The sequence below is a fragment of the Helianthus annuus genome, chromosome 8 (genome assembly GCF_002127325.2).
Source record: "Helianthus annuus cultivar XRQ/B chromosome 8, HanXRQr2.0-SUNRISE, whole genome shotgun sequence".
In the NCBI taxonomy this organism is placed as follows: Eukaryota; Viridiplantae; Streptophyta; class Magnoliopsida; order Asterales; family Asteraceae; genus Helianthus; species Helianthus annuus.
The window spans coordinates 114129981-114202069 of record NC_035440.2 but is presented as its reverse complement, the minus strand read 5'-3'; positions in this window follow the sequence as shown (position 1 = coordinate 114202069).

Below are 72089 nucleotides of genomic sequence, written 5' to 3'. Positions count from 1 at the left end.
CGGACAGATTGGAACAACAGTGCCACACATTTTTGTTCGGCTACAAACGAATCAATCTCATCAGACGATGTTAATGCTTCACCATTCTTGTTTCCATTATCATAACCGTTCTTCAAACTTTTCCAACTTGGAAAAGCAAAGGCCATCATCCAATCTTCAAACTTTCTGGACGACCGACTGTACTCCTCGATAGCCATAAGCTTTGGGGGTTTATTGAATGTTCCAAAAGCACTTTCCGATTCCCAAGCTTCCCTTTTCTTTTCTTTTGGCGGGTTCTCGTTTGTATTGCTTGACGATGTATCATCGTTTCCGGTATTTCCTGCAAACGCGTACATGTCGCTAAATGGGTTCAAGAAAATATCATCCATCGTGAATGTACCTGCAAAGTTAACAAACACTTAGAAAAATTTTCAAGATTTTGAAAAATGACAAACAAGCGGAACTATCAACGTTTGTGACAAATAAGCGAAAGCAACAAATGACAGATAAGCGAAACTTCAATGTCCGAATAAGCGAACCGTTCAAGCGGAACTCCTATGTTCTTTCAAGCGAAAGTACCAAATAAGCGGATCTAACAAACGAAACTAATGCATTTCAAGCGGAACCTATAAGCGAAAGTAGTATTTCAAGCAGAACTTATGGTGTTTCAAGCGGAACTAGGTCTAAATTGTCCCTACAAGCGGAACTATCAAGCGAAACCTCCAATTGTCCGGATAAGCGGAACCTAGTTCTAACCTGTTTTCACCATGTTTTAGTCTGAATTTTAACCTGAAACTTTCAAGGGTTTGTTATTACTGTATATCACACAATATAGTCAAAATTCAGGCCATTTCAACCGTAGGAACCACTTCAAACTGAAAAAGTATGAGAGAAAGTGAGTAGAAATGAGAGATTTCTGCAGATTCAAGCTGTAGTAGTATGAACTCCTCGTCCTAAGCTCTGATACCACTTGTTGGACCGTGTTCCGACCCTAAACAGTCAGTTGAGATAGTTCATCTTCACGTATAAAGGCGGAATCAATATATGCGAAGTAACACAGCTTTTCCTTTTCAATTCCTTCTCTTCTATTGCAATTTGAATCAGATTTGACAGAGTTTTAGCTCCAATACAATTAACAGTTTCGCTTCAACATACGCACATCAATTAACTAGGTTTCGCTTCAACTACCTATATATACCCTAATGGTTTCGCTTGAATGACATGACATTCAAGCGGAACTTCTTACAAAACCATTGAAGCGAACCTACTTGTACAACCAAACGAAACCTTTTACAAACATGTTCAACTGAAGCGAAACTACAACATAAAACATGTTTTTGACTTTCTAAACCCTATATTGACCAATCTTGACCTAAGATTTCATGTAGACGCAGTCAACAGACATTCCATACATCAACAAAATGTAATACATAGATATGTCACGAAGGACAATAATAATCATATGGCACGAAGGCCTTGTCGCAAAGGACATATAAGTATGGCATAAAAGGCCTGTCTTAGAGAATATTATAAAATATGGCACAAAAGGCCTGTCACAGAGGACATTATAATGATATATGGCACAAAGGCCTTGTCACGAAGGACAAATGTATATGGCTGCAATCTTATCTGATCAGGGACTTAAGACTTGCACATAGTTCTTTACCTTTGGACAGAGAGTCATAGACTACAACTGTCATTGCTTGAAAGACGATTTATTTTGCCACATAGGCAAATCAATGGTCATCACTAATGGATGTTTATACATATATATATAATTATCGTAAATTTAGGATATTAGTCATGATCTTATCGATCTCATAGACTATAAGGCTTGAGCATTGCCCCTTACCTGGGACGGTGAACCATAACGGTCACGATTGTCAATGTCACTAGTGGACAATATATTAAATAGCCCGTAGGCGAAACATCACTAAGGGATGTTAAATAACATGATCATCATATTAGATGATATTAGGCATGATCGCATTGATCATATAGACTATTATGCTTGGACATAGTCCAATATCTTTAGACAGGGGGTCGTAGACCACAACTGTCGTTGTCTTATTGGACAACAAGTTTAGCCCGTAGGCACTTCACCTCTGACGGATGTTTGTATTTTGATCATCACATTGATGATACTTGCCATGATCTAATTCAATCATATAGGCTTTAAGGCTTGGACATAGTCCAAATACCTTGACGGCTGGTGTGGCTTCTCAGGTCACACTGCCAAGAGTGTTAACATGTTCTTAGATGTTAACAAGGATTAATTGCCTTAAGAGGGTTTTACCATCATAGCATGTCTGTATTGACATATTGGCTAGGTTATACCATTAAGAAGACCTTTTGAAATTATTTAGCAGATCGATAAAGTTCGAATAAAATTGATACTATTGTTTGATAAAGGACGAAATGAATACCTATATAAATTTTCAAAGCTTCCCATAAATCATTAGGAAATTTACAACAGTGCCTTAATGTAGGATCGTATTCGGCCCTGATTGAGTCGATCAGAAGAATTCCTATCCAAATCAAGAGGCGGAAACTAATGATTTGGTGCGATTTCAGCCGGATTCACTATTAATTGCTTTTGTATTGATCTTTATAGCGTTTACAGACTCTGACAGCACTTCGGCAGCTCACCGGAAGAAAACACATACAACACACACTTAGGTTCGCTTGAATGACCTCCTATTTATAGTTCACTAGGTTTCGCTTATACGGATATGTACGTATAAGCGAACCTACATAATTGACATATAAGCGGACCTAAACTAGGACACATAAGCGAACCTATGACCAATGACACATAAGCGAACCTATTCTAACATGTATTTCTAGGATTTCGTGCCATGTCTAATTTATACTCAACTGGACTCGATGTAAGACGTAGTCGACAGACGTAGTGCACCAACAAACTCCCCCTCAGATGTTGACGGAGTCTTCGAGTCTTCGATTGTCAACCTACAGTCTTTATCAGTCTTCAATCTTCTTTTGAAGTATTTGTCATTTCAAGAATCCTCGTTCTCTTTATTTATTATCAACAAACTCCTCTCTCTCGGATGTTGATGCGGTGTCTTCAGACTCCCCCTCTCAAACTGCTAAGGATCGTAGTCTGGAATGCACAGCTTCATTCTAAGATCGTGAATAGGCTTCCATCAGGTTCAAGATCGTTATCTGACCCTATTCTATCTCAGGATCATCACCTGGCAAAAATTTACCTGCACAATCTCTACCCAAACATAAGTTTCTTCAAAGATTATATCTTTTCAACAATTTTAGAAACTATGTTGGTAAACAACAATAATGATTTTGCATTTAGGATCTTTTCTTAACTTTTATCATTTTCACATACACTCTTCCAAACCCGTTCTTCAAGTTTAGCACTTAGAACTTCGAAAATCAGCTTTTCAATCATCAATCATCGAAAATATTTTTGAATTTTCTGAGTAATAGAAACTAACACCACTTGTAAAACATGAGAATGCAGAAAAGAAATATTTACAAACAATATTTTTGTGAGTTCGTGCAAGAGGATCATATCAGTTTTATGAGACATATCACCAACACCGTTAAGCTTGATTACATTTTAAGTTTTAAACAGTTTACCTAGATTGTCAGTATATTGGTCCACTTTAAATTTTCACACAAATTTCAAATGATTCGAGATACGATATTAATGTTTTAGAAACTTAAACTTAATTGTGTATCACTCCACGTGAATATACTCCTGTATCCAGATACCAATATTCAGTCTTACAGGTGAGTATACCACAGATGATATTTGTAAAGGGGTTATGTGCGAGGGCCGTGAGAGCTCAGGTCGATACTTCCGTATACGCAGAGAGATGACGGCTTCGACTTTTGGTGGGTCCCCTTTAGAGGATCTTTTGTTACAACAGCAGTGACTATCAATTTAATTATTTCATCAGCATGCTGAGGGTTGCGCTTATTTTTCAAAGCTTTAGCAGAAAGCATTATCCAAGGACTAGGTCAGTATTTCCATACAGCAGAAGTCCCTGGATAATATCCCAGATATCACTGAGCATAAAGACCTAGTATCTCAGAATATGGGACCTTTCAAACAAGATTTCGAGGGTTACCCATATATCCAAGAATAATTACCCACAAATTAAGCAAGTTTGAATTTATGTTTATATCTCGTTTCAATTTACTAAGTGTGTAAAAATCTACTGACACATCCGCGGTAAGATTGTTTATCACTTTTTGACTTTACATTTCTTTAGCATGTTGTGATAGTCCACTGACGTACTATCATTTCCTCTTTTATGCAACAAAAACTCATTTTTGATTTTATCATGTTTTTGGCTTTTTCAAATTTTCTGATGTTTTTGGATTTTCTAAAATTTCTTACTCCCCCTAAAATTCAAATACATCTAATGAAAATTGAAAACAAACTGTACAGAACATGACAACTGATATCGAATCGCTTCAATTCTCCATCTGTTTAGCTTAAACAATCAGAACTCCCCCTCACAACAAAACTACTTTTCCCATAATGATTTCAAAACACTCAAGTTTGTTTTAATCAACATGGTTTTTCGGAAAATAAGTTTAATTGATTTTACCACTTTTAAAATTGGGGTACCAATCTTTTGAATAATAGTTAACTCAAGTTCAATTTAATGACCTTGATTAACCACTTGTAGGAGCAACTTGGTTCAAATTCTGAACCACTCGTAACAATCACAAACATACAGTTCAAACCTGTTTTTCAACCAATTACCATCTTGTTGGTTGAATTTTTCAAGGTGCCGATTCCTACTCCACGCTTACAAACCTGGGAGTTTCGACAAATCCTGCAACTACTCAAACATAGATTAAGAAGGATGCCGATTAATGATCCACGATTACCAACTTGGGATCTCCAGCAAGTCAGGTTTTTGTTCTTTGAAAAAAATATCCACCCAAGCCTGACCTTCCTTGGGTGTAACAACATCTTCTTCTTCTTCTTTACTTTTAACGGACTTGTGAACCCCTCTTTTGGCAGCATAAAATTCTTCAACACCTTTGGCCTTACCATTGACCATTTTGCCAAAAATATGTTTCACATTTCCGTTGAAAGTCTTTTCAACATCAAATTTCTTCTTCTCAGAATAAAATTGATTTGAAATTTCAATTTTCCAACTTTCTTCATAAAATTTTCAGCACACAACGGTGGAAAATTTTCATCGTTCATAGTTGGAACTTTTCTTTCAACCTTTTTCTCAACACATGGCTCCTCTGATTTTATGGAATCAGATTCATCACCAGAATTATTACCTGAACCTTTCACAACCCATTTTTGATTTTTCAAATCCTCTTTTCTTTTTAAAACATTCTTTGAACATTCTCCTTTTTCAAAAGTTGAATTTTCAAAGCCTGTAAACTTTCGGGTTGAAAGTTCGGTGTTATAAACAACTTTCTCTTTTAGTTTACCAGAGATTTCTTGTTTTGGCTTGAAAGTCTTCGGACAATCTTTAGCAACATGACCAACAGCTTTACACTGAAAACAAGTTCTCTTTTCAATCTTCTTTGACACAACATTCTTCTTGAGCTCATCTTGCTTCTTGGCAAGGAATTCCTGGTTCGTCTGCTTTCTGAATGATTGTTCTTTCTCAGCCTCTATTGTTTTTCCTGAAACAAACACAGTTTTTGGTTTATAAATTTTCTCATTTTTATAGTTTTTCGGTTGATTAAACCCTAATCCTTTCTTTTTGAAATTACGATTATGGTTTGGTTTCTTTTGAAAACTGTAACCACAATTGTAACCCATTTTCTTGTTAATTCTTTGTTGTTCTCTTGAAGTGTATTGTTTAGGTTTTCCGGAAAGATTTAAATCTTTTATTTCAGAAATATTAATTTCTGTGATTTTGAAAACCTTTTGAATCATTTCAAATCTGACACTTCTTATTGGAAAAGCTTCATCTGAATATAATTTGTCAGAGTCTTTCAAAGTATATGCTACTTTGAATGATTCATCATTCAAATTAGATTTTGATATCAAAAACTCTTTATCATAAACCCGTTTGTCCTTTTTGATTGTCGGCTTTGACGTGTCAGACACAGACTTTGACTCTGGTTTGGACTCCGGATTTGACTCCTCACTTTCATCTTTATCCAACACCTGATCGACCACACTTTTTATCAACTTTGACTCATGATCAGTGTCAGATGACGTGTACGTGACATCAATATTTTCTGGCAAGTTATCCGACGGCCCAGACTCCCATTGTAAATTGATTGCCTTATTGACTCTTTCGGAATTTGGATTTCGAGGTGAATATCCATTTTCGACCGGGGGCGGACATCTATTGTAGACCACACTTGATTTCTTACCTGAAGTCTTCACTTCAACTTCATCTTTTGTCACAGATTTCTCTTCTTCGGACGTCTTCACTTCTTCAAACGTCTTCAAATTTTCCACAACTGGATAAATCCTGTCAACAACAAAAGAAGAGCATGAGTAGCTTTCTAATAACTTGTTAACTCTCTCAGTTTCTATCTTTTGTGTTGCCAACTTCAACTCCTACTCAGCACATTTCTTTATGTGAAAGTTAACATCATCAAGCTGTCTCAGGTACGCTCTCTTCAATGTATTCATTGCCACAACTTGTTCACTATCTGAATCCGTATACTTGTTAATTTCTCTGTTCATTGTATCATAGGATTCTTTCAATCTGTTTATGTTGTGCAGCAACTCATTGTTCTGTTTGATTAGAGAATCACAGTTCATGCACTTTTCTGGAACTTTGACTGGTTCTGCATCAATTTTCACTTCAAATTCAGGAACCTCTTTGACTGTTCTGCTTGATTGTAAAAATTCAGCTCTTCTCTTCTTCTCGGCTACAGCTTCAGCTTTTAATCTCTCTTCTTCTTCTTCTTCTTCCTCTTCTTCAAGCTTTCTTCGTCTTGCTTCAGTAGCTTCTATGACTTTTCTGCTTCTTTCTGCACATTTCAAATCATAACCATTAGCAATGAAAGCATTAACATTGAAAAAGTTGTTGGACATCTCTTTGGCCATAAATTCTTGATCCGGGCAAAAATTGTCCCAACTGAAACCTTCAGCCAACTTTTCATCATCTTGCTCTGCCAAACACACTTTGCTGTTTGTTGGAATGTATTTATCCCATGAAAAATTTTCAAATGCTCTTTTTGAACTATCAATTGCATCTCTCCCGTGAGCAGTTTGTGCCTGATGCTGTGCTGGTGACGTGACTTGATGATAAATCGCCTTTTTGTGATAATCATTGTTTCCAAAAGGATTTTGGGCTCCAGTAGCTTCACGGTTTTTGCACTCCCTCTTGAAATGCCCCTTTTCCCTGCAACGAAAACACGTAACTTTAGATTTATCAAAGCCTAAAGTTGAAACATTTGCATCACGAAAATCATCTCGGCCTGTAATTTGTTTAAACTTCTCAGCACGTCTCATCACACTAGCCATACACCATTTTATATCCATTAATTCCATTTCTTCAGCATCAATTTGATCGTAATCCTCTTTAGTAAGCATTGGATTACCGATCCTTCCGGCTACAAAACTACTATAAGATTCTAACACCATTCCCAACAAAGACATTTGATTTTTAGCTACTTCTTCAGAATAATCTTGATCACTTTCAAGATTTAATACAATATTGCATTGAAGTCTTTTTCCGTTCTTTGTTGCCGAAATGTTTGGATCGAATGATGAAAATCTTGTGCTGCTTGATCCCTGGGATGATTTCTTTTTCAAAGAATCATTCACACTGAATGCGGTCTTAATTTTTGGAGAATGACTTGTCGTTCCAGGAACAACACTCTTGTAGTATAAGCTGATGCCTTGTTCTCCATCGTAATTCTTCATCTTGGCGATCTTCCTCTGCTCCATCTCTTGAGCTTCCAGGTGTTTGATGAAATCTCCCAGTGTCATATTCTTGTAATCCTTTCTGTTGGATCTAAGCATCATCAGAAACGTTCCCCAAGTCTCATATGGTAGCGCATCTGCAAGTTTTTCAATCAATTCATCAGTATGTTTCTTAATTCCAAGTTTTGACCTGTTTCTCACCAAGTTACAATATCTATCAATTATTTGCTTGGTGTTTTCAGATTTCAAACCACGGAATAAGTCAAATTCTTTCTTCATGAGAGACATTTTATTCTTGAGCATATCATCATTTCCAACAAACTTTGCTTCCAATTCTGTCCAGATTGAACAAGCAGTTCCATCATGTTGAAGCAGTATCAAGATATCTTCTTTTATAGCTTGCTGAAGCAGACTCACCATGAGTTTCTCATCTCGATATTTCTTTTTATCTTCAGTAGTCATTTCTCTAATTGGTAACTCCATGTTATTCCTTGTGGGTCTTTCATATGGCTCTTCAGTGTGTTCTCACACATCTAGGTGATAAGCCTCGACCCAGTTTCCAAACCGTTCAGACCACACATTATAATCATCAATATCCATTAGTTTAGGCGGTTTCTGAGACGTCCCGGTTTCATTTTCAATCAAAGCATTCTGAGTAATTGAGATCGGGCTAGCAAAGGCGTTATAGAATTCGTTGTCCATTTTTCAGATTTTACAAAATTACACAACAGTCCTAAAAAGCGAAACCAAATTGTTCACAAAAGCGGACCCTTGTGGTTCAAATAAGCGGAACTACTAAGTCCAAATGAGCGAACCTACTGAACTTTGTCACTAAAAGCGGACCAGGTTGACCAGATGAGCGGAACTACTGATAAAGTGTCTTTGGAGCGGACCTGTGATGAACACAAAAGCGGAACTCCTGATAAAGTGTCTTTGGAGTGGACCTGTGATGAACACAAAAGCGGAACTACTGATGCATTTTGGAGCGGAACCACTGAAATTGTCCAAATAAGCGGACCTAGCTTGTTCAGATAAGCGGAACTAGGTGATGTTTGAAGCGAAACTACCTGTACCTTGGAGCGAAACTATCTGCTGATGTCATTTTTTGAACATGCTCGTATAAGCGAAACCCCAAAAATCGTACTTTCTAGGTCGATTTTAAATCTGAAACTTTCAAGGGTTTACTAATACATGATTCCGAGTGCAATGTGTGAAATTGAGCTGATTTTACCGTGAAAAATTTTAAAATTTTGAAGAAAGTGTAGAAAAACAGATTAAATGCAGCTGAAATGGCAAGAACTCTCCCTCCTGAGCTCTGATACCACTTGTAGGATCGTATTCGGCCCTGATTGAGTCGATCAGAAGAATTCCTATCCAAATCAAGAGGCGGAAACTAATGATTTGGTGCGATTTCAGCCGGATTCACTATTAATTGCTGTTGTATTGATCTTTATAGCGTTTACAGACTCTGACAGCACTTCGGCAGCACTTCGTGGCTCACCGGAAGAAAACACATACAACACACACACTTAGGTTCGCTTAAATGACCTCCTATTTATAGTTCACTAGGTTTCGCTTATACGGACATGTACGTATAAGCGAACCTACATCATTGACATATAAGCGGACCTAAATTAGGACACATAAGCGAACCTATGACTAATGACACATAAGCGAACCTATTCTAACATGTATTTCTAGGATTTCGTGCCATGTCTAATCTATACTCAACTGGACTCGATGTAAGACGTAGTCGATAGACGTAGTGCACCAACACTTAATCAGGACTTTTAGTATCTTATCTGTCCACAGAGGAATAAAAGGAAAATATAAGTTCGTATAAGGACTATAAAATATCATAAGTCCGTATAAGGATTATATTAAAACAGTTTGCCCATGAAGGGACTATAATGAAATGTAATGCCCACGAAAGGAATATATAGAAATATAACGTCTAGGAAAAGACTATATTGTAATATAACATCCACGGAGGGACTATGTTGTAATATAATGTCCACGAGGGGACTATTTTGAAATATAATTTCCTCGAAGGGACTACGATAGACAGGCGTATATATGGAGTCTCATCAAAAGAGGTAAGTCTACAAGGACTATGATGAAATAATACGTCCACAAAGGACTACAATAATCAAATGCCCATACAGGGATTTAAAGGGAAGAATGAAATATAATGGAAGAATGATTTTCTATTGTCCTCCTTGCTTTATTCTGATTGTTTATCTTCTTTATCTATCATACGCAGTAGCGACACTGAAGATCTTAGTGAATAAAGTAAACAATATAATTCAGGATCTGTTGCCGAAGTAGAATTCAAGGATTTAATGGCTAAAGAGACGACATGGATCACATATTGGGTTTTTACTGGTATAGTCCAAGTCTGGAATTCCAAAACTTGGAAATAGGAAATCGGGATGAATAGCATCTACATGTGTTATCTGTTGGTGCACTACATCTGTTGACTTCATCTTGGATCGAGTCTTACATTGAATTGTACAGATTAGGGCACATTATACGAGAAAATAGGATAACATGTGTGTATTAGATGATGCTTTCGCTCATAGGGTCTTAGATGTGTGATTTCGCTTATTTGGTATTGTAGGGATTTTGCTCATGTGTCATGTACACTGGAGCGAAATCACCAACCCTATAAATAGGTTCTCATAAGCGAAACCATGTAACAGTTGTACGATTCCATACCGAGGTGCTGCCGATGTGAGATTTGGATATAATCTGTCAGATATCAATACAAAAAGGTGTTAAAAGTGATTTGCTAGCTGTTTCTAAATCAGATACTTGTTTTCCGCACCTGTATCTGATCAAAACTCCGCTGAACAACTCGTTCGGGTCGGAACATGATCCTACAAGTGGTATCAGAGCTCAGGAGGAGGAGTTCTGCAGAGATTAGCTGGAATTCATCAAGTTTTCTTTCTTCTACACCTTCTTTCATCATTTCAGAGAGATTTACTGGTCGAAATTCGCTCAAAATTTCACAGACTGTGTGTTATTGGATATAGACAAATCCCTGAAAGTTTGACACTGAAATACGGACTAAAAATGGACCATATTACCTTCCGATCAGGTTTCGCTCATATGGACACTTTGGGATTTCGCCTATAGTACACTTTGATTTCGCTCATAAGTGCAACAAAACCCTAATTTCGTTTTTAGGACCATCAGATTTCGCTCATATGAACCTTGATTTCGCTTTTGTGAACCACAAAACCTAATTTCGCTTTTGTGAACATCTGATTTCGCTCATAAGGTCATCAACAATCTAATTTCGCTTTTGTGAACACCTAAACCCCTGATTTCGCTTTTGAGTACACATAGATTTCTGATTTCGCTTTTAAGGACAATTGTATAAGTTTTTAAAATCTAAAAAAATGGACGAGGAATTTTACAATGCATTTGCTACTCCGGTTACCCCGATCACTATTGCACAGAATGCAATGCTCGAAAACGAAACAGGAACAATGCAAAAACCGCCCAAACTCTTGAACATTGAAGAATATAAGGGATGGGAAGGTCGTTTCGAGAACTGGGTACAAGCTAACTACCTAGATGCATGGGAGTGTGTTGAAACGAAGTATGTGAGACCGTTAAATGATGATGAAGAGGAAGTTGCGATCAAAGATATGAGTGCCGATGACAAGAAGAAATACAAAAATGAGAAAATGATGCTAAGTCTGTTACAACAAGCTGTGAAAGAGGATATAATGGTTTTATTGCAGCATAACGGAAGTTCTTATTCTATCCGGAAAGCTTTACGTTCAAAGTTTGTTGGAAGTCAAGAGATGGTGAAGAATAAGAAGTCACTTCTGAAAAAGGAGTTTGATTTGTTTAGAAGATTAAAGAATGAGAGTACAAGACAGATCATTGAAAGATATTGCAACTTGTTAGTGAACATGAAGAGGTTAAGCATCAACAAATTGGGGAACATATCTGATGATGCTCAGGAACAAAAAGGGTTTTAGCACGTTAACTTTGAGCAAATTCATTGAGAAGTTGGAAGCTCAGGAAATGGAACAAAGAAAGATTGTTCGAATGAAAGATTTCGATGGTGAACATGATATTGGGTTGTATTACAAAGTAGGGGTGAATGAGAAATCTACAAATCTATCTCCAAAAATAGAAACTGCTTACAATGCCAAAAATTCTTCTGGAAGTTCATCATCAGGATCAAACAGCAAAACAAGTTTTACATCATTTCTGTCTTTTGATCCAAACATTTCAGCAACTAAAAATGGGAGAAAACTTCAGTGCAATCTTGTTTTAAATCTTGAAAATGATCAAGATTATTCTGAGGAAGCTGCTAAAAACCATATGTCTTTATTGGAAATGGTTTTAGAATCTTACAGTTTTTTTGTTGCAGGTCGTATCGGGAATCCAATGCTAACAAAAGAGGATTACAACCAAATAGATGCTGAAGAGATGGAGCTGATGGACATAAAATGGTGTTTGGCCAGCGTGTTAAGGAGAGCTGAGAAATTCAAGCAGATCACGGGGAGAGATGATCTTCGTGAGGCGAATGTTTCTACTTTAGGTTTTGACAAATCTAAAGTCACTTGTTTGATCGATCAAGATGATGAAAAACAACCCGAGGGTTTTAGCTGGGAGAATTTTACTTGGGATAACTATATTCCTGATCAAGCTACAGCTTACACAACTTTTGTTGCCAAAGTGATGATGATAGTGAGTATTATGCCAAACAAATGGAAAAACATCTGAAGATGATGGCAGAAAGCGAGAGTGAGGATGAGAAGGAAAAGAAGAAAAAGAAGAAGGTAAAGACACCGGTTAGCATCGATGACGAGACATTACCAGTAGTAAGAAGAAAAGTGAAAGAAACTCCAAAGTTTGAGATTAATGAAGAAGTCATTGCAAAGAAAAGTCCAATAACTTGTGAAAATTATGAAGTTGTAAAGAAACAAAACAGTTCATTGATCCACAACATGAACAGATTAAAAGAATTATATGATGTGTTGAACAAGGCAATGAATATGTACAATGACACAAGTGAAGAGCAGGCTACAGCAATGAAAACACTTCAGGGAGCTTTCATGGTCAAGCAAAAAGTTGTGAACAATTATATTGAGAAGTGTGCTGATCTCGAACAGAAACTTGAACTTCAAAGAATTGAAACTGAAAGAGTTAACCGTTTATTAAAAAGTTACTCATGTGCATCTTATGTTATTGACAGGATATATCCGACAGTTGAAAGCTTGAAAGCATTTGAGGACAATGATGTAACTGCAGAAAAGAAAGTTTCAGAAGAAAAGGTTGAAGAAAAGACTCCAGTGAAAAAGACTAAAAAGAAGAAAGACACTGAAAAGACGCCATCTGGTAAGAAACAAGGTGTCAGTTACAACAAGTGTCCACCCCCGCTGGAAAACGGATATCTGGTTAGAAATCCAAATGATGAAAGAGTCAAAAAGGCAACAAATTTGCAGTGGGAGTCGGAGTCGTCTGTCAATTTGCCAGAAAACATTGATGTCGTTTATACATTGTCTGACACTGATCAACAATCTCAATTGATGAAGATAGTGGTGGATCATGTGTTAGATAACGATGACACAGAGGAGTCAAAGTCGGAGTCTGTGATAGAGTCAAAATCTGAGTCAAGCACTCCGAGTTAAACAGAAAAACAGGACAAAGTAGTTTATGATAGAGAATTCCTGTTATCAAAATCTAATTTGAATGAGGAATTGTTTAAAGTTGCTTACACTTTGAATGATTCTGACAAATTATATTTTGATGAGGAATTTCCAATAAGAGGTGTCAAAACTGAACTGATAAACAAGGTTTTCAAACTCACAGAAATTAATATTTCTGAAATAAAAGATTTATGTCTTAATGAAAAACCTAAAAAATACACCTCAAGGGTTCAACAAAGACTAAACAAGAAAAAAGGTTACAGTTCTGGTTCTGGTTTTTAAAAGAAATCTAAGCATAACGGTAATTTCAAAAAGAAAGGTTTAGGTTTTACTCCTACAGAAAAACAAAAAATGAAAAATATGTTCGTGATTTTAAATCCAAAATGATATTTATTTCAGGAACGTCAGCAGATGAAGAAGAAAAGAAAGATTTCTGGAGGCAGTCAAACAATGAGTTCCTTGCAAAGAAACAAGATGAAATGAAGAAGATGGCTGAGCAGAAGAAAGATACGAGAACCTGTTTCCAATGCAACACTGTTGGACATATTGCCCGAGATTGTTCTAAGGCAATACAATCAAAACAGGGAGCATCTCGTAAACTCAAAGAGAAAGTGGTTGAGTTTGAACCACCAATTGATACAACAAAATTGTTTAAAAATTCTACATTTGAAATTGGTGAATGTTCAAACAAGTTTTACAAGAAGAGAGCTAAATCTGACAACCAGAAATGGGTTGTTAAGAAAGCTGCTGAAAGCTCTAGCGATGATTCTGATAGGTCAAAATCAGAGGAGCTATCTTCTGGCGATGAATCTGACTCCACAAAGTCAGATGAGCCACAAATTGTTTCAAAAGGTGAAGCTGTTTTGAGAAATGAAAAATCAGTTCCGATTGTGAATGATGAGGATTTTCCATCACTTCGGGCAGTAAATTATAAGAAGAAAATTGGTAAAGTTGAAATTTCTAACCAATTTTATAATGACAAGCAGGATTTTGATGCTGAGAAGGTCTTTAACCCCAAGGTAAAGCATATCTTTGGTAAAATGATTGACCGAAAAGTCAAAGGGGTTAAAGAGTTCTATGAGAAGAAGAGAGGAGGTAAGAAACCGAGTGATGGTGACTCGGTAAAACCCAAGGCTGGCCAGGCTTGGGTGGATATTTTCTTCGACTAAAAACCTGACTTGCCGGAGCCCCCACGCTGGTAAGCGTGGAGCATGAATCAGCATCTTTCTTGAGGATTTATTCGGTAATGTCATCATACAAACGGTAAAAAGGTTTGTTAGTGTTTGTTTACAAGTGGTTAGAAGAATTGATTGTGCATAACTTGTGTATATGGTAAATCAAGGACATTAATTTGTACTTGTATTTTCTTACAAGTGATTGAGAGACAAGATGATGAACTACATCCCCGAACCTATTACTGATATACCTACAAGTGGTAAAATCAATCAAACTTATTTTTCGGAAAAACCATTTTGATTAAAACAAACTTAAGTGTTTTGAAATCTAAATGGGAAAATAGTTTGTTGATAGGGGGAGTTCTGATTGTTTATGCCATGTGAATGGCGATTTGCTGTGATTTGATATCGGTTGTCATATTTCTGTATAGTTTGTTTTCAATTTTTTTCGTTAATGTGTTTGCATTTTAGGGGGAGTAGAAATTTTCTGAAAATCCAAAAACATTAGAAAATTTGAAAAAGTCAAAAACATGATAAAATCAAAAATGAGTTTTGTTGTGAAAAAGAGGAAATGATAGTACATCAGTGGACTGTCACAACATGCTAAAGAATTGTAAAGTTAACATGTGATAAACAATCTGTCACACCCCGTTTTCCACGTGTCACCGGTGGGCCCGGTGTGGGGTACAGTGACGTAGTTGGCATCGTCATAGACAATCAACACAATATAATAATGCACAGCGGAAGCAGAATAGATACATTTCAACTTTAATTAAAATGACATAATAAACATTATAAATAGTTGAAACGGATCCACAGGCGGATCAAATAAAAATAAGAATAAAGTGTTCAACAGTTATTTGTCGTCCGAGCTTGCGAGACTATAGTGGACGCTCTTAGGAAACAGCCAGCCTATTTCGTATAGTACCTGCACTTAACCTTTTGGGAAAAATACGTCAGTTTACACTGGTAAATACAAATCAACTGACTCATTTTGAAAATGATTGAAAAATTGATTTAAATGCACAAGGCATAAATATTTTTATTAACTTGGGATATTTATGCAATATAAACTTGTGAACGATTTACATGTACCCGTACTTATGGTGGCCCGGGATCTGCTGTCCGGGCTAAAGATTAAATGACACACCACATTAAAGAGTTATACACGCCGGGTGTACGCCTACACCCCGTGCTCTGGTCGTGGCCATCTCGTAAGATAATGCCAAGGATATCCGGGACACTGTCAATAACCCCCCAAAGCCTAAAGTAAGACAAGACTATTTAAACGAGTTGCACAAGCTATTCAAGACTGTACACCCATAAGGTGCAGGACTTGTGCGCCCGATCAAGCGGTATTTTAAATACCGTATCCCACGCCCGTATAGGGAAAATAAGTCAAAATGTATTTACCTGAGCAAGTATAAGTCACAAATGATAAGTGTTGGTAGCTTTTACTGGGCCTCCTAATCTGGAACAAAGGTTTATAATTAACCTATTAGATTCCTAACGGGTCTTTTATTTAAGCCTAAGCTTTGACCGGTTAGTTTTAAGGATGATACGGTTTACGCACGATTAAGCGAAAGACCGGATAGAATGTGATTTAGACCCGACAAGTTTGAATACTTGTATAATATGGGTATACTAAATACATTCTAGATTTTGAGATAAAAATGATAACGTTTGACCCGTTTCGGTCAATTTACGCAAACTAGTTACGTAAACCGAACCGAACGCAAAAAGGGCGTTACGGGTAGCCAAAAGAGTCAAATGCAAGTTCCCTGAGATAATATGCTTTTAAATATGATATAATATCAGTAAGTTATGTTCTATATTGCCCGGAATAATTTTTAAACTCAATTTATGCCTTATAAGGGCATTTTGGTCATTTAAAAGATTATAAAAGAGTCAAATTAGAAATCTGAGTTTCGGGTCTGGTTTATACAGTAAATATACTTCATTTAACATGTTATAACAGTAGGGTATGACAATATACCAATCTTAACATTTAAAATCAAACTATGCACCGTAGGGGTATTTTAGTAATTTCACAAGGGCTAAAATTGCCAAAACTGGAAATCTGAGTTCATATACTTATACTTACTGTTATTATATGAAAATATGCTAATTACATCAGTAGGTATAAGTCTTATATGTTTAAAATGAGTATAACGCTTACTATGCGCTAAAAATGCTTAAAATGCGATTTAACGCCGTTTCCGGGTTTTCAAAATAAATCTGGGATTTTTATATTTCCAGAATACTTAAAATAATTTTATTTAACATATAAAATCAGTAGGAAAAGGTTTCGGGTCAAAAGAATGCATAAAACTCATTTTATGGCTTAAACGGTCAAAACCGACATAAACCGAAATAACTAAGCGATCTAAGATATGACCAGCCAAAAATAAAATAAAAATCATCAAAAATCCCAAAATATTATATAACATCAGTGGGTAAAAAGTTTTGTATCAAAACGTGGCCAGAAATGGGTTATACGCGAAATGCGCCGTTTATGTAACTTTAAGATATAGTTTTACGATATCGGCCATAACTCAAATTCTGGACCATCAACTGATCTCAAATTTTCGGTGCAAGTTTATAATTTAGAAATAAAGATTTCTACTCTTTCACTTTTCCAAAAATCACGTTTTATATCAAAAAGGGCAAAATAGTCAACTTTAAGCATAAATCGGAAACATGCAAATGAATCGGCTAAGTATAGACTCAAGCAACAAAATTCCAGAGAGTTTTACCAAAATAAAAATGGTCAAAAATACTCTCCAATACAGATCTCAAACATGCATGTACGAATCCGAATCGATAGTCTACGAAATAGTCGTTTTACAAGACTTTCGGTTCCGATTCGTATCTATACTAAAGATTTGTCGAGTTTATTATGATAAAACATATCCTTACATGTATTATAAGTTGTTTATGATGATCAAACAGATTGCATGTCCTTTACATTATCATTTAAGCTTATTTTTGCAAAAACCATTTCTGTTGACTTTTTAGAAACAAGTTTGACTCGACAATTAGCATGCATAAAGTGGGAATCAGAGAATACCCTTTTGAGGGTTTGTTTCCCACATAAATACCAACATATATGTGGTTTCAATTTGAGAAATGACTGAGTAAAACTTGTTTAATCAGAAAGTCAAAGTATAAGAACAACAGTTTGACTTTTAGCAATTAATCTATGTTAGAACGAATTATAGGATGATATAGAAGCTTACAAAGGTCCTATTGAAGCTTAGTAAGCCCTTAGAGGCTGCCTTGACGTTCAGAAATGCTCCAGAAGTCTTGAGAGAGTTCTTGAGAGTTGAGAGCTCTTTGTTCACAAATGCAAATGCCAAGAAAATGAGTTTTGATCTGATTTAAAGAAGAATCAGATGTTTGGAAGTAGCTCCCTGTTGCAATAGGCATGCATGGGATTTTATTGGAGCAAAGAGAGGTGGAATGAGCTGGTTAGCACTCAAATTCGGACCCAAATAACCCATTTTCGCGAATTTCTGATGCTGATAGTCCCACGCGGCCCGCTTGGGTCAGTCCAGGCGGGTCGCCTGACCTGCTGTTCAGCCAAACAACTTTCAACTTGACAGCTTTGGTCCCTGTCCTTGCACGCGATGTTTCGGCTGCTTATTTTGACTCGTAAACCCCCAAACTTGGTTTCTAAGAACCTTAGGACATTTACCAACATGGTAATGTCCTCGGATAACTTTGCGCTCAACCGAAAAGCCATGAAATTCGACGTTGACGCTTTTAACCCCTCAAGTACAGTTTTGGCCATAACTTTCTCATACGTTGACGAAACTTCACGAAATTTTTACCACACGTTCTAGTGAGTATATTTTAGCATTAAAAAGCTTCGGGTCTGCCAAAAGTTCAATCAGAGGTATAAATTCAACATGTTGACACTTTTGGCCCCTATAGTTTGTAATTCCTCACTTTTGTGCAATTTCCGCGTCGTATGATCCATGAACCATCCGTTTAAGGTTATAAACATTATGTAGGGTTATCATAGAGTCTATATATCCATTGTTGACACTTTGAACCCTTACGTTCCATAGTTTTCACCGTTTGTCACTTTTAGTCCCTCTAAAGTATATTTTCACATACCGGAACCTTATGACACGTGTCAAGACATTATTGGACGAAATTTTTCGAGGTGTTACATCCTCACCCCCTTAAAAGAAATCTCGACCTCGAGATTTACTAAAACAAATGGGGATATTTCTCTTGCATCGTGGATTCCACTTCCCACGTATATTCGGGACCACTACGGGCATCCCATTTGACCTTTACAGTAGGTATGTGCTTCCTTCAAAGCTTTTTCACCTGTCGATCCTCAATCGACAGAGGTTTTTCTACGAACTTCAAACTTTCATCTAAGTGTATATCTGTATGCGGTATAACCAGTGATTCGTCAGCGAAACACTTCTTCAAATTATAGATGTGGAACACATTATGAATAGCGCTAAGTTCTTCAGGCAAGTTCAACTTATAAGCGACTGACCCGACACGTTCGATAATCTCGAAAGGTCCTATATATCTCGGGCTCAGCTTGCCTTTCTTTCCAAATCGCATTACTCCTTTCCAGGGCGATACTTTAAGCAATACCTTATCACCTACATCGAAGTGAAAATCTTCGCGCTTAGGATCCGCATAACTTTTCTGCCTATCCCTGGCAGCTTTCAAACGATCGCGTATCTGCACGATCTTGTCCGTCGTCTCAAAAACGATATCTGGTCCTGACAACTGGACATCTCCAACTTCTGCCCAACAAATGGGCGATCAACACTTTCTACCGTATAGGGCCTCAAAAGGCACAGCCTTTATGCTGGAATGGTAGCTATTGTTGTAGGAGAATTCAATCAGTGGTAGGTTCTTATCCCAACTACCACCCAAGTCGATCGCACATGCACGAAGCATGTCTTCCAAAGTTTGAATAGTACGCTCACTCTGACCATCAGTCTGAGGATGATAAGTCGTACTAAAATTCAAACGAGTGCCCAACGATTGTTGGAAACTCTTCCAAAAATGCGACGTATACCTAGTATCTCTATTGGAGATAATAGATACAGGTATACCATGCAATGCTACAATTTTATCGACGTATAATTGGGCTAACATATCGGAGCTATACGTCTCCTTGATGGGTAGAAAATGAGCTGACTTAGTCAGTCTATCTACTATGACCCATATGGTATCATTTCCCTTTTTCGTTTTTGGCAACTTGGTGATAAAATCCATTGTCACCATTTCCCATTTCCACTTGGGAATTTCAGGTTGCTGAAGCAAACCTGACGGCTTCTGATGCTCAGCCTTGACTTGCGCACAAGTCAAGCATTTAGCTACATGCTCCGCTACTGACCTTTTCAAACCAATCCACCAGTAGTTTGCTTTCAAATCCTGGTACATCTTATCAGCTCCAGGATGAACGGAATATTTAGAGCTGTGGGCTTCCTGGAGGATAACATCCCGAAGTCCTCCATAAACTGGAACCCATATTCGTCCGTTTAGTCGTAGCATTCCATCTTTGTCGTAGGATAACTGCTCCTCAGTTACTCCTAACTTCTCTGCAGGATAGTTAGCTTCCAACACAGCTTCCTTCTGTGCAGCTAACACCCTTTCATTCAAATTATTTCTTATTTCAATGCGCTTGGCATTGATTCTGATCGGTTTCACCCTTTCTTTTCTGCTTAAGGCGTCGGCAACTACATTTGCCTTGCCTGGATGGTATCTTATCTCGCAGTCATAATCATTTAAAGTTTCCATCCATCGCCTTTGTCGCATGTTCAATTCCTTCTGATTGAACAAGTGTTGAAGACTCTTGTGATCCGAATAAATTATACACTTGGTTCCGTACAAGTAATGTCTCCATAGCTTCAAAGCAAATACCACTGCACCCAATTCCAGATCGTGGGTGGTGTAGTTCTTCTCAGGCACCTTGAGCTGGCGAGAAGCATAGGCAATAACTTTGCCTCTCTGCATGAGTACACAGCCCATGCCAGTGTGCGATGCATCGCAATACACTATGAAATCTTCTATGCCATCGGGCAGTGTCAATACTTGCGCGTTGCTCAACTTCTTCTTCAGGATATCGAAGGATTCCTGCTGCTTGGGGCCCCAATCAAACTTAATCTTCTTACTAGTCAACGATGTTAGGGGCGCAGCAATTCTTGAAAAGTTCTCAATAAATCGCCTATAATATCCTGCCAATCCGAGGAAACTGCGAATCTCAGTAGGAGTCTTCGGCTCATGCCAGTTCATGACTGCTTCTACTTTAGCGGGATCCACTTGGATACCACGCTCGCTTACTACATGTCCAAGGAATTGGACTTCTCGAAGCCAAAATTCACACTTCGAAAATTTGGCATAAAGCTTCTCTTGATGCAGAAGTTTGAGGATACAACGAAGGGGTTTCTCATGGTCAGCTTGGCTCTTCGAGTAGATAAGGATGTCGTCAATAAAGACGATAACGAATTTATCTAGATAGGGCTTGCAGACACGATTCATGAGATCCATGAATGCGGCTGGTGCGTTGGTGAGCCCAAACGGCATCACTAGGAACTCGTAATGTCCATAACGAGTCCTAAACGCTGTCTTGTGCACATCTTCATCTTTGACCTTCAGCTGATGATAACCTGACCTCAGGTCGATCTTGGAGAAATAACTTGCTCCTTGCAACTGATCGAACAGATCGTCGATCCTGGGTAGCGGATATCTATTCTTGATAGTGACCTTGTTAAGCTCACGGTAATCGATGCACAGACGCATCGATCCATCCTTCTTTTTAACGAACAAGATTGGCGCTCCCCAAGGGGATGAGCTAGGTCTAATAAAACCTTTAGCTAACAAATCATCCAACTGCGTCCTCAACTCCTTCATCTCCGTTGGTGCCAATCTATATGGTGCTCTTGCTACAGGCGCAGCACCCGGAATAATGTCTATCCGAAACTCCACTTGCCTATCTGGTGGCAACCCGGGTAGTTCTTCAAGGAATACCTCAGGATATTCCGAAATAACAGGGATATCCTCAATCTTCGGCTTCGGCTCATCAATGGTAACTTGTGCCATATAAATGACACATCCTCTCTGCATGCATCTGGATGCCTTGAGCATGGACACTTGCTCCGGCAATCCATGCTGGGTATCTCCTTGAATAGTAAGTGACTCACCAGACGGAGTCATAACTATTACCTGCTTTCTATTGCACAGAATCTGGGCTTGGTTACTCGACAACCAATCCATGCCTATCACTATATCAAATCCAGCTAGCTTAAAGGGAAGCAAGGACAATGGGAAAGAATGATTCCTAATGGATATAACACATCCATCTAGAACAGTCGAGGCGGTTTCTATGGTTCCATCGGCTAATTCCACCTCATATTTCACACTTAAGGTTTTAACAGGAAGGTTTAACAATTTACAAAACTTATCATCTACAAACGACTTATCGGCTCCTGAATCAAACAAGACTCTAGCAAAAACATCATTTACAAGAAACGTACCTGTAATGACGTTGTCGTCAAGAACTGCCTCCTTGGCGTCCATTCTGAAGCCTCTCGCATTAGTCTTCTTCCCATCATCAGCTTTCTTCGCATTCTTTGGGCAGTTGGGCCGAATGTGCCCTTTCTCGTTGCAACCAAAACAAGTTGCATCCTTCATCTTCTTGCAATCTAAGGCCTTATGATCTGTGGACTTGCAGATTCCACATCGCCTTTCTTGAGACTGGGATTTCGCTTCCAAACGACATTTCCAAAATGGTGTCTCTTGCAGTTCTTGCATCTGGGTTTTTCATCCGACTGATCTCCTTTCTTGAACCCCGACCCTTTCTTATGGTCGTTGTTCCCTCGGTGTCGTTTCTCAGATCTTCGTGAGGTGTCATCCTCACGTTTCCTTTTGTTTTCCTCTGAGCTCTTCATAGCTCTCAGTCTGACTACATCTTGAGTGAGGGAGAGGGACAGATCAGCTACGGATCTAAATGTCGTAGGCCTTGAAGCCTTGACGCTTGCCTTTATCTCCGGTGCCAAACCCCCAATAAATCGAGCAATCCTTCGCGGCTCCGGGGTCACCAGATAAGGCACTAACCGAGATAAAGTGTTGAACGTAGCAAGATACGCTTGACAATCGAGGTTCTTCATAACCAGAGATACAAAATCCGATTCAATTCTTTTGACCTCATGCTGCGGGCAGAAATTCTCTTTGATCAGGGCCACAAACTGTTCCCATGACAAACCGTACAGTGTGGCCTTACCGGCAGCTTGTAGGAGTGACTTCCACCATGCTAACGCATCTCCCTTGAACGACTGGGACACGTACTTCACGACGTCCCTATCAGCACACCCGCTGATATCAACCACAGTATCCATCTCATCCAGCCATGTCATGCAGTCAACTGCTCCTTTTTCCCCAGTAAAATCTCTGGGTTTGCAAGATACGAAATATTTGTACGTACAGGACTTGCTGTGCGTATCATGCTTCAGCTTGACTTCTTGCTTAGGAATACTGCTGTGGTTGGAGGAGTGATTATCCTCCTCATCCTTCTTCGGCTCACTCTTTTTAGAAGGTGGCTTACTATGAGCCTCAGAATGAGTCTTGGGCTTTACGTGCGATACTGTTCGGGTCCTACTCCGAGTACCGCTAGATTCTCTGAATTGCCTATCCATAGCTTTGGCAACAGCGTTATCTATCAGTGCTTGCAATTCTTCACCAGTGACGTGAATCCTGGTATTATCTGGGTGTTCTCCAGAATGACTGTTGGTCTCCTCCGATTTGGCCATGTAGCTTTAAGCTACATAAAAGGACAAGGTCTTATTTAGAAACCTAACAGTATTATCGTTCTAGACGATTTATTAACCATGGTATTAATAACCATAATAGTTAATTTAATTAATTTCATTCAAGGCTTTTATTAGCAACTATATTATGGAATGAAATATATATATTGGCACAATAGGCCTAGTCACTTCGGACAACTACTAAATTATAAATTTAGATTTTTATAGGATTAGCATTGTATAATTAAACAAATAATCCTTTACTAGACAGAGAGTCATAAACCACAACTGCCACTATATGACATAGTCATAACCCGTAGGTATCAAGTCGTAAACAGACTTGTGTACAGATATAATCTGTAGATAATTTATAAAAAAAAGGTGGCTTGTGTGATTTTACAGATCACGCTTGGCCAGGAATGTTAACATGTTTTCAGATGTTAACAGAGAGTTGAATCTTTTCAACCAGGTTTTACCATATTGGCTAGGCCTGTAAATAAGGCATTCAAGCTAGGTTCTACCTTACTAAGATTCTTATTAAAATGGCAAATCAAATAAAAATTGATATTTTCCATTTATTTTAATATTATTTTCATGCACATAAATAAAATGAGAAATTCAAATTAACCATTTCAAATTTTTAAATACAGTAACTAGTACATCTTTGCCCTAAACGGGACTTTAATTCAAATAACATGAATAACATGCCCGCGCAGGGGCTAAACAAGTAACAATAACAACAAATAAAATAAAACAAACCCACGCAGGGGTTAACAGAACAACATACCCACGCAGGGGTAGAATAAGAGAAATATACCCACGCAGGGGTAGAATACAGGAATAAATGTCCACGCAGGGACATTGAGTGGAAGAGCTAACAACAAAGGATTTAATAATCCTTCTTACTCTTACCCTTAATCAAGTCAACCATCTTCTTGAACATACCGCGGTTGTGTCGGCGATCATTTTGCAATTCCCGTCGCACGTCGTGTATCCCTTGCAGGATTTCTTGGGCTTGCGGTGGCGACATCATTGGCGCCGGCGGTGGTGGCTGATACTGCTGTGGCTGTGGAGGCTGCGGCTGCTGGTATCCCTGCGGTGGGAATCCAAAAGCTGATGGTCCCGTAGCCCAGGGACCTCCAAAAGTACTCTCCTGATTGAGAGGGTTGTAGCCTGAAGCTAACCAGTAGGGATCTCCCGTATAATCATAACCGGGAGGAAAAGTCGGCTCAAAAGGGTTGAACTGCGCTGCGCTAGCATACGCAGGGATGGGCTCTCCAAAGTTCTGCGGCGGTAGTGGTGCAATAGTCGCAGAAGTAACCTCTGAGACGGGATGCTGAGACTCTCCCATCTCTGACTCCTCGTGGAGCGGCGAGTAGCGGCCGCTACCTGAATGTCGAGGGGTGGCAATGCGAATCCCTCCTCGCGTAGACATACGCGCGTTCCTCCTTGGCCTCTGAGGCGGAGGAGGCAAAACCGGTGGTGGTGGTGGCGACGGAGTGACCACGTCGCGCCAGAAGGCCTCTGATGGGTCCTGCTGCAAGGGCGGCTGCTGAAGCTGCTGCTGCTGAGAGTGGTGCTGCGAGTGCACCAGAGAACCATGGTGAGACTGGAGCATCGGAGAGTTGTGGTAGCTGGGGGTGTAATGGAATGAAAGATCCATGGGAGTCATGGGGCCCATTTTTAGAGTGGGGCCCAAATGATTGGGGTAGTGATGGCGAAGTGCTCAAAGATACCGAGTGCCTGGCTGGCTCGGCGAATGATCTCCAAAGATCATGGGCTGCAGTGTTCTGCGAAGCTGATGGGGCTCGCCTGTGTGAGGGTCCTGCCTCGTGGTCATGTGACGTGGCGAATCCTCCTCGTCCTCGCATACGTGGCGGCATGATGAACCTGTCAAAAATTAAACAAGTTGCACCACAAAATATATAAGACAAAGCTAATAATAAAAATAAAGATAAAATAAACGAAATGTCGAACATTTCCTAAGTTCTTTGTCTAGACTCGAAAATCGAGGATTGTGCAATTGTGTAACTGAGATTAAACACAAAGGACTAGTGTTTAATTCACTCAGCGTTGGCTCTGATACCAACCTGTCACACCCCGTTTTCCACGTGTCACCGGTGGGCCCGGTGTGGGGTACAGTGACGTAGTTGGCATCGTCATAGACAATCAACACAATATAATAATGCACAGCGGAAGCAGAATAGATACATTTCAACTTTAATTAAAATGACATAATAAACATTATAAGTAGTTGAAACGGATCCACAGGCGGATTAAATAAAAATAAGAATAAATTGTTCAACAGTTATTTGTCGTCCGAGCTTGCGAGACTATAGTGGACGCTCTTAGGAAACAGCCAGCCTATTTCGTATAGTACCTGCACTTAACCTTTTGGGAAAAATACGTCAGTTTACACTGGTAAATACAAATCGACTGACTCATTTTGAAAATGATTGAAAAATTGATTTAAATGCACAAGGCATAAATATTTTTATTAACTTGGGATATTTATGCAATATAAACTTGTGAACGATTTACATGTACCCGTACTTATGGTGGCCCGGGATCTGCTGTCCGGGCTAAAGATTAAATGACACACCACATTAAAGAGTTATACACGCCGGGTGTACGCCTACACCCCGTGCTCTGGTCGTGGCCATCTCGTAAGATAATGCCAAGGATATCTGGGACACGGTCAATAACCCCCCAAAGCCTAAAGTAAGACAAGACTGTTTAAACGAGTTGCACATGCTATTCAAGACTGTACACCCATAAGATGCAGGACTTGTGCGCCCGATCAAGCGGTATTTTAAATACCGTACCCCAAGCCCGTATAGGGAAAATAAGTCAAAATGTATTTACCTGAGCAAGTATAAGTCACAAATGATAAGTGTTGGTAGCTTTTACTGGGCCTCCTAATCTAGAACAAAGGTTTATAATTAACCTATTAGATTCCTAACGGGTCTTTTATTTAAGCCTAAGCTTTGACCGGTTAGTTTTAAGGATGATACGGTTTATGCACGATTAAGCGAAAGACCGGATAGAATGTGATTTAGACCCGACAAGTTTGAATACATGTATAATATGGGTATACTAAATACATTCTAGATTTTGAGATAAAAATGATAACGTTTGACCCGTTTCGGTCAATTTACGCAAACTAGTTATGTAAACCGAACCGAACGCAAAAAGGGCGTTACGGGTAGCCAAAAGAGTCAAATGCAAGTTCCCTGAGATAATATGCTTTTAAATATGATATAATATCAGTAAGTTATGTTCTATATTGCCCGGAATAATTTTTAAACTCAATTTATGCCTTATAAGGGCATTTTGGTCATTTAAAAGATTATAAAAGAGTCAAATTAGAAATCTGAGTTTCGGGTCTAGTTTATACAGTAAATATACTTCATTTAACATGTTATAACAGTAGGGTATTACAATATACCAATCTTAACATTTAAAATCAAACTATGCACCGTAGGGGTATTTTAGTAATTTCACAAGGGCTAAAATTGCCAAAACTGGAAATCTGAGTTCATATACTTATACTTACTGTTATTATATGAAAATATGCTAATTACATCAGTAGGTATAAGTCTTATATGTTTAAAATGAGTATAACGCTTACTATGCGCTAAAAATGCTTAAAATGCGATTTAACGCCGTTTCCGGGTTTTCAAAATAAATCTGGGATTTTTATATTTCCAGAATACTTAAAATAATTTTATTTAACATATAAAATCAGTAGGAAAAGGTTTCGGGTCAAAAGAATGCATAAAACTCATTTTATGGCTTAAACGGTCAAAACCGACATAAACCGAAATAACTAAGCGATCTAAGATATGACCAGCCAAAAATAAAATAAAAATCATCAAAAATCCCAAAATATTATATAACATCAGTGGGTAAAAAGTTTTGTATCAAAACGTGGCCAGAAATGGGTTATACGCGAAATGCGCCGTTTATGTAACTTTAAGATATAGTTTTACGATATCGGCCATAACTCAAATTCTGGACCATCAACTGATCTCAAATTTTCGGTGCAAGTTTATAATTTAGAAATAAAGATTTCTACTCTTTCACTTTTCCAAAAATCACGTTTTATATCAAAAAGGGCAAAATAGTCAACTTTAAGCATAAATCGGAAACATGCAAATGAATCGGCTAAGTATAGACTCAAGCAACAAAATTCCAGAGAGTTTTACCAAAATAAAAATGGTCAAAAATACTCTCCAATACAGATCTCAAACATGCATGTACGAATCCGAATCGATAGTCTACGAAATAGTCGTTTTACAAGACTTTCGGTTCCGATTCGTATCTATACTAAAGATTTGTCGAGTTTATTATGATAAAACATATTCTTACATGTATTATAAGTTGTTTATGATGATCAAACAGATTGCATGTCCTTTACATTATCATTTAAGCTTATTTTTGCAAAAACCATTTCTGTTGACTTTTTAGAAACAAGTTTGACTCGACAATTAGCATGCATAAAGTGGGAATCAGAGAATACCCTTTTGAGGGTTTGTTTCCCACATAAATACCAACATATATGTGGTTTCAATTTGAGAAATGACTGAGTAAAACTCGTTTAATCAGAAAGTCAAAGTATAAGAACAACAGTTTGACTTTTAGCAATTAATCTATGTTAGAACGAATTATAGGATGATATAGAAGCTTACAAAGGTCCTATTGAAGCTTAGTAAGCCCTTAGAGGCTGCCTTGACGTTCAGAAATGCTCCAGAAGTCTTGAGAGAGTTCTTGAGAGTTGAGAGCTCTTTGTTCACAAATGCAAATGCCAAGAAAATGAGTTTTGATCTGATTTAAAGAAGAATCAGATGTTTGGAAGTAGCTCCCTGTTGCAATAGGCATGCATGGGATTTTATTGGAGCAAAGAGAGGTGGAATGAGCTGGTTAGCACTCAAATTCGGACCCAAATAACCCATTTTCGCGAATTTCTGATGCTGATAGTCCCACGCGGCCCGCTTGGGTCAGTCCAGGCGGGTCGCCTGACCTGCTGTTCAGCCAAACAACTTTCAACTTGACAGCTTTGGTCCCTGTCCTTGCACGCGATGTTTCGGCTGCTTATTTTGACTTGTAAACCCCCAAACTTGGTTTCTAAGAACCTTAGGACATTTACCAACATGGTAATGTCCTCGGATAACTTTGCGCTCAACCGAAAAGCCATGAAATTCGACGTTGACGCTTTTAACCCCTCAAGTACGGTTTTGGCCATAACTTTCTCATACGTTGACGAAACTTCACGAAATTTTTACCACACGTTCTAGTGAGTATATTTTAGCATTAAAAAGCTTCGGGTCTGCCAAAAGTTCACTCAGAGGTATAAATTCAACATGTTGACACTTTTGGCCCCTATAGTTTGTAATTCCTCACTTTTGTGCAATTTCCGCGTCGTATGATCCATGAACCATCCGTTTAAGGTTATAAACATTATGTAGGGTTATCATAGAGTCTATTTATCCATTGTTGACACTTTGAACCCTTACGTTCCATAGTTTTCACCGTTTGTCACTTTTAGTCCCTCTAAAGTATATTTTCACATACCGGAACCTTATGACACGTGTCAAGACATTATTGGACGAAATTTTTCGAGGTGTTACACAATCTCACTGATGATATGCCAGTAGGTTTTTGCACTTTCAGTAAACTGTGATGAGATATAAACCTAAAAATCAAACTTGCTTATTCTGTGGGTTAGCAAAACTGCTTGGATATATAGGTAACCCCTGAAATCTTGTTTGAAAGGTCCCTTATTCTGAGATACTAGGTCTTTATGCTCAGTGATATCTGGGGTATTATCCCGGGCCTTCTGCTGTATGGAAGTACTGACCTAGTCCCCGGATAATGCTTTCCGCAAAAAGCTTGAAACATAGCTACGCCCTCAGCATGTCGATGAAACAATAAAATTGATAGTCACTGTTGTTGTAACAAAAGATCCTCTAAAGAGGACCCACCAAAAGTCGAAGCCGTCATCTCTCTGCGTATACGGAAGTATCAACCTGAGCTCTCACGGCCCTCGCACATAACCCCTGAACAGATATCATCTGTGGTATATTCACCTGTAAGACTGAATATTGGGATCTGGATACAGGAGTATATTCAAGTAGTGGGACACACGGATAAGTTCAAGTTCTTAAGACATTAAATATCATATCTCGGATCAATTGAACTTTGTGTGAAAATTTAAGTGGATCAGTATACTGACAATCTAGGTGAATTGTTTAGATCTTAAAATGTAATCTAGCTTAACGGTGTTAGTGACACGTCTCATTAACTGATATGATCCTCTTACACGAACTCACAAAAACATTGTTTAGAAAATATTTCATTTCTGCATTTTCTAGATTCTACAAGTGATGTTAGTTATTTTCTTTCAGAAAAACCATAAAGATTTTCTTGATTCTACGAGTCTTAGATTGATTTTACACACTCACTTTTACGCATACAGTTCGTTTAAAACTGATAGTGTGTTTATTTGTTTGTTTACAGGTAATCCGAGGTGATTTGTCAAAGTATCGGATACTCGCACGAGCAAATCCCCACTCGATCCGTTGTCGCTCAATCTTTAATATTCAATCGGATAGTCATTTGATTGTGTGAAAATTTTCGTATTGTTTGAAAATCTGTCTTTGAAAATCTTTCAATAACGAAACATGGATTGTGAGTCATATAACTCATCTTTCTGATATGGTATGCGTGTTCAGAATCAAGCAGATATTGCATAGAAGAAATTTGATAGTTTTACGGGTATCAAGGGAGAGTCTACAAAAGAATTGATTGAACGATATTGCCATCTAGTTTTAGAAATGGGGAGATTGAAAATAACCAAGACTAATGATGTGACACTCTAGGTTTTCCCGAGCAACCTCCTTGTATTAGCCTTTGGTGTACTTATATTATTAAATGAAAGTTCGTGAATTATCTTGACAAGTTATGTGATCCTTGTATTAAGTATGTGAACTATATATATATTTGTGTGTGTATGATAGTGAACCGAGACCACGAACCCGACTCGAGACCACTCTCGGTCTCGAGTAAACAGTAAACGGTTGGGCAGGTTGGGCCGCAACCTCCCTTAGCCCACTCGAAACCCTTGTAGAGTGCACCACCCACTGAGTATAAAACCCCTCACCCACCTTCTCCCTTACACTCTCACGCACTCTCTCCGTCACTAAAACCCTAGCAACACCACTCTCTCCTCTTACCTCGGATCAAGTGTAGCAAAGATCAAGCCCTTGTCCTAGCTCGAAGGTCCTCCTTTCGGTTGATTCCGTGCCATTCTCACACCAAACACCATTCGGTTAGCATTTCACACTTTTAGAATTTGTGAAGCTTGATTGATAAATGATATGCATGCTTTGCTTAAGTGTTTTCCATGAATAATTTATATAAGTAAATAATGTAGATGATCGGTTAAGGATGTCGAGTGATTATATGTTCTTGGTTGAAAATGATCTACATGTTGGTTATGTGTTAAATTGATTAAGAATGTTGTTAATAATGGTGTGCACGATTCATATGACAAATGCATAAATACACTTGAATCTAAGGATAAAAATCGGTGGCTATGTGCTAGATTTAGGACCGATGTTGATGATTGAATTGTGACCCGGTTTGGGGTTATGTTGGAATGAATGAACATAGGTTGATAAGATGAACATGTTTGACTTAAAATGATGAACTGTTTGAATGTGATATGAATATGATATGAAGATTTGAATTGTTGTGTTTGATCCATTTGAGTAAGGTTTTAGACAAGAAAACATGTTTGTGTGGTTTAATTGGTTAGTACACAAAAGCATGAAATCAGAATTCTGCTGTATAGTACAATTCGGGCAGATGTATCAGAATCAGCAGGTAAACGACTCGAGACCAACGGTTGCGACTCGAGACCATGGAGCCACAACTCGAGACCGCAACGGTTGCGACTCGAGACCTTAGCCAAGCAACTTCAAAACGGACTTCAGGGACTCGAGACCCTCAAGGTCTCGACTCGAGACCACATCGTGACAACTCGAGACGGGACTCGAGATCCCCGGGGTTACGAGTCATGCCTGCACCACTCGAGACCAACCATTACAAGCCGAGACCTCCTGGTTGCGACTCGAGACCGCATGTTCTCGAGTCGAGACCACCTTGTCTCGACTGGGCTGTTCACTTTAGTTATTGGGCCACAACGTGATTTGTTTGGGCTGCCTGTTTAACTGAACTATGTGTTAGTTGATACTAATGACTGATCCAATAGTAGAACAGGCCCAATAACTCAACATGTAACTGTATGCATGCTATGTGTTAGATTATGTGTAAATATACGTGACATTCTCTGTACCCAAACCTGGCCTATACTGGTAACCATGTTAGGACGTGGTGACCAGCGTGTTTGACAAGTAACCTAATCTGCCGAGCAACCCAAAGTGAGTTCACACACTAAAAGCATGCGTCCCAAGGAGGGACACGGACAAACTGCCAACTTTGGGAAAAGTACTTTCGAACTATTATTTCCGGGGGAAATCCGAATGGGTATTTACTATCCCCGGGGGAGATACGTTTGGATATTATTTATAAATCACAACTAGCCAAGCTAAACGAAACTCTATCACCTTAAGTCCCTGCTTACAGTACCGATTAATCGCCGAGGGCGAACGGGTTATTAGTTGATAGCGCTATTAGGTTTGACAACCTCACACCGTGACCGAGGGAGATCGGGCGTGAACTAGTAGACCTTGCATCTTGGTCAATGACGATAGACATTGACTCGGGGCACAACAACTTTCCGTCAACAGTTTCGGTATCTACAGTTTAGTGAGCTTACAGATGGGGTAGCTCCCCACAACGTGATTATAAATGCTTTATCTAAACAACTTATGTTTTCGAAAACTAAAACTGGACAACTAGTGAAGTCGCTCAACTTTATGTTGACACCTTACTGCATGCTTTGCAGGTACCCAGTGATTCAGGAGCTTGCAGCTTGCGGATGTGTAATGGTCGTCTAACCCGTGTGTTGGGTTCTAAACGAACTTGAACTAAGAATCTTGTTCTAAACTATTTTGTCTATGCTTCCGCTACTTATCTGAACTATTACTTAAACTTAAACACTTTTGAACTTTGATTATGATACTTGCCAACCTTGTGGTTGGTGAGTATTACTTATGTTATTAATTAAATTGCTCAGTATAATTGGTGGCTGGATCCTGGTCAGTCACGCCTCCAAGCGGTGGTGTTCCGCATGTGGATTTTGGGGGTGTGACAGATTGGTATCAGAGCCATTGATTATAGTGAAGTTGGTTTTAAAAAAGGGAAATCTTTTTCAGAAAAACCAGACTATAACCCGTGACTCGCGACGACACTACACTCCAAGTGCAAGACTCAACACATTAGACCTCATAGCTCGGACTAGTGTTTACTTGCTTGCTTGCTTTATGTTTTCTGTTTCGCTATACGTACTAGTGTGCCTAGTTAGATAGATACACCTCCCTCTTCTATCTCATTCTCGCTACATTACGACATCACACTCATACTATGTTTTCTGATTGTGAAGACAATGAGTGGACGTGGAACAGGAAACATCAACATGACTCAGGCTCAATTCACTAACCTGCTTAACACGGTGGCTGCAGCTTTCGCAGTTCACCCTGGAGGTAAACTCGTTATCCTAGGATGCTTAGATCCTACCGCCACATCGTCTTTTACCCCTAAATCTATTCGCTTCGCTTCTCACCACAGGTCAGCATGCACCTGCGCAACCACACGTGTGTACTTTCAAAACTTTCATGGATTGCAAACCTCTCCCATTCAATGGTACTGAGGGTGCCATAGGTCTTCTGCACTGAATTGAGAAAGTCGAAGCCGGCTTTGCTGTCTGTGAGTATCCCCCTGCAAATTGGGTGAAATTTGCTACTGGTACGCTTGAAGGAAACGCGCTTTCCTAGTGGAAGGCGCAAATTCAGATGTTTGGTTTGGAAACTGCTAATGCTACTGCGTGGGAGGATTTCAAGGACATGATTAAGGAGGAGTATTGCCACAGGGATGACATCCACATGCTCGAAAACGAGTACTATGAGCTCAAGATGGTTGGATCAGAGATCGAGGCATACACCAAACAGTCCAATGACTATGCTGCCCTTTGCCCAAACATGTCTCGACCCATGTACCGAAGAATGGAACTGTACATCAAGGGTTTGGCTCCAGAAATTCGAAGCCATGTGACTGCAGCCAACCTCAATACCATTCAGTCGGTCGTCCGTCTTGCTCACAAACTCACCGACCAGGCCGTGGAACAGGGCAAGCTGCCCAAAAGGATCAGTGCTACTGCTGGAACTTCTAATGACAACAAGCGTAAGTGGGAAGGAAATCAAAGCAAGGATGCTAACCCCACTCAGGCCCCAACCCAGCAAAGGAAAACTGACAACAACAAGGGCCCTCAACAACAGGGTGGCTATCGCGGGAACCACCCCAAGTGCAACAAGTGCAATCGACATCACAGTGGGCCTTGTGGGAAAAGTCAGTGTCAGCGATGTAACAAGATGGGGCATGAGGCCAGGGACTGTAGGAGCCCATGTCCCGCGGGGCAGAACCAGCAGCTGTAGCAGCATCATCATGAGAACGTCAAGGGTTGTTTCCAGTGTGGAGCTGAGGGGCACTTTACGAAGAATTGCCCTGAACTGAGCCAGAACCGCAACAACAATCAGGGAGCTGGAAACAACGATAAAAAAAACAATGTTGGGAATGGTGCAAGGGGAAGGGCTTTTGTGATTGGAGCTGGAGAAGCGAGGAATGACCCCAACGTCGTGTCGGGTAAGTTCCTACTCGATGATCGTTATGTTTTTGTATTATTTGATTCTGGAGCCGATGCTAGTTATGTGTCCCTACGTATTAGTAAGAAGCTTAAGCACCCGCCTTCGTTACTAAGTTCTAAGCATATCGTCGAGCTAGCCAATGGTAGAAACATTGAGACCTCACATGTTATCAACGACTGCAAACTAGTACTGTCTGGTCAGACCTATAGCATCGATCTTTTCCCTATTTCTCTTGGAAGCTTCGACGTCGTCATTGGTATGGATTGGTTATCCAAACATCGCGCGGAAATCCTCTGTCAAGAGAAAATGGTTCGCATTCCCCGCCGTTCTGGCAAACCCCTCATCGTGCAAGGTGACAAAGGCGGAGAAGTCACAGGCATCATCTCGTTCTTGAAAGCCCAGAAATGTTTACGAAAGGGGCACACCGCTCTCTTCGCACTTGTCACCAACACACAGGAAAAGGAAAAGAGGATTGGAGATTTTCCAGTGGTACGCGACTACCCCGAGGTATTCCCTGAAGAACTTCCTGGACTCCCTCCCCACCGTCAAGTCGAATTCCAAATTGAGCTGGCTCCCGGAGCAGCGCCTATAGCTCGTGCGCCTTATCGACTAGCCCCCGCTGAACTGAAGGAACTTTCTACGCAACTACAGGAACTATTGGAGAAAGGATTTATCCGTCCTAGTTCGTTGCCCTGGGGAGCACCAGTACTCTTTGTTAAGAAGAAGGATGGCACTTTCCGAATGTGCATCGACTATCGTGAGCTGAACAAGGTTACCATCAAGAATCGCTACCCTCTCCCGCGTATCGACGATCTATTCGACCAGTTGCAGGGATCGAGCTACTACTCTAAGATCGACCTACGATCGGGCTATCATCAGCTAAGAGTCCGTAATGAAGACATCTCCAAAACTGCATTCAGAACTCGTTATGGTCATTACGAATCCCTTGTCATGCCCTTTGGAATGACTAACGCGCCTGCGGTTTTCATGGATCTAATGAACCGAGTGTGCAAGCCTTACCTCGACAAATTCATGATTGTGTTTATCGACAACATCCTGATCTACTCGAAAAGTCAAGAAGAGCATGAACAGCACCTACGCCTTATCCTCGAACTCCTTCGCAAGGAGCAACTGTACGCCAAGTTCTCGAAATGCGACTTCTGGCTTCGAGAAGTCCATTTCCTTGGGCACGTGGTCAATAAGGACGGGATTCACGTCGACCCAGCTAAGGTCGACTCTATAAAGAATTGGCCTACCCCTAAGACCCCGACCGAAGTTCGTCAATTCTTGGGATTGGCAGGATACTATCGTAGATTTATCAAGGGGTTCTCAAAGATTGCTCAGCCCCTCACGGCTCTCACTCAGAAGGATATTGCTTACAAATGGAATGAAGCCCAGGAATCCGCATTTCAGAAGCTAAAGGTTAACCTCTGTAGTGCTCCTATTCTTTCGTTACCTGAAGGTACCGACGATTTCGTGGTTTACTGCGATGCGTCTATTCATGGGCTTGGTTGCGTGCTGATGCAACGCGAGAAAGTTATTGCTTACGCTTCTCGACAACTTAAGACTCACGAAAGAAACTACACTACGCACGACTTGGAGCTGGGAGCAGTGGTTTTTGCTCTTAAGATATGGAGACATTACCTGTACGGTACCAGGTGCACTATTTACACCGATCACAGGAGTCTCGAGTATATCTTCAAGCAAAAGGAATTAAACATGCGACAACGTCGATGGGTCGAACTCTTGAATGATTATGAATGCGCAATCAAGTACCATCCGGGCAAGGCCAATGTCGTGGCAGACGCCCTCAGCCGAAAAGACACTACACCCAAGCGCGTGCGAGCGCTACAACTTACCATCCAGTCTAACCTCCCTACTCAGATTCGAAATGCTCAAGTCGAAGCTCTGAAACCAGAAAACATCAGGGCTGAGTCCCTGCGAGGATCGAGGCAACGATTAGAACAAAAAGAGGATGGCGCTTACTACGTGACAGGGCGCATTTGGGTTCCACTCTACGGAGATCTACGTGAACTTGTAATGAACGAAGCCCATAAGTCCCGTTACTCAGTACATCCTGGTTCGGATAAGATGTACCACGACTTAAGAACCACGTATTGGTGGCCTGGCATGAAAGCCCACATAGCAACATATGTCAGTAAATGTTTGACCTGCGCGAGAGTCAAGACTGAGTATCAGAAACCAGCAGGTCTACTCCAACAACCGGAAATCCCGAAATGGAAATGGGAGCAAATTTCCATGGATTTCGTTACTGGCCTACCTAGATCCCAACGTGGGAATGATACTATTTGGGTGATAGTAGATCGATTGACCAAGTCTGCACACTTTTTGGCCGTCAAGGAGACAGACAAGTTTTCTACCTTGGCAGAGGTTTACTTAAAGGATGTAGTTTCGAGGCACGGGGTGCCGACTTCCATTATTTCCGATCGAGACGCACGATTTACTTCGGAGTTGTGGCAAGCTATGCACAAATCCTTTGGATCACGTTTGGACATGAGCACCGCTTATCACCCACAAACGGATGGGCAGTCTGAACGCACCATCCTAACCCTGGAAGACATGCTTAGAGCATGTGTGATCGATTTCGGCAAGAATTGGGAGAAGCATCTACCGCTAGTGGAATTCTCCTAAAATAACAGCTACCACACCAGCATTCAGGCAGCACCCTTCGAGGCATTGTACGGTCGTAAATGTCGATCACCTCTTTGCTGGGCGGAAGTTGGTGACAGCCAGGTCACAGGCCCAGAACTGGTGGTAGACACGACGAAGAAGATTGCCCAGATCAGACAACGCATGGCAGCAACTCGTGACCGTTAGAAAAGCTACGCTGATAAGCGTAGGAAACCGCTAGAATTCCAGGTCGGGGACCGGGTTCTACTTAAAGTCTCACCCTGGAAGGGTGTGGTTCGTTTCGGTAAACGGGGCAAGCTTAATCCGCGATTTGTTGGACCATTCGAAATTACCGAGAAAATCGGTAAGGTTGCTTATAGATTGAATCTGCCTGAAGAGCTGAGTGCGGTGCACAATGTCTTTCACGTGTCTAATCTGAAGAAGTGTCTGTCAGATGAAACACTCATAATCCCCTTCAAGGAACTCACTATTGATGAACAGCTACACTTTACTGAGGAACCGATTGAGATCACGGATCGAGAAATCAAAACCCTCAAACGTAGCCAGATACCTCTCGTGCGAGTTCGTTGGAACTCGCAACGTGGCCCAGAGTTTACCTGGGAGCGGGAGGACCAGATGAAGTGCAAGTATCCCCAGTTGTTCCCAAACGAAACCCCCAGCACTGAAGCTACAACCGAATTTCGGGATGAAATTCCAAACTAACAGGGGGATGATGTGACACCCCGTTGAAACACTCTCACACGTACTAGCTTGTCAGTGGCTGCCTTAACTTTCGGGACCAAAGTTCTTAAAACTTGGGGATAATGTGACACTCTAGGTTTTCCCGAGCAACCTCCTTGTATTAGCCTTTGGTGTACTTATATTATTAAATGAAAGTTCCTGAATTATCTTGACGAGTTATGTGATCCTTGTATTAAGTATGTGAACTATATATATATATGTGTGTGTGTGTATGATAGTGAACCGAGACCACGAACCCGGCTCGAGACCACTCTCGGTCTCGAGTAAACAGTAAACGATTGGGCCGGTTGGGCCGCAACCTCCCTTAGCCCACTCGAAACCCTTGTAGGGTGCACCACCCACCGAGTATAAAACCCCTCATCCACCTTCTCCCTTACACTCTCACACACTCTCTCCCTCACTAAAACCCTAGCAACACCACTCTCTCCTCTTACCTCGGATCAAGTGTAGCAAAGATCAAGCCCTTGTCCTAGCTCGAAGGTCCTCCTTTCGGTTGATTCCGTGCCATTCTCACACCAAACACCATTCGGTTAGCATTTCACACTTTTAGAATTTGTGAAGCTTGATTGATAAATGATATGCATGCTTTGCTTAAATGTTTTCCATGAATAATTTATATAAGTAAATAATGTAGATTTTCGGTTAAGGATGTCGAGTGATTATATGTTCTTGGTTGAAAATGATCTACATGTTAGTTATGTGTTAAATTGATTAAGAATGTTGTTAATAATGGTGTGCAAGATTCATATGACAAATGCATAAATACACTTGAATCTAAGGATAAAAATCAGTGGCTATGTGCTAGATTTAGGACCGATGTTGATGATTGAATTGTGACCCGGTTTGGGGTTATGTTGGAATGAATGAACATAAGTTGATACGATGAACATGTTTGACTTAAAATGATGAACTGTTTGAATGTGATATGAATATGATATGAAGATTTGAATTGTTGTGTTTGATCCATTTGAGTTAGGTTTTAGACAAGAAAACATGTTTGTGTGGTTTAATTGGTTAGTACACAAAAGCATGAAATCAGAATTCTGTTATATAATACAATTCGGGCAGATGTATCAGAATCAGCAGGTAAACGACTCGAGACCAACGGTTGCGACTCGAGACCATGGAGCCACAACTCGAGACCGCAACGGTTGCGACTCGAGACCTTAGCCAAGCAACTTCAAAACGGACTTTAGGGACTCGAGACCCTCAAGGTCTCGACTCGAGACCCTCAAGGTCTCGACTCGAGACCACATCGTGACAACTCGAGACGGGACTCGAGATCTCCAGGGTTACGAGTCATGCCTGCACCACTCGGGACCAACCATTACAACCCGAGACCTCCTGTTGCGACTCGAGACCGCATGTTCTCGAGTCGAGACCACCTTGTCTCAACTGGGCTGTTCACTTTAGTTATTGGGCCACAACGTGATTTGTTTGGGCTGCCTGTTTAACTGAACTATGTGTTAGTTGATACTGATGACTGATCCAATAGTAGAACAGGCCCAATAACTCAACATGTAACTGTATGCATGCTATGTGTTAGATTATGTGTAAATATACGTGACATTCTCTGTACCCAAACCTGACCTATACTGGTAACCATGTTAGGACGTGGTGACCAGCGTGTTTGACAAGTAACTTAATCTGCCGAGCAACCCAAGGTGAGTTCACACACTAAAAGCATGCGTCCCAAGGAGGGACAAGGACAAACTACCAACTTTGGGAAAAATACTTTCGAACTATTATTTCCGGGGGAAATCCGAATGGGTATTTACTATCTCCGGGGGAGATACGTTTGGATATAATTTATAAATCACAACTAGCCAAGCTAAACGAAACTCTATCACCTTAAGTGCCTGCTTACAGTACCGATTAATCGCCGGGGGCGAACGGGTTATTAGTTGATAGCGCTATTAGGTTTGACAACCTCACACCGTGACCGGGGGAGATCGGGCGTGAACTAGTAGACCTTGCATCTTGGTCAATGACGATAGACATTGACTCGGGGCACAACAACTTTCCGTCAACAGTTTCGGTATCTACAGTTTAGTGAGCTTACAGATGGGGTAGCTCCCCACAACGTGATTATAAATGCTTTATCTAAACAACTTATGTTTTCGAAAACTAAAACTGGACAACTAGTGAACTCGCTCAACTTTACGTTGACACCTTACTGCATGCTTTGCAGGTACCCGGTGATTCAGGAGCTTGCAGCTTGCGGATGTGTAGTGGTCGTCTGACCCGTGTGTTGGGTTCTAAACAAACTTGAACTAAGAATCTTGTTCTAAACTATTTTGTCTATGCTTCCGCTACTTTTCTGAACTATTACTTAAACATAAATACTTTTGAACTTTGATTATGATACTTGCCAACCTTGTGGTTGGTGAGTATTAGTTATGTTATTAATTAAATTGCTCAGTATAATTGGTGGCTGGATCCTGGTCAGTCACGCCTCCAAGCGGTGGTGTTCCGCATGTGGATTTTGGGGGTGTGACAAATGAGGAGTGGGTTGACAAGTTGGCAAATGTTTTACCGGGTGATATGTGGAGAACGTATTTGTTAGATTTGAAGAAGATATATTTAAACTTGAATTTGAGCTTGTTTATCGAGAAGATTGAAGAGCGAGAACTTGAATTCCAACAGATTAGTAATGCAGAAACTGATGAAGCAAAATTCAAATCTGAGGAAATCATTAGAGAGGTAGAGGAGCAGGTTAAAGAAATTTCAGTTATCAAGATCGAGAAGAAAGCGGAAACTGTAAAGATGACTGAAAAGTGCTTAAATTGTGAAAATCTGAAATCTGAAAATGCCAAACTCTTGAGGGATTTAGAGAGTTTGTCATTAGAAAATGAAAATCTTAAAAAATCAGAAAATGTTTTGAAAAATCAAAAACAAAATTTTGAAAATGAAAAATTAAAAATGGAAAAAGAATTTCAAAGTCAAATAAAGATTTTAGAAGATGAGAAAGATATCTTTGGTAAAAATAATCTTGAAAAACAGATTGCAATAAATTCTCATCTTGCTAAAATCATTCAGCTTGAAAAAGAAGCTGAAAGTGATCGGCATAAAATTGCTGAGTTAGAAAATAAGTTGAAAGGTTTTGTGACTTCTGCACCATATGTGTGTCCAAAACTGATCAATTCAGTTCCAATAAGTGACGATGTCACAAACTTTGACAATGTCAAAGTTGAAGATTGTGATGATAAAACTGATGATGAAAATGAGAAAATTGAGAAAAGAAAAATATTTTTAGAATTAAAAGAAAATTTCAAAAATAGTGTTTTGCAATCTACTGAAATAGGTGAATGCTCAAAGCAAAAACCTGTTAAGAAGATTGTAGAACAGAAACAAAAAATTCAAAATTCAAAAAATTTTCAAAATGAAAATAAAAGCTCATCAGTTCAGTCATCCAATTATTATGCAAAATCACAAAAATTGAAAAATGAAAACTCAAAAATTGTTGTTAATAAGTGGTGTAGGTTTGACCACAGTGCTCAAGCGTCAAATCAAGCTTATAGGAGAAGTCATGAGTACTACAAATCAAATCAGTGCTATGATTTTAGTGTTTGGATTGATGGAGAAGATTGGTACGATAACAGGGTGTGTTATAACGGTGGTTTTCAAGGACACATTGCTGTTAACTGCCAGAGACAGAGATTTGAAACAAGAAGATGTTATGAATGCCAAATCAAAGGTCACATTGCCAGAAATTGCCCAATGAGATCAAAGGGAAGATCGAGGGCTGAATCTCAGAAAATGGCAAAGAAACCAGTCAGTGTTAAGCCCAAAGAACAGAAGGTGAAAGAACAGAAAGTGAAGCTTTCACAAGGGCAGAAAGACCGACTGAGAAAGAAAAGGAAGAAAGCACGAGAGTATCTCGAAAGGATTTTGTCCTCGGGTACAAAAAATAAGAGTGCTGATGAATCGCTTAACTCGACAACAAAGTCAAGTAAACCGAATTCTTCAGATGCAAATCTGAGGACAAAAGAGGAGATAAAGAAGGTTGAAGTGGTTAGCGATGAATTTATTTCTTTGGAAACAAAGGAGCTACATGTTGGCGATGAATCTGATAAGCCAAAGTCGGATGAGCCACGTTCTGGCGATGATTCTGATTCGTCAAAATCAGAGGAGCCACAAGTTGAGCTCAAAAGTAAAAATTCAGTTCCGCCAATGGATGACACAAACTTTCCACCATTGCGAACTGAAAATTTTAAACAAAAAGATGGTAAAGTGAAAATTTCGAATCAATTCTATTCTGAAAAGAAAGAATTTAATGTCGAAAAGACTTTTAATGGAAAAGTGAAAAATATTTTTGGAAAGATGGTTGAGGGAAAGGTTAAAGGGGTTAAATAATTTTATGAAACAAAAAGGAATGTTCAAACCCCGAGTGAAAATAACTCAAATACACCCAAGGCTGGTCAGGCTTGGGTGCCTACATTCGTTGCTTAAAATCCTGACTTGCCGGAACTCCCAGGTTGGTAATTGGGGAGTAGGAATCGGCATCTTTCTTGAGAAATTCACTTCGGTGATATTTCGTCTTTCAAAAGACTAATCAAGGACTTTAAGTTGTACTTGATTCATCTTTCCTACAAGTGGTAATTTGAAGAACAAGGTGATGAAACCTCGAGTTTATGAAATGACACACAAAACTAATTTTCCGGAAAAACCATTTTGATTAAAACAAACTTAAGTGTTTTAAAATCATAATGGGAAAATAGTTTGTTGTCAGGGGGAGTTCTGATTGTTTATGCCAAGTGGATGGCGAATTGAAGTGATTCGATATCATGTTGTCAAGTTTGTACGGTTTGTTTCAAATTTTCCCAGAAAATCAAAATTGAAACATATTTTGATTTTAGGGGGAGAAAAATTTTTAAAAAAAAATAGAAAATTTGAAAATGTCAAAAACATTGAAAAATCAAAAATGAGTTTTTGTTGCATAAAAGAGGAAATGATAGTACATCAGTGGTCTATCACAACACGATAAAGATATGTAATGTTTAAAAGTGATAAACAATCTTACTAGGATGTGTCGGTAGATTTTTGCACACTTAGTAAATTGAAATGAGATATAAACCTAAATTCAAACTTGCTTAATTCGTGGGTAACTATTCTTGGATATATGGGTAACCCCCGAAATCTTGTTTAAAAGATCCCTCTTTCTAAGATACTAGGTCTTTATACTCAGTGATATCTGGGGTATTATTCTGGGACTTTTGCTGTATGGAAATACTGACCTAGTCCTTGGATAATGCTTTCTGCTAAAGCTTTGAAAATTAAGCGCAACCCTCAGCATGCTGATGAAATAATTAAATTGATAGTCACTGCTGTTGTAACAAAAGATCCTCTAAAGGGGACCCACTATAACTCGAAGCCGTCATCTCTCTGCGTATACGGAAGTATCGATCTGAGCTCTCACGGCCCTCACAATTTACCCCTTTACAAATATCATCTGTGGTATACTCACCTGTAAGACTGAACATTGGGATCTGGATACGGGAGTATATTCAAGTGGAGTGATACACATTTAAGTTCAAGTTTCTAAAACATTAATATCGTATCTCGAATCAATTGAAATTTGTGTGAAAATTTAAAGTGGACCAATATACTGATAATCTAGATAAATTGTTTAAAACCTAAAATGTTTAAAGTTTAACGGTGTTAGTGATATGTCTCAAAAACTAATATGATCCTCTTGCACAAACTCACAAAAATATGTTTGTACATATTTCATTTCTGCATTTAATTTCTGCATTTAATTTCTGTTTTTTGCACTTATGTTTCATATTATTGAAAAAAATCCAAAAAGAATTTCGACAACTGATGGTGAAAAGCTGATATTCAAAATCTCAAAGGCTAAACATGATGAACATACATGTTGGTTAAATGGTTTGAAATGTTTAAGATGATTCATTAATTTGAATCAGATTTTGGAATGTTTTAAAGTTGATAAATTTAAAATGTGAAAAAGTCTCAAATGTTTAGTTGATTCATTAAGTTGAAACACAATATTGTTTGTTATAATTGTGTGTTTGAGATGTGTAGGTTTCTAATTCTGTTGCTACGGAAAAGCCAGGCGTCGATCCTAAAAGCACGGAAGCTTGACGAAAGGGGGGGCCTGAAGAAAAGAAGTCTGATCGATAGGAAGAGCAACGGAAGCTTGAAGATAGATCCACGGGGATTCTGTTCGAGAAAGAGAAAGAGAAAGACGCTACGAGATTGACTGCGGCAATATCCAAGGGGGAGATTGTTAGTGCATTAAATGTGTATTGCCTTCGTCAATCCGAGCCGTAGCGAGAAACCGAAGAAATCAAGATCTTATTGTAATATTTAGATAGAATTAGCAAGGTGGCGTTTTGGTAATTAATGAGAAGTCTCAATAATTCCAAGGCCTATAAATAGGAGCCTTAATTGTAATGTTTAAGACTTTTTGCTCCATTTGGTGATTTTAGAGATTCAAGTTTGGAGAGAGAAAGTCTAGAGAGAGAAAGCTCTCTACACGTGATTTTTGTATCGGACACGTCATATCTTCAATAAAATCACGGTTCTAGTACGTTATTGTGTGTTCGGTCACGCACGTTCACCGATTCCGCACGTCGAACGTTCGTTACGCAATCGAACGGCGTTAAAACCGGTCCTACATCGACAACTGTTATTGAAAAGCTGATTTTCAAAATTCCAAATGTTAAACATGATGAACAGATGGTTTGGGAGAGTGTGTTGTTTTGATAAGAAAAACGATATAGTTGTAAGTGGTTCATCAGAAACAAATTGATATACTTGTTTGTGATAGTTTCAAATGGTGTCTATATGCTTAAATGTTTATCATAAAACTTATGTTTGTGGTAGAGTTTTATGCAGGAAGAGTCAACATTTGAGGAGGAGTGCATGTTGATGATGATGGATTTATAGATGTCAACATCTAACAGAAGAAGTTTGTTGGTGATAAAAGAGAAAGAGATGAAGATAGAGAGAGAGAAACCCAGAGACTGATCAAGTCTGAAAAAGTGAAGACATGATATTGTCAAAGACTCGATGAACGACTCGTCAACATCTGAGGGGGAGTTTGTTGGTGCACTACGTCAGTCGACTTCGTCTTGGATCGAGTCTTAATTGAATTGTACATATTAGGGCACGTTATACGAGAAAATAGGATAGCATGTGTGTATTAGATGATGATTTCGCTCATAGGGTCTTAGATGTGTGATTTCGCTTATTTGGTATTGTAGGGGTTTCGCTCATGTGTCAAGTACACTAGAGCGAAATCACCAACCCTATAAATAGGTTCTCATAAGCGAAACCATGTAACAGTTGTACGATTCCATACCGAGGTGCTGCCGGTGTGAGATTTGGATGTAATCTGTCAGATATCAATACAAAAAGGTGTTAAAAGTGATTTGCTAGTTGTTTCTAAATCATATACTTGTTTTCCGCACCTATATCTGATCAAAACTCCTCTGAAGAACTCGTTCGGGTTGGAACACGATCCTACATTATCTTCAATATGGGAGCCTCACGGATCTCCTGGTATGGACTCCACTGGTACAGATTTCAGGATTTGAGCCTCAGGGACCTCCGGTATGGACTCCGAAGTCTGGTTAAGAGCTTAAATAGGTTTGGGTTTTAGGAATAGGTCCATAAAGATCTTTCCACAAACTGGTTGCACGCTTATCCTATACGTGGTACGAAGCTTGGCATTTCTAGGCTTCGGATGTCGAGAATTTCCATCAACAGCTTCTTTGCCTGGCGAAATTCAAAACACATAAAATCTAAAACAATGTTTACTTAATAGGAATGAGAGCATTCCTACGTTAAGTCTAGACTCAAAAGGTCTGAGGTATATGTTATTGTGTCATTTAAGATTAAACATTAAAGGCAAGCGTTTAATTCACTCAAACGCTTGCTCTGATACCAACATGTCACACCCCAATATTTCCACATATTACCGGTGGGCCCGGTGGGGAGTATCGTGACGTAAGATTGATATCGTCATAGTCAAACATACACAGAATAACACATCGGAAGTAATATTACAAACCCAATTATCAGAAAATACTGAAAAGATAATTACATTCGAGCTTGTAATATTAAATCCACAAGCGGATCAAAATCGAATACACAACATGTTCAGCAGACATAAGGCATTACGGACTTGCAAGATCCTCCACTTAACGCCCAGGAGCTTCCAGCCAATTATGCATAGTACCTGTCACTTAGTCTTTTAAAAATACGTCAGTTTACACTGTGACTCATTTGAAAGTGTTTATAAAATTGGTTTGGATGCACATGGCATAAAATCTTTTATAACTTGGGACAATTATATAAAAATAATCTTGTATACAGATTTACATGCTTGTCGTACGTTCAGGGCCTAGGATACAAGCCGAGTCATGATTAACCGACACACCACTTTATCCCTTCTCGGGAAACCCACAGAGGAGTTTATTTATATCTTAATTCCCTTTTTGGGGAAAAGAAACCATATCGCAACTGACAGGTGTATGCCTACACCCCGTGCTTAGGTCGTGGCCATTTGCATTTAAATGATGCCAAGGATATCCAGGACACGGTCATTAACCCCCAAAAGTTTATATATCAAACAAAACATATTAAAGCGGGTTATGTCAATGAACTAACCATTAATCGATTAAAAATTCCATACCCGACCAAGCAGTAATAATTTACCGTATCCCAAGCCTGTATAGGAAAAATAAGTTAAAAGTATTTACCTAAGCTTAAAATGCCAATTTTGTATACTCAGCCGTATATTCTACTCAAACAAGTGTAGGTAGCTTTTACCGGGCTCCTGATCTGGAATGAAGGTTTTATTAACCTATTAGATTACTAACGGGTCTTATTTAAGTTATAAACTTAGACCGGTAGTTTAAAGAAAGGTTTACGGTACCAAAACGCGAGATTAAGCGATGACCGGATTGGAATGTGATTTAGACCCGACAAGTATGGAGACTTGTATAAAATGGGTAAACTAAATACATTCTGGCTTTTGAAGTAAAAATGATATGGTTTGACCCGTTTCGGCTAATTTATGCAAACTAGTTACATAAACCGTACCGAACGCGTATATGCATAAGGGGTAACCGGATGAGTCATGCACAAGTTCCATAAGTTATTATGCTTTAAATATGATATGATATCAGTAGGATATCAACAATTATGCCCAAAAAGATTTTAAAACTTAATTAAGTCCCGTAAGGGTATTTTGGTCATTTTAAGATTTACAAAAGAGGTTTAAACATAAACTGATGTACTGTTCTAAAATATTTTGTAAAAAATATTTATTTTACAATGTAAATCAGTAAGATATCATACATATGTGTGGTTTACCATTTATGGCCATATTATGCACTGTATGAGCATTTTGGTCATTTCACATATGTTTTTAGGGACAAAATTGGAAGTCTGAGTTCATGACTTATACCTACTGTAAAATTATTAAAAATTATTTATAAATTAAGTAGGTAACAAGTCTTGGGTGCTAAATATTGTTTTAAACCATATTATGCACCTAATAAGTGTAAAAGTCGCCAACTGACGATATTTGCGATGTTTATGAAATTCTAAGATTTTGATCAGCCTTGAATGTTTAAAATATTTTATTTTTCATATAAAATCAGTAGGAAAAGATTTGGCATGTTAATCATATGTAAATCTCATTTTATTTAACAAAAGGGCATTACCGTCAATTATCGAATTTATACAAGAATTCTAAGTTATGGTCAGTATATAATCTGACCCAATATTCCAAAAATCCCTAAAAATAATATCATAACAGTAGGTAATGAGTTCGGTGTCAAAATTTGGGTCTAAACATGATTTATGCACAAAAGCGTAGTTTAATTAATAAAAAGTTCAATTTTACGATATCTTGCATAAACTTCGTTTTGAGACCATAAAATTATGTCAAAATAATTTTTACATGTTTATATATCAGTAACTAAGTTATCTATATGACCATATATTCAAAAATATCATTTTTTAGCTATAAGGGCATAATAGTCAAAATTAAGCATGATAACGGAAACAAGCAAATAACTCAGATTTCTAATATGATCATGTAATATAACCTTATAGGGTTATGGTACATTAAATTATGATCATAACGGAACCTAAAATCAATAGCAAACTAGTTTAATTCGGTTCATAATCGAAAGTCAACGCAGAAGTCAACCTTCGCGACTTTCGGTTGCGACCCGACCCTAAAACTGGAATTGACGAGCCGAACATGTTTACACATGTTCTAATAATTATTACCAAGTTGTTTTAGTGATAAAACGTATTTTAGAACATTTCTAAACTCATATCGCAATTGTTCGAAAACTGACCCGTTGACTTTTTAAAGCAATATTACATTGACTCGTCAATTGACCAAGCAAACGTGATTCTTAGGAGGTGCACTTTTGAGGGTTTAACACCTACCTAAGTACGACCACGTTGCCATGTTCGTTGCGAACAATGGCTTGACCATTTACGGTCTAGCTAAAAGTCAAAGAGTTTATCATGAACGCTTGACTTTTCGGCTTTTTAAGCCAAATAAAATTCACTTGTCACGAAACGACACTTACATAAGGTCCTAGGGACTGAAATAAACTCAGAGGAGGTTCCAAAATGTTCAGGATCCTCCAGATTTGAGAAAGATAGCAAGAATAAAAAATGATGCAAGTTGTTCAAGTGAATACCATGGCCTATTTATAGATTTTTAGATTTGTTTGGATGATGCCATGTGTCTAGGATCATTTTGAGATCATTACAAGTCTAAAACTAGTTGTAAAATCAATATAACATGCCCATAGGTCTGATTAATGGTTTTGTGGAGAAACGAGAAGGGAAAACCAGCAACAAAGAAAATAATCTGCAGGTTTTGCACTCTTCACGGCCCGTGTAGGCTCTAGCCCAATTCTATCGCGGCCCGTGAGGGCAGCCTGGGTCTAGATACAGCTCTGGCAGATTTACAGGTTTGGCCCCTGACTTCTTTATTCAGCTTCTAATGTCTTGGAGATCTTGAAATGTAATCACGGATAACATTGATACTATTATGTTGTTGCTGATATGCTGCTTGCTGGCCCGTCAGAGTAGGCCCAAACTTGGGTCACGGCTCGTGACAAGGGTCAGCCAAGCAAACAAGAAATCAGCTTTAGCTGATTGGCAGATTTGGTCCTTGAATTGATTTAGTTATTTTAATTAGGAATGATGATCAAGTATCAAGCGAACCGATTGTTTAAATGCAATTTGTTCTGGTGATATGCAGCCTAGCAGTCCATGAAGGTAGGATTAGTCAGGCACCAGTTTCATCTCTTGTCAAAAACAGCCCCCTCATTACTTTTGAGCTTCTTTTATTATATTGACACTTTTGGCACCTAAATTTCTAATTTCTCATAATATGTTAATACAAGGTACAAAACCTCTAACGGTCATCCTTAGGCACATTCAGGAGTTTAAGTGATTATTACGAAGTTTCTGTTTCTTTCAAAAGGCCTCTCAAAGGCATAGTTTCACTTGTCGTCGCTTTTAGTCCCTTTGTCGCACAAAGGTGTGCGTATTATCATCTAATGGCATCATAGCCTTAAACAGCTCATATTAGGCACATCCGGGGGTACGACTGAGCTTAACGGATTTTCCGGTTCTTCTAAAAGATCACCCTAAAGTGCAGTTTTGCGCATTGACGCTTTTAACCCCTTAATTTTGCGAAATCGCGCGCATTATCACGAAACGGAATAAAAGTCTTATATTGCCGATATTAAATACTTCCGAGAGTATGAAGGAACATCGCAGAGTATCTAGTTTGCTTAAATGATCATTCTAAGGTGTAGTTTTAGAAGTTGACGCTTTTGGTCCCTTTAACGCGCAAACTTGCGCATATTATCGTTTTATTGCCTCAAAGCCCTATGTTATCCATATTCGGCATTCCCCAAAGTATTATCAAACATTAAGATTCTTCGGGTTTGTTAAAAGGTCATTCTGAGGTATAATTAAACATGTTGACGCTTTTAACCCTTCTAACTTGCAAACTTGCGCGTAACATCACTTATCGGCATAAAAGCCTTAGATGGCCAATATTAGGCACTCCCGAGAGTATAATCAAATATCATGAAGCTCTTGGTTTGTTAAAAGGTCACTCAAAGGTAAGAATTAACTTGTTGACGCTTTTAACCCTTCATCACGCAAACTTTTAATTAATTACGTAAACGGTTCCTTTCGATCAACAAGTGGCTCAATTATAATTATGAATACCGTGTATTGTTATTCAGAGGCTTAGATTAAGCATGTTAACACTTTCAGTCCTTCCACATTCAAAGTTTTTGATTTTCGCAAAAATTAGTCCCTAATGGTCAACGTTTGACTTCATTAGGGTTTAGTACACGTATCAACACATCGTTGGGCACGATTTTACGAGGTGTTACACTTTATCATCCTCATAGATGTCCTGGTCAACATTAATGGAATAATTAATAAAATGCTAAAATAATTAAATCTTTTACTGCTAATGCTAAATACATACGTATCTTGAATACATTCTCAACATAATCAGCCTTGGATATCTCAAGTACACTATCATCGTCTGATTCAGGCTTCTTCGACAAGCAAATCTATGTCTCGTTTAGATAAACTAATAACTAAAAAACAACATCATCAAATATGCTAAAGATAAGCTAATGATCCTCCAGTATCCTAATATCGTTGCACATTTCTGGCCATCCTTTAGCAAATACAAAGTTGGTATCAAACTTAGACGCCTCAACATTCCAATAAGAACCCTTATAACATATTTGATATTTGCCACTTTGTGGGCTGTTTACGTAAAACTGTTTAATGAAACAATCTTCGATTACCTGCATAAAATTAAAAGTAATGAATACTATACGTGAAGTATGTAACTTATGAGAATAGGTGTTGACACGTTTAAGGTGCAAAAGAATTGAAGTTAAAATCAATAGTCATAGCCTAAAACCAAATCTTGCATAACGATTAAACGTGAAATAAGATACACGACACATGCCATCCACAAAACATGAAACTTCAACCCAAAATCAACTAACAGTCTGAAAACCAACAAAGTATCACTCGGAAGATTAAGATCTTTAACAACACTGTCCCAACCGTCAGTTATTACTGGCGTTGAATTTTGTGTTCTAACCCTCACAGCCCATTTTTTTACCAGAGTCATCATAGATTCGCAACTTATTTTTTCCCAACAGTCTCCCACTTTTGATTAGCAAAGGCTATAGGTACATCCTGTATATAATTTTTAAGTAGTGTAAGAAAATATAAACCATAACAACTATTAAATATATATCTCAATAAAAATAAATTATGTATATAAAAACATGTCATACCAGTTTCAAAGATTCTGGGTTATCAAGAAACTTGACAAATGTAGTATACATGATAAAACTTGAATCAGTAAAGATGTTAAAAGATTGAAATTAAAAAGTTGGTTTCGAAGATGAACATGAACTTTTTGTATTAACAAAGTATCTACTGAAATTAATCATAGAAACAGAGTATGAGTTAAAAAATTTCTGCAAATTGATACGCGCAAAATGCAAGATATAAATTATATCAATTGTGGCATAAAACTAACCCTTTTTAAGTACCAATGTTGGAAAAAGCGTGCTTTTGTCTTCCTTTTGTATTTTCAGGATTAAATGAGCTCAAATTAACAAAAGAAGCAAAAAGACAGTGAAATCTGACATAAATACAAGAAAAGGAACAAAAGTGGGTTGCCCGACCCCTCGACAGCATCCTCCCAAGCAAAACAGAGAAGACAGAAGACTGAACACGCCGTGCCCAAGAAGCAGCAGAAAAGACAAACCTATAGAAGCTTCTATTGCTTACCACGGGGTCGTGCCCAGCGAACACGGGGGCGTGGCCAAAGTGCTGCAGGCACATTTATTGTAATTGCGAATTACAATTAATGAAGAGAGAGAGTGTCAGACGGGCACGGGGCCGTGCCCAGGCTTATGTTCAGCCTATAAATAGGAATGCTTGGAGCCATTGCAACTCATCCCTTGGCACACCACCCCTCTCACACTTCATCCACCACCCACCACAATCACAACACCATCATCCACCACCATCATCCATTGTCCATCATAGAGTGTGTGAGTCGTCTCGGGATCCAAGATTGATCGTAAGAGTTCTTGACAATCAAGGCAATGTTTGCCTAAGTCTCTTACATCACTTGGTGAAGACAAGTGTTTCGTATAATACTTTTTTTATTTTTAATCTTTTGCACTTCTTAATTGGTTTTGTATTAATGACTTTAATAACTAGTTTCTTATGTTGAAGGTGATTCTTCCTTATCCTTTGTCTGTGGTGTCTTGGCATTATTTTACTGTCTATATAAAATAAAAGATTTTCACCATTCATATCTCCACGGTCTATATGGAGATATGTTGGCTACCTGGTCGGGGGTTAAGGGAATGGTTTGGTAAGCGTCTTGCCCTTGTTCAGCGTTTAGAGGTCCAGCAAGGGACCTGGGTCAAATTTAGTAGGACCTCCTTCAATACCCAAAGGTATTGGATGGCGGGGGTCCAAACTCTTTGATCCCCTCATAAGTAAGCTACTATTAATACTATAACCCGGTTATTTAGGACTGTATCCCTCCTGACTCAGACTACTTAGTCGAGAGTAACGTCACCTCCAAAAGAGGGGCCTATCACAATTTGCATTAATAACTTAATTAATTATCTTTCAGTAATCCGACCCTTTAGGATTGTATCCTTGCTGACTCAAACTACTGGGTTGAGGGTAACGTCACCTTCAAAAGAGGAGCCTACTACAATAACTAAGATAATCTCTTAAATAAGTGCAAAAGTGCAAAAATAATCATAGGTTATACTAATACACGAGTCGGATCCAAGTGATTCATCTAGTCTATCTGTTTTTATTTTATTTTTATTTTTCAGCATTTAGTAGTTTTATTTTCTTAGTTTAAAAATCTTTTTCTAACATTTTGATTTGATTAGACGTTGACGATAAACAGGTACTAAAAGCTCTTGCGTCCTTGGACGACGTTGGTATCTTACTAACACTATACTACGTTCACGATGGGTACACTTGCCCATATGTGTGTTTAGTGTTAGTAAATATCGTGTTTTATAAATTTAAAACTTGGCTAAAGAAAGTGTAAAAAGGGCTTAAAATATATACCTAAAACATATATACACTACACACGCATCTAGTTTTTGGCGCCGTTGCCGGGGACACAAGGATTTTAAGAAAGTTAGGAATCAACGGCCTAATCATTTTTTTTATTTTCTTTTTATTTTTTTAGGATTTTCTTAGTTTTTCAGCTTCTGAAGAACTCAGCACGGGTCGTGCCCGCTGAACACGCCCCGTGCCCAATCATTGGAACTGGCAATCTTGTTTTAAGTCAGACAGTAAGCTGAACACGGGGCCATGCTCACTCAACACGCCCCTGTGCCCAAGATTCAGTTACTAAAAATAGAACCGTTAGATCTCGGTGGTTGGTAATTTCTGACACAAACATGAGTGATGGTAATTCTTTTTACTTTCGGCACTCTTATGGTACGTGGTGTCGATTATGTGGCAGCAACCATAAAGAATTAGAATGTTATTTTCTAAATTATAAGCCCCACTATATAGACCCATCGTCTCCCTATAACCTTAAGAGGGGCGAAAGTAAAAATAATCACTATCTTTCCCTCGAATGCGCTCAACCAGATATTCTAGGAGAAATGCTCCTTGACGAGTTAATTGAATTAGAAAATCTAATTCTTAATTGGTTAAAAGAGCTTAGGAAGGATTTCATTGATTCATCCCAAGACGATAACCAAGAAGAAGTGTTGGGGTCGCATGAAAACAACCTCGTTGTTTCCAATCCTACCTTCATACCTAGCAAAGACATGGACGATAGCCGTCCCTGTGCCGATTGTGCCGTGAAGGACTCTCCATCGACTTCGTTCGGTGCATACATAGACCTGAGCGATTCGGCATATACCTTCTTTAACGAGAGCCCGGAAAAGGGTTGGACTTGTCCACCTAAAATAAACATTGGAATTACCCTCAACGACAACCTCTTGCGTTCTCGTCTTAGTCTAGAACAATTAAGGTATCTTAGGCACTTTGGGGTTGTTCCAACCAGTAAGGAACCACCTGATATAAATAAGTTCCTTAGAAAATGGAGAAAATCCATAAGACAGCTTCCAGACACGGGGCCGTGTCCAGGTCAGCACGCCCCCGTGTCCACCTAAAAGATTCTCTTCTGATTTTGTCAGAATACGGACAAAATGTGTCAGGATTTTAACTACACACGGGGCAGTGTCCAACCAACACGGGGCCCTGTCCAGCGCGCTGTCGTTTCCTTTAAATACAGCCTGATTCCTGCTCATTTTGACCACTTCAAAAGACCGAGATTCCTGGGATCTTCACTCATACTATCCTAGGTAAGTTCTAAAAGAAGGTTCCCAAGAACCATCTTGTCTTTTCAACTTTTGTTCATTGCCTTCTCTTTCAATTTTTCAACCATTTCCTCCGTTAAAGCTTGGAAACTCCATGATTCCAATCTTTAGTGTGAAGTTTGTAAGGTTATTGTCCAAGGGATCTTACTTAAAATAAGTTGCGCAACTTTGTTTTAAATTATCTGTGCTTAAAACTTGACTAAAAACCTTAAAAATAATTTAAAACTCCAAGATCCCTTAATTTAGAAGCCTGCAGACAGTTGTACACGGGGCCATGCTCAACGAGCACGGGGCCGTGTCCGAGGTACTGTTTCGTAAAAATTGAAATCTTTTCGGTCTATTTCCCCAGAAATGGCAAGCAGGACAAGCGGAACGTCTTCATCAAGAAATAACTGACAGGGGAGGAGATCGTCAACGGCGGAAGACTCTCTTGTAAACTATGTTTACGCCCTAAGAGAGGCTATTGATGAAATGACGGGGTGGAAGAAGCATTGGTCGACCGTATCAACCATTTAACGGTGGGACTGGAAGGGTGTCTCCGAGAAGTAAACCTCTTGCGCCAGAGGTTAAACCTTCTCGCCTTTCCTCCTTTGGTACCGATAATAACCCAAAGGGCATGGAACGTGGTCCCCGAAGTCATCATACCTTCCGAATGGTACGCCATGCACCCGGAGCTTCCGCAAGGGATAGTACAAGGAGTCTCGGTGGGTGTTCCCCCTCCTCCGCAAGATGTTGAGGAAAAGGAAGCCGCCTTCTTCCTCCCAATGGAGATAGAAGAATGGCTTTGACAACATCTAGGAAGAAAACCATCGGCCAAGAGTCCTACTACATCGGGAAGCTATTCCCGAAATTTTCTCAACAAAGAAGTAGAGCTCTTTATGATAACTTTGTGTACCTCCTGACCTAATTAGTTAAGATTTTTCGCCTTTTATTTCTTTTTACTTTTCTAGAACGTTGTGTAGTTCTCTCTATGGTTTTTAATGAAATGATGGTTTTAAGGTTTGGATGGTGTTGTAATAAATAAACCACAATCGGGATGGTCAAGGATAACAAGGGAAACGAGAAACATGACCCCATGCACGAAAACAGGGCCATCCGACAACAATTTCTTCATTACAATAACCTCAACACGGGCCATGTCCAGCCAACACGGCCCCGTGCTGAACATCCTGCAGACAGATGCCCAGTTCAGGTAACTGGACACGGGCCGTGTTCACTGAACACGCCCCCGTGTCCAGGCTTCTGTTTCTTTTCTCTAATCTATGTTACTGGCACCTGAACACGCGGCCGTGCCCGGTTACCACGGGGCCGTGTCCAGACTGCCAGTAACATAAAATTTTGCTTTTAACACCATTTTACACATTCAATTAACCTAAAAACTTATTTTTGGGACACATTGAGGACAATGTGTAATTTAAGTGTGGGGGGATGCTAAAACCTTGAATTTTGCAAGTCCTAATACCAAGCCTTACACAAAACTCTATTGGAACCGCCAATCACCCCAATTTTTTTTCAAAAATTTTCATTTTTTTTACTTGTCTAAGTTTAAGTTGGGAATTCTAAGTCTAACAAGGTTATATTTTTACAAGTTTACAACCGATAGCATCGTGATAAAAAGAACCAACATAAAAAATTATGAAACGGCATGACAAGCTTAGTTAAAATATGATTATATATACTTGATCACATAAAAACCCATTCCCACAAAAGTGAGTTTTGAGCCTTTATTGAGCATACAAATATACATCTTTACGCTAAATGCTCATTTTTCGTTTCTTGTGTGAATAGCCGCTTGGTTCTTACGACTCTAGAACTTGCCATGACAATTCATTCCCGGTCCTTACCAACTTAAACCCAAGTAAGTAAATGATGGAGGCATTAGGACTAACCCTTTTTCTTTCAACACCATTATTTTTATTTTTGTTTTCACCTACCCAAAAATTCCCCCTAGTTAACCGCTTTGAGCCTGATGCGTGTTAGTGTGTATATATTTTTGATGTATATTTAAGCCCTTTTTACACTTTTAGCCAAGTTTTAAATTTATAAAACACGATATTCACTAACACTAAACACACATATGGGCAAGTGCACCCATCGTGGACGTAGTATAGTGTTGGTAAGATACCGAGGTCGTCCAAGGACACAAGAGCTTTTAGTATCGGTTTATCCTCAACGTCTAATCAAATCAAAAAGTTAGAAAAATGTTTTAAACTAAGAACAATAAAAACTAACTAAATGCTGAAAAATAAAAATAAAATAAAAACAGATAGACAAGATGAATCACTTGGATCCGACACGTGTATTAGTATAACCTTTGATTATTTTCGCACTTTTGCACTTGTTTAAGAGATTATCTTAGTTATTGTAGTAGGCCCCTCTTCTGAAGGCGACGTTACCCTCAACCCAGTAGTTTGAGTCAGCAAGGATACAATCCTAAAGGGTCGGATTATTGAAAGATAATGAATTAAGTTATTAATGCAAATTGTGGTAGGCCCCGCTTCTGGCGGTGACGTTACCCTCGGCTAAGTAGTCTGAGTCAGCAGGGATACAGTCCTAAATAGCCGGGTTATAGTATTAATAGTAGTTAACTTATGAGGGGGTCAAAGAGTTTGGATCCCCGCCATCCAATACCTATGGGCATTGAAGGAGATCCTACTAAATTTGACCCAGGTCCCAAGCAGGACCTCTAAACGCTGAACAAGGGCAAGACCCTTACCAAACCGTTCCCTTAACCCCCGACCAGGTAGCCAACATACCTCCATATAGACCGTGGAGATATGAATGGTGAAAATCTTTTATTTTATATAGACAGTAAAATAACGCCAAGACACCACGGACAAACGATAAGGAAAGATCACCTTCAACATAAGTAACTAGTTATTAAAGTCATTAATACAAAACCAAATAAAAAGTGCAAAAGATTAAAAATAAAAAGTATTATACTAAACACTTGTCTTCACCAAGTGATGTAAGAGACTTAGGCAAACATGGCCTTGATTGTCAAGAACTCTTACGATCAATCTTGGATCCCGAGACGACTCACACACTCTACGATGGACAATGGATGATGGTGGTGGATGATGGTGTTATGGTGGTGGTGGGTGGTGGATGAGGTGTGAGAGAGGTGGTGTGCCAAGGGATGAGAGAGAATGAAGCCAAGCTCCTCTATTTATAGGCTGAACAGAAGGCTGGACACGGCCCCGTGTCCGCTGGACACGGCCCCGTGCCCGCCTGACACTCTCTCTCCTCATTAATTGTAATTGCGAATTACAATTAATGCGCCTGCTGTACTTTCACCACGCCCCCGTGCTCGCTGGACACGGCCCCTTGGTGGGCAATGGAAGCTTCTACTGGTTTGTCTTTTCTGCTGCTTCCTGGGCACGCCCCCGTGTTCGCTGGACACGGGGCGTGTTCAGACTCTGTTTCTTCCTTTTTGCTTTGGGAGGTGCCGTTGAGGGTCCGGGCAGTCTACTTTTGTTCCTTTTCTTGTATTTATGGTAGAATTAGTGGTCTTTTTGCTTCTTTTGTGATTTTGAGCTCATTTCATCCTGAAAATACAAAAGGAAGACAAAAACACTCTTTTTCCAACATTAGTACTTAAAAAGGGTTAGTTTTATGCCTTAATTGATGTGTTTTATATGTTGCATTTTACACACATCAAATACCCCCACACTTGAACTTTTGCTTGTCCTCAAGCAAAACTCTTTAAATGTGGCTTACACTCCCAAATGGAATAGGTAGAAGAGAAGTTTTTTTAGCTTGTCCTAGAGTGTCGGGAATCCAAGGTTTTTATAGGCTTTATTTTTATTTATTTACAATCCTATTCGTTATGATTTATTTTGAACTTTTCATAAGATAAATTACTTATTTGGGCATAGCATGCCTTATTAAAATTCCATTTATATACAAGTTCACATACCTCACGGGAGATCACTCAACACTCGGCCGAAGGTGTATATTTTAGTGAATCACTCGAGAGCGGCACGGAACTTACGTCTTTCCATAGGCTTGTCAAGCAATCAATCCTCCTCCTTTTTAACTTTTTACCTTTGTAAATATCAAGAGGACTTTTTTGGGTGAAGGCTTGGGTTTAAAGGTGGGTGGTTGGTTAGTGGTTAGTAAAAAGGGCGAAAATCGTAACAAGCGTCGGTTTTCGTGAAGTACCTTATTTTTAGTGACTTTTTATTTTTGAAGTATTTCTCCAAACAAGCTTTTTATAGCTTTTGTTTGTTTTTGACTTCATCATCATCATTTTTTTTTAATCGTCACATAAAAAGGTGAGTTTACGAAAAAGCGAACTTGTTACTAAAAAAAATAAATAAAAAGGTTTTTGGTGGGTAAAAAGGGTTTTGGGGTAATGAAATGAAAGGTTTAGGCTCAAAGGGGCTATCTAGGGGGATTTTGGGTAGGTAAAAAAAAATGAAAAATAATGGTTTTGAAAGAAAAATGGTTAGTCCTAATGCCTCCATCATTTACTTACTTGGGTTTAAGTTGGTAAGGACCGGGAATGTATCGTCGTGGCAAGTTCTAGATTTGTAAGGACCGAGCGGCTATTCACACAAGAAACGAAAAGTGAGCATTTAATCTAAATATGTGTATTTTTATGCTCAATAAAGGCTCAAAACTCACTTTTGTGGGAATGGGTTTTTTAATGTGACCAAGCATATATAATCGAATTTTAAACTAGACTTGTTATGCCGTTTCATAATTTTCTTATGTTGGTTCCTTTTTATCACGACGCTATCGGTTGTAAACTTGTAAAAATATAACCTTTTTAGAACTTGTTATTCCCAACTTAAACTAAGACAAGTAAATAAAAAAAAATTAAAAAGTTTTTGAAAAAATTTGGGGTGTTTAGCGGTTCCAATAGAGTTTTGTGTAAGGCTTGTGTTTAGGATTTTGCAAAATTTCAAGGTTTTAGCATCCCCCCCACACTTAAATTACACATTGTCCTCAATGTGTCCAAAAATAATATTTTTGGTTGATTAGAATGTATAAAAGTGTGTTAAAAAGCAAAGATTTTTGTTACTGGCATCCTGGACACGGCCTCGTGTTCACCGGGCACGGCCCCGTGGTCTAGTGCCAGTAACAAAAATTTCATAATTGAAACAGAAGCCTGGACACGGGGGCGTGTCCGCTGAACACGGCCCGTGTCCAGTTACCTGAACTTACCTGAACTGGGTGATTTTTCTGCAGGGGCTCAGCACGGGGCCGTGTTGGTTGGGCACGGCCCGTGTTGAGCCTTCTGTAATGGAGATTTTTGTCGGGTTGCTCTGTTCTTCGTGCATGGTTCCATTTTTTCTCGTTCCCTTTTTCATCCATTACCACCATGAGTGTGTTTTATTCTCAAAATAACCATCAATCATAAAAACCATCATAACATTGCAAATCATAGAGAGACATTACATAAAGATAAAAACTACATAGATATTAAACTTATGGAGTTCTAGCCCTACGTTTTATTTTAATTTAGCAAAATTTCCAAGAAGATACTAGTCTTGGTTAGATAAGGCTTTGTAGAACTCCTCCTTTCGGGTGCGGTTCTCCTCATATGTCGGCAAGCCACTCCTCTACCTCCCTTGGAAGGAGAAAAGAGGGCTCGCTTGCATTGGTTTGAGGAGTTTCAACTTCCACTGGAACTTCTTGTGGGTTTTCCATTGGAGGTTCTGCGGGAAAGTCTCCCCACCCGGTAGGGTTGTTAACACCGAGTGCCAAGTTCCAGTCTTTTTGTGGAAGGACTGGTTCCATAGGGGGTGCTACCAAAATGTTTAACCTTTGGTGCAAAAGGTTAATCTCTTGGAAGCTGCTTTCAAGTCCCATTGTAAGATCGTTAATACGGTCAATGAGGACCTCCTCTACTGACGTCATTTCGTCGAGAGCTTCCCTTAGCGCTATCACGTAGTGCACAAGTGTAGCTTCAACGGAAGGCCTCCTTCCCCTTCGGCTGTTTGAGGAATGAACGGATGATGTTTCGCTGTTTTCACTCGCCATTCTACGAAAAATAAACCAAAAGCAGTTTATATGACGAAACAGTTTCTGGACACGGCCCCGTGCTCATTGAGCACGGCCCCGTGTTCATCTTTCTGCAGAATTTTGGAGCAAGGAATCTTGGGTTTTTAAGTTATTTTCTGAGTTTATGCAAGCTTTTTGTCAGTAAATAACTTTAAACAATGTTACATAACATGTTTTTACCAAGATTCTATGATCAAAACTCATTGTTCCCTACCACAAAGATTGAAAATTCAAACTTTTCATGGTAGTTCTTGAAGAAAGATGAAGAAGAAGGAAATGTCTAGAAGAGGAAAGGACAAGATGGGTTGTTGGAAACTTCTTTTAGACTTACCTAGGATTGTTTGAGAGAAGATTCCTTCAAATCTCTGTCCCCAAGTTGGTCCAAATGTGCAGGATTTTTGGCTGCATTTATAGAAAATGACAGCCTGCTGGACACGGCCCCGTGTCCGCTGGACACGGCCCCGTGTGCAGATGAAATTCTGACACAGTTTGTCCGTATTCTGACGTTCTGATCAGAGGGGAATCTTTTGGTGGACACGGGGGCGTGTTGGCCGGGCACGGCCCCGTGTCGGAAAGCTGTCTTATGAAGTTTTGTCTTTACTAAGGGGCTAATCTATATCGGGTGGCTCTTGACTTGTTGGAACAACCCCAAAGTGCCTAAGATACCTTAATTGTCCTATACTAAGGCGAGAACGCAAGAGGTTGTCGGTGAGGGTAATTCCTATTTTCATTCTAGGTGGACAAGTCCAACCCTTTCCCGGGCTCTCGTTAAAGAAGGTGTATGCCGAATCGCTCAGGTCTGTATGCATCGAACGAAGTTGATGGGGAGTCCTTCACGGCACAATCGACACAGGGACGACTATCGTCCGCGTCTTTTCTAGGTAAGAAGGTATTTTCGGGAGCAACGAGGTTGTTGGAATGCGGTTCCAACATTTCCTCATGGTCATCATCTTGGGATGGATCTAAAAAATCCTTCCTAAGTTCTTTTGACCAATTAAGAAGTAGTTCTTCTAGTTGAAATAGCTTGTCAAGGAGCATTTCTCCTAGAATATCTGGCTGGGCGCATTCGAGGGAGAAATAGTGATTATTTTTACTTTCGCCCCTCTTAAGGTTACAAGGAATCGGTGGGTCTATATAGTGGGGCCTATAAGTGAGGAAAAAACATTTTAATTCCTCATGTTCGCCTCCACATATTCGACACCACAAACCATAAGAGTGCCGAAAGTAAAAAGAATTACTATCACTCATGTTTGTGTCAGAAATTACCAACCGCCGGGATCTAACGGTTCTGTTTTCAGTAACTTAATCTTGGGCACGGGGGCGTGTTGAGTGGACACGGCCCCGTGTTCAGCCTACTGTCTGACTTAAAACAGGATTGCCAGTTCCAATGATTGAGCACGGGGCGTGTTCAGCAGGCACGGCCCCGTGTTGAGCTCTGCAGAAGCTAAAAATCTAAGAAAAAATCCTAAAAAATTAAAGAAAAATAAAAATATGATTAGGCCGTTGATTCCTAACTTTCTTAAAATACTTGTGTCCCCGGCAACGGCGCCAAAAACTTGATGCGTGTAAGTGTGTATATATTTTTGATGTATATTTAAGCCCTTTTTACACTTTTAGCCAAGTTTTAAATTTCTAAAAAACGATATTCACTAACACTAAACACACATATGGGCAAGTGCACCCATCGTGGACGTAGTATAGTGTTGGTAAGATACCGAGGTCGTCCAAGGACACAAGAGCTTTTAGTACCGGTTTATCCTCAACGTCTAATCAAATCAAAAAGTTAGAAAAATGTTTTAAACTAAGAAAAATAAAAACTAACTAAATGCTGAAAAATAAAAATAAAATAAAAACAGATAGACAAGATGAATCACTTGGATCCGACACGTGTATTAGTATAACCTTTGATTATTTTCGCACTTTTGCACTTGTTTAAGAGATTATCTTAGTTATTGTAGTAGGCCCCTCTTTTGAAGGCGACGTTACCCTCAACCCAGTAGTTTGAGTCAGCAAGGATACAATCCTAAAGGGTCAGATTATTGAAAGATAATGAATTAAGTTATTAATGCAAATTGTGGTAGGCCCCGCTTCTGGCGGTGACGTTACCCTCGGCTAAGTAGTCTGAGTCAGCAGGGATACAGTCCTAAATAGCCGGGTTATAGTATTAATAGTAGTTAACTTATGAGGGGGTCAAAGAGTTTGGATCCCCGCCATCCAATACCTATGGGCATTGAAGGAGATCCTACTGAATTTGACCCAGGTCCCAAGCAGGACCTCTAAACGCTGAACAAGGGCAAGACCCTTACCAAACCGTTCCCTTAACCCCCGACCAGGTAGCCAACATACCTCCATATAGACCGTGGAGATATGAATGGTGAAAATATTTTATTTTATATAGACAGTAAAATAACGCCAAGACACCACGGACAAACGATAAGGAAAGATCACCTTCAACATAAGTAACTAGTTATTAAAGTCATTAATACAAAACCAAATAAAAAGTGCAAAAGATTAAAAATAAAAAGTATTATACTAAACACTTGTCTTCACCAAGTGATGTAAGAGACTTAGGCAAACATGGCCTTGATTGTCAAGAACTCTTACGATCAATCTTGGATCCCGAGACGACTCACACACTCTACGATGGACAATGGATGATGGTGGTGGATGATGGTGTTATGGTGGTGGTGGGTGGTGGATGAGGTGTGAGAGAGGTGGTGTGCCAAGGGATGAGAGAGAATGAAGCCAAGCTCCTCTATTTATAGGCTGAACAGAAGGCTGGACACGGCCCCGTGTCCGCTGGACACGGCCCCGTGCCCGCCTGACACTCTCTCTCCTCATTAATTGTAATTGCGAATTACAATTAATGCGCCTGCTGTACTTTCACCACGCCCCCGTGCTCGCTGGACACGGCCCCGTGGTGGGCAATGGAAGCTTCTACTGGTTTGTCTTTTCTGCTGCTTCCTGGGCACGCCCCCGTGTTCGCTGGACACGGGGCGTGTTCAGACTCTGTTTCTTCCTTTTTGCTTTGGGAGGTGCCGTTGAGGGTCCGGGCAGTCTACTTTTGTTCCTTTTCTTGTATTTATGGTAGAATTAGTGGTCTTTTTGCTTCTTTTGTGATTTTGAGCTCATTTCATCCTGAAAATACAAAAGGAAGACAAAAACACTCTTTTTCCAACATTAGTACTTAAAAAGGGTTAGTTTTATGCCTTAATTGATGTGTTTTATATGTTGCATTTTACACACATCAGAGCCTAAACCTTTTCATTTCTTAACCCAAAACCCTTTTTACCCACCAAAACCCCTTTTCATTTTTTTACCCTTTATTTTAGTAACAAACCTCGGTTTTCGTGTGACTATGAAAAAAAATACAATTTTATGATGAAGTTGGAAATAAACAAACAAAGCTCCTCAAACTAAAGCTTGTTTGAATAAATACTTCATTAAAAATAAAAAGTCACAAAAACAAAATGTTTTACGAAAACCAACGCTTTTTACGCCTTTCGCCCTTTTCTACTAACCACTAACCCAACTACCCACCTTTAGCCTAAGCCTAACCCTTCACCCTAAAAGTCCTCTTGATATTTACAAAGGTATAAAGTTAAAAAGGAGAAGGATTGATTGCTTGGCAAGCTTATGGTAGAAATAAGTTCCATGCCGCTCTCGAGTGATTCACTAAAAAATACACCTTCGGCCGAGTGTGAGTGATTTCCCCCGTGAGGTATGTGAACTTGTATATAAATGGAATTTTAGAAAGGTATGTTATGCCTTAATAAATAATTTATCTTATGAAATGTTTTTAATAAATCATGACAAATAGGATTGTAAATAAATAAAAATAAAAACTAAACCATCTTGGAAAATCCCGACACTCTATGACAAGCCCAAAAAACCTTCCCTTCTACCCATTCGATTTGGGAGTGAATAAAGCCACATTATAAATAGTTTTGCTTGAGGACAAGCAAAGATTCAAGTGTGGGGGTATTTGATACGCGCAAAATGCAACATATAAATTATATCAATTGTGGCATAAAACTAAACCTTTTTTAGTACTAATGTTGGAAAAAGCGTGCTTTTGTCTTCCTTTTGTATTTTCAGGATTAAGTGAGCTCAAATTAACAAAAGAAGCAAAAAGACAGTGAAATTTGACATAAATACAGAAAAGGAATAAAAGTAGATTGCCCGACCCCTCGACAGCATCCTCCCAAGCAAAACAGAGAAGACAGAAAACTGAACATGCCCCGTGCTCAGAGAGCACGGGGCCATGCCCAAGAAGCAGCAGAAAAGACAAACCTATAGAAGCTTCTATTGCTCACGGGGCCGTGCCCAGGCTTCTGTTCAGCCTATAAATAGGAATGCTTGGAGCCATTGCAACTCATCCCTTGGCACACCACCTCTCTCACACTTCATCCACCACCCACCACCATCACAACACCATCATCCATTGTCCATCACAGAGTGTGTGAGTCGTCTCGGGATCCAAGATTGATCGTAAGAGTTCTTGACAATAAAGGCCATGTTTGCCTAAGTCTCTTACATCACTTGGTTAAGACAAGTGTTTAGTATAATACTTTTTATTTTTAATCTTTTGCACTTCTTAATTGGTTTTGTATTAATGACTTTAATAACTAGTTTCTTATGTTGAAGGTGATTCTTCCTTATCGTTTGTACGTGGTGTCTTGGCATTATTTGACTGTCTATATAAAATAAAAGATTTTCACCATTCATATCCCCATGGTCTATATGGAGGTATGTTGGCTACCTGGTCGGGGGTTAAGGGAACGGTTTGGTAACAGTCTTGCCCTTGTTCAGCGTTTAGAGGTCCTGCAAGGGACCTGGATCAAATTTAGTAGGACCTCCTTCAATACCCAAAGGTATTGGATGGCGGGGGTCCAAACTCTTTGATCCCCTAATAAGTAAACTACTATTAATACTATAACCCGGCTATTTAGGACTGTATCCCTGCTGACTCAGACTACTTAGTCGTGGGTAACGTCACCTCCAAAAGAGGGGCCTATCACAATTTGCATTAATAACTTAATTAAATATCTTTCAATAATCCGACCCTTTAGGATTGTATCCTTGCTGACTCAAACTACTGGGTTGAGTGTAACATCACCTTCAAAAGAGGGACCTACTACAATAACTAAGATAATCTCTTAAACAAGTGCAAAAGTGCGAAAATAATCAAAGGTTATACTAATACACGAGTCGGATCCAAGTGATTCATCTTGTCTATCTGTTTTTATTTTATTTTTATTTTTCAGCATTTAGTTAGTTTTATTTTCTTAGTTTAAAAATCTTTTTCTAACATTTTGATTTGATTAGACGTTGAGGATAAACCGGTACTAAAAGCTCTTGTGTCCTTCGACGACCTCGGTATCTTACCAACACTATACTACGTTCACGATGGGTGCACTTGCCCATATGTGTGTTTAGTGTTAGTAAATATCGTGTTTTATAAATTTAAAACTTGGCTAAAGAAAGTGTAAAAAGGGCTTAAAATATATGCCTAAAACATATTACACTACACAGGCATCACAAATAATGACTATTTTAACATGTTCTCAACAAAGGATTCAAACACCTAACTAAACCCTTCTTTAATGTATAGCAATAAACGTTTAAAATCATATTTGTAGCATGATAGGATTTGAATTAAGATCGGTTAAACACTAGAAAGTTCATTACAATATGAATGTACATACCAGTTGCTCAAGAAAAAACAGTAAAACCTCCGGTGATTGAAGTGTAGAAGTCGGAGAATAAGAAACTTGAAACCCTAGAAAATGACGGGGAAGAAGAGATTTTTAAAAGAAGAGATGATAAATGTTTGATGTGTAATGATGCTAAAGATATAATGACGGTTGTGTTTTCGTTTTCCCATATTTTCAAGTGATGAAAAATATTTACACATACACCCCTTATTGAATTTGTTATTTACATTTATATTGAGATACAAGAGAAAAAGGGATGATTAGTTGAATTCATTTGGTACTATCCATATATTAATAAACTAACCCATTGAATAGTGATAAACCCATTAAAAAGTTGTCACGTGGCGGTTGACCCATTAAAAAGTTGCCACGTGGTAACTTTTGTTTTATTTTTATTTTTTATGTATGCTATATAATTTAAAAAAAAAACTAAATTTGTAACTTTGCTTAATTTTTTAATTCACATTAACAAAGAAAAATAAATTTTCTTATAGCAAAGCCATTATTATGTCATATTTTTTGTATGCTTTTAATCATGTATTAATCATAATTAGCTTTTAACATAAGTAAGTTTCTCGAGCTCGGGAAGCAATCCCGGGTGAAAATCTAGTTTTATTATATATACACATCGATTATCGATATATTCCAAACAGTCTTCCGGTATAATTTTCTTCCAAATTGACAGTGAACACGGGGATCTTCAGAATTGTCTGCGTTCTAAATTACTTACGAATTAATTTATCACACATGGTTCTGAGATGAAACACTTGAGTTTATAAAGTTTAAACCAAATAAAGTTAAAACAAAATAGTAATTCAGAAAATATATTTACAACTATACTTAGAACGGCGGAAGTTAAAACTCATAAAAAACAATGATTACAAGCTAGTAAAAACTTCTTTGTAAATGACATTAGAAGTCTTATTTGTTGGTTTTCCATCAGCGTCGAATATTAGTATTTTAACGCCTTCTCTGGTCTTGACCCTTGATAATGCAACGTATAACTGACCATGAGTGAAGACAAGATCTTTCAAATAAAGACCAACCTTTGATAACGATTGTCCTTGACTCTTGTTATATGTCATGGCAAAAGAAACTGATAAAGGAAATTGTCTTCGTTGAAATTGAAAAGGTATTTTTTGTCAGACAAGATCATATTAATCCTTGGAATAAAAACTCTCGTGCCAATGTTACCACTAGATATTACTTTAGCTTCTATAACTCATTTACCAAGAAAAGTAATTTGAAGCCTTGTACCGTTACATAACCCTTTTTGTTGATCAATGTTTCGATGAAGCAACAGGAACACCAACTTAAAGAACTAATCTGTGATTAGGTAAGCCAGAAATCTTAAGAGCATTCAAATTTTCTGTTGGGTATAAGCTTTCTTGAAGAGAATCAAGAATTTGTTCAGTTTGACATATACTATCTCAGATACTCTTTCGCATCACCAGGAAATAACGAAAGCAATCGATCGTTAATTTCATGAACTACCTCATTTTTGGGTGCTAGAATTGCTCGCTCTGAAAAAAATCTAGGAATCCTAAATTGTTCGATAATTGAAGGATATACGAAGTCAATTAAACTTTGTATCGGGTCACAAATATCGGTGATTAGTAGATCATCTGGTATCTCTATAATTGCTTCACCATCATTATCATCTCCAACGTTTCCTTCACCAATATCAATAAGCCATTTTGCAAATTCTCTGATAGACTCCATATTTGAACTTTCAGCTCCAATAGTTAGACGCGTGTTTTTAGTCAGCCATAATAGTCTGCATTTTGACCATATATATGAAGAGCTTAAAGATGCACTAACAATTTTTTGTCTAGTACCATTAGGAATAACAGGTAGGATTTGTCTAAAGTCACCACCAAATACAATAACTTTACCTTCAAAAGGAATATCCAAACGAACACTCCTACCTTCTGAAAATATGTCGGTCATCGTCCTATCTAAAGCTTCAAAGGCATGTTTGTGTACCATCGGTGTTTCGTCCCATACGATTAATTGGGTTTCCTTTAATAGTTTGGCAATATCACTATTTGGCTTAATATTGCACATTGAATCCTCTGTTAGATTAATGGGGATATGGAACCGAGAATGAGCTGTCCTTCCACGGGAAAGTAATAACGAAGCAATACCACTTGAAGCCACATTTAAAACTATTCCGTTTCTACCTCGAACAGCTGAAGCCAAAGTCTTCCATAAGAAGGTTTTTCCAGTTACACCGTAACCATAGACAAAAAAAGGCCTCCTTGACGGCCTACAACTGCTTCCATTATTTCATCAAAAACCGCTCGTTGTTCATCTGTAAGAGATTGATGCAACCTATTAAACTCAGCTTGTACTTCATCTATGTCATGCGATAACTCTTCATTGATCAGACGATTAGTAGCATCACGTAAGGAATCGTCATCAGGGTACAGCATAGTGAGAAACCTTCGTAATGATAAACCATTGGAAATTAAATAGTTTTCAATTTTCAACAAAGTAAGGTTCTTAAACTGATATTCAGGAAGCACTAAACCTAACAAATCAAAAAATTAACATTATTAATTAAAAAATCAAAACGTAGTATGTGAAATAAAAAAGATAGATCAGAACCTGAAATATTTGTTTCTTTTTTACGTCTATAAAAAATATCATCAACTAAGTATCTCCACGTATTCTCCCAAACAAATTCTGGCCGTGAAAGAGTATTTGATAAAAGCAAGGTAGCAAATAACACTCGGAGATACCCAGCATGTCCTTCAAAACTTGCTTCTTTAATGGCCTCAACATATTCATTGTCATCATCTAAGACTCCCATCGCATAACAAGCATCTTGATGTGCTAAAAGTGGTTTAACTAAATTAACTAAATTAAACCCTAAACTAGACTCTCTAAGCTTTAAATTTATAAAACTAAGACTCTCTAAACCCTAAACCACACGACTGGCAAGTGTACCGATCGATGCAGTATAGCCTAAGGAAGTCCGAGTATCGAACCCAAGAGACTCTTCTAAATTACGCTAATGACTCTATCTAGACCTAGACTGACACGGATTTTAACTAATTGTTTATTTGATGGGGGGTTTTCTAAATATCCTAAATTAAATATTAAAATAATGCTAAATAACTAGACACGAACTTGGACGAAGGTTTTAACCAATGGTGATGAAGACTACCTAGGCTAGACACAAGCTAAACTCAGAATGGATTTCTATTCGATGATTTTGTGGTGTGGAACTGGGATCTTTAAATGCTAAACCTATTAAGACACCACTAAGCCCCTCAAACACTCTCAGGGCGATTCTTATGGCACTACCTAGGCTGTTACGCTCACCGGCTTTCTAGATTTCCTTACAGTCCTCTAGATTTCTTGAAAGTGCCTATATAAGACGCTCTACCTCACAGCGCGAACGTCTAAAACAACTACGGGTTTTAATCTTGGTTTAATAGACAATGGAATGTTAAGGACTTATAACCAAACCGAGACCTATTAATACCCTCGAGCCTCACAGTGACGAGTTTAGCAGCACACTTGATTTTATTAGGTTACCGAATATTGTTTCTAAGGTTACTTACTAGATTTTCACCCTAAAGGATTAGAGATTTATTATGTGAAATAGACACTCACCAAAACCTAAAACCCTAGCCCGACTCTATTCCGTGATAAAGACCGTCACCAAGAATTGAACGAAGCAATAAACAATAATCAAACAATCACAAGCACGCATATGCACCAAGTTAAATTCCTATAGTTTTTACAGTACAAGAAATATCCACAACCACGCCAAAAATGAAATAAAAACCCAACCTTTATTTAACTATTGTCATGCCTAGGTAGTATGAGAGTTTTAGCCGAATATCATAGTCAAGAACAAGAAGCAAATCTCAAATAACAAACAATCCATAATTATGAGTTCAGATAACATAAAGTATATCAAACTAATTGTAGGATTGTGTCGCGACCTGAATGAGTCGTTCGGAAGAGCTCTCGTACGTTTCAGAGGCGGAAACTAAGAAACGCACTATTAAACAGCTTGAAATACATTTTAATCCTCTTTTATATTCAATTAACAGGGATACAAAGCGAGAGGAAATACCGGCAGCACCTCGGTATCGATTTTCCTGACCGTTACAAATGATAACAACATGACAGCTATTTATACTAAACACCTAACCGTTTGAACACATTCAAACGTCAACAATTCAAACGGAAACCTTCATACGGTCAAGGCTTCAAACGGTCAACCTTTACAAACGGAAGTCAAACTTGAAACGGTCAACATTTATATCATCCTTCCTTCATCCTATTGGACCTCAAATGCCATCTCATGTGATTGGATCATTGAATGGCAACATCTCATTTGACCTCCATCACTATTGTCTTTTGTGTGAGATGATGTAAACGGCCAATATCAATTTCTTGTATCATGACATCACTTGTGATGTCACCTAGGTGATGTCACTTGTGATGTCACCTAGGTGATGTCACTTGTGATGTCACCTATGTGATGTCACTCGTGATGTCATGCCCGATCGTATCCGCAACGAGACTGAGACTCGTCATTAAGACGAAGACGACAGATGACTGCACAAACAGACTCCCCCTCAGATGTTGACGAGTCTTAAAGGTCGAGTCTTCATAATCTTCAGTCTTAATCGGTCTTCTTCAGAAACTTCCTCCTGGAATCATGTGCCTGGATCTTTCTCTGGCTCAAACTCTCGTCAGACTCCCCCTATCATCATGCTGGGATCGCTGTCTGGTATTTGTTATCACCATTCAAATCAACTCCTGGCTTTCTCAGTTTAAGCTCTCATCTGGTTCTGATGTGTCTCCTGGCTATCAGTAGCAACAAGATCAGAAACCTGCACAACTCAAATACTCTATCACAAAACAAAAACACAATTGTGATTCAATATAATGAATCAACTAATCATATAAGACAACTATGAATGATTCAAAATCTTCACATTTTCACTCACTCTCTCCCAAACCATTAGTTCAACATGTTTAGCACTTGAAATGTCGAAACTCAGCTCTTCACACTCAGTTGTCGAAAATCTTTTTGTAGTTTTCAAATTTCAAACAAAAAAATACAATATTTTTGGATTTTTGAATTTAATGAAATACAGAAATGGAACACTATTTTTGTGAGATTGTGCAAGAGGATCATATCGGATTTTGAGACATATCACTAACACCGTTGATCTTATTAATCAGCAAGTGTTAAGAAACAAATTCACTTCTGATTGTCAGTATTGTTGTCCACTTAAACCTCTACACAAATTTTCAATTGATTCAAGATATGTATTTAATGTTTTAGAACTTAGACTTATTTGAGTGTCCCACCTCTTGAATATACTCCCGTATCCAGATCTCGATATTCTGATTTACAGGTAAGTGTACTACGAATGATATCTGTATATAAATTAGGGGATGTGCAAGAACTGAGGGATCTCAGGTCGATACTTCCGTATGCGCAGAGAGATATCAGTTTCGACTTTGCGGTGTGTCCCCTTTAGGAGATCTTTTAGCTACAACAACTGATTATCAATTTTATTGTATAATCAGCTGAGGGCTTTATGATATGTTTCAAGCATGTGAAGAAAGTATTATCCAAGGACTAGGTTAGAACTTCCATTCAGCAGAAGTCCCGGAATAATACCCCAGACATCATTGAGTAGAAAAACCTAGTATATCAGAATAAGAAACCTTTCAAACGAGATTTCAGGGGTTACCTATATATCCAAGTAGTGTTCCCCACAAACTAAGCAAATTTGAATTTAGGTTTATATCTCGAATACAATTTACTAACTGTGTGAAGTCTACTGACACATCATTAGTAAGACTTGTTTAAAAACATTTTTGACTTTACAAATCTCTAGCATGTTGTGATAGTCCACCGATGTACTATCATTTCCTCTTTTTGCAACCAAACTCATTTTCATTTTTCAATTTTTTTTTTAAATTTTTCAAAATTTTATTACTCCCCCTAAAATCAAAATATGTTTCAATTTTGATTTTCTAAGGAAAAATTGAAAACAAACTATACAAGAAATTTGACAACATCATGTGAATTACCTCAAATCACCATTCTCATGCAAAAACAATCAGAACTCCCCCTCACAACAAACTATTTTCCCATTTAGATTTCAAAACACTTAAGTTTGTTTCAATCAAAATGGTTTTTCCGGAAAAATTAGTTTGTGTAACAACCATTTGTAGGTTCGGGGTTATC